Source organism: Myxine glutinosa, chromosome 13 (assembly GCF_964187855.1).
Source record: "Myxine glutinosa chromosome 13, kmMyxGlut1.1, whole genome shotgun sequence".
NCBI classification, from domain to species: Eukaryota; Metazoa; Chordata; class Myxini; order Myxiniformes; family Myxinidae; genus Myxine; species Myxine glutinosa.
Window position 1 is genome coordinate 52,760,348 of NC_136273.1, and position 72,089 is coordinate 52,832,436.

General features: G+C 38.0%; 2 protein-coding genes and 1 long non-coding RNA gene across 4 annotated transcripts; 1 reads left to right on the forward strand and 2 right to left on the reverse strand.

Moving 5' to 3' along the window:
* Positions 1-8,820: 8,820 nt before the first annotated feature.
* On the reverse strand, positions 8,821-32,242 carry LOC144888679 (myelin protein zero-like protein 3). Of its 2 annotated transcripts, XR_013621216.1 has the most exons (5): positions 31,845-32,242; positions 19,139-19,290; positions 16,661-16,889; positions 12,731-13,528; positions 8,821-12,604 (listed from the first exon to the last, which is right to left on the reverse strand). XR_013621216.1 is itself a non-coding variant. In XM_078767499.1 (4 exons), exons 1-4 carry the CDS (start codon positions 31,894-31,896, stop codon positions 13,278-13,280), a joined length of 684 nt encoding a protein of 227 aa, XP_078623625.1. In that variant the 5' UTR covers positions 31,897-32,242; the 3' UTR covers positions 8,821-13,277. The 2 variants fall into 2 exon arrangements, 1 of the variants encoding a protein (XP_078623625.1); XM_078767499.1 differs by having other exon boundaries at positions 8,821-13,528.
* LOC144888708 (uncharacterized) lies at positions 23,444-31,725 on the reverse strand. Its single transcript, XM_078767707.1, has 6 exons — positions 31,571-31,725; positions 31,385-31,463; positions 30,714-30,955; positions 30,481-30,626; positions 24,564-24,865; positions 23,444-24,425 (listed from the first exon to the last, which is right to left on the reverse strand). The coding sequence occupies exons 1-6, from the start codon at positions 31,723-31,725 to the stop codon at positions 23,577-23,579; spliced, it is 1,773 nt and encodes a 590-aa protein (XP_078623833.1). The 3' UTR covers positions 23,444-23,576.
* A 129-nt stretch (positions 32,243-32,371) lies between the features above and the next one.
* Positions 32,372-40,036, forward strand: LOC144888680 (uncharacterized). Its single transcript, XR_013621217.1, has 2 exons — positions 32,372-39,176; positions 39,782-40,036. It is a non-coding gene; the product is annotated as an uncharacterized LOC144888680 (long non-coding RNA).
* The last annotated feature ends 32,053 nt before the right edge of the window (positions 40,037-72,089 follow it).

Below are 72,089 nucleotides of genomic sequence, written 5' to 3' on the forward strand. Positions count from 1 at the left end.
GGCCTCTAAAAGGTGGTTTGTATTAAATCAAACTACGGTGGATTCAAGGAACTTCCGGGTAGGTTCGTGACGCAATTAAAAAAAATTGTTCTTTGGGCACACGTGACGAAACTGCAAATGCCAACTTGCGACGTTAGGCCATGGGGCATACCATTAAAATCCACTTTTTCGTGCAACAGGAATGGGGATTACTTGATTTATTCATGAAAATCAGCAAAATATTCGTTCCATTCGATATAATAATGTCCCCAATAAATATACCTGCACATTAAAATACAAATAAAGAAAGAATTTCGATAAAAAAATCAGGTTTAAAATTCGCGGACAAGGTTGTTCACGTGATAAATTCAGCGAATGAGCGCTCCAGATACGTCAGGTGCCGTAATTGGCCAATCACGCAGCTCATACTAAGCTCCGTTCGGTAGCTGACAAACCAAGATGGCGACGCCCATTGCTTCGGCAGTGACAGGAAAACCTGTTCAATTTTCGTCCAAATTTTGCGTGATGCATGTTGTCCATAAAACTAAAAGCAATTTCATTCAATTCAATGATAAAAACTGGGCCCGCTTTGTTGAATTTGCGAGTAAATGGTTGCTCTATGACTGTAAAGAACGCGATTTACTGGCCGACTGTGCGGTAAAGCTGGGGCTTGATTTTGCCGATACACAATCCTGCATTGAAGCCAAACCAGAAAATCCCAAAATTGGCTACCATTATGATTGTTCACGTCGCTTTTGTGACATCAGTAAAGTGAACAGGCTGAAGGAGAAAAAGACCGAAACATCTACATCTCATGGTAAGTTAATATGATTATGTAGTAATTTTTTTAGTAAGCTTTAAGTTTAGCCAAAAGTTTCAATTGTTCTGCAAACATAGACATGATCATGATGATAGAATCTGATCGTGATGATAGAATTCACATTACATTGCCATATATCATGATCAAATAAATCATCATGCTTGATTCAAGCAAGTTAGTAACAAGTTCCGGAAGATTTGGAGTTGGCCTTAGAAGAGTAGTATCTTCAAATTCAATTGACAAATGTACAGCAGACTCAGCAAGTCATGCATGATGAAATGTACATTTTATGATTTTGTTTATCTATTTCAAGACTACAATTTATAATACAAATCGTACTATTGCAAGCATGCTCTTTTACTTTAGTAATAGTATCATGATATGTGGGGATATTGTGGTTTATGTCATCAGGCTCATGTCACACCTCATTACAGTTTTTAGGATCCACAAAGAATTAAGAAATAATTTTGTACATGTAGACTACACATTTTTACTAAATTGTACGGTAGGTACTTCTTACTGTCCTGTAAATGATGGTAATAAAAAGTATGTTTACCTTGTCGGAGAAGTTGTTAAAAAAACCATGATTTGATATTTGTTACTAAAAAAGACAGATGTTTGCAAAATTTTAAACTCTATAATTATAAACAATAAACACATGTTGAGTTTATTTTTATTTTGTATTTTTGTTTTGTTGTTGTTTTTTTGCGCGGTGGTCATGGTCATTAATATTTTTACTAGCAAAGCGTGTACAAATGTATAACAAGGGATGCACCAATAGATTCTTGGGGGGGGGGGGGGGGGGGACATGGAAGTTTTTTGAAGAAAAAAAACGTCACCTACTATTGAGGCAAAAAAGAAAATTTACTCACTGATCTGAGTAGAAAAACAACAACTGAATATCAATGAAATACATTAGATATGAAAAAACACTTTGCCGTCTTGGTGGCGGAAAAAAAACCCCACTTTGTTTTTAACAGTTCCCGAGAAATCCTTGAAGACGTCGGAGCTATCGACAATTAAGAAAAATAACATGTGGACTTTGTTCTAAACAGTTTCTCAAAAAATCCTGGAAGACGGCGGAGCTATCGACAATTTTTTGTGCACAGTGTGCATGTATACTTTTAAGGTGCAAATGTTTACTTGCACAGTTACTTTGAGTGTGACCGCTATTTTGTCAATGCATGGATGATGCTGCCGGCTTTATTTGGGGCAAATACCAACGTGAGTGGCACAAGTTTTTATTGTTGCATCAAATTGCACGTTCCATCCCATGATATCCTAAAGGCCAAACAAAAATATAATTGTTGTATTATATATTTTTTAAAATATATTGTCAGAAAAAATTGGGTATACAAGTAACTGGAAGAAAAAAAATGAAAACAATTGTGTATATTTATGTTTAGACAATAATTCAATGGTTGGTAGGTAGGAAGAAAATAAATACATGTTTCATATTTGTTGAAAAAAAGTTAAATTCTAATCACTCAAAATTTGTTTCTTCCTTCTGTTTAATGCAGATGCCGGGACAGACATGAACGAACTTGACGATGGTCCAGTTGTAGTTAGTGAAAGCAGTGGAGAGCCCAGCAGAAAGAGAATGTTGCGTTCCTCAGATGCAAACAGCAGCCAAAGAGATTGGAGCAGGCGACATATGTTTCCTGAAGAGTGCATTTTCTGCCATAGCAACCAATACAAGCGCAGCCACATCTCAGGAAAGAGGTCAATGGTAAGGCTAGTAAAATGTGAACTCATCATTGGAGGTCAACTTCTAAAGGCTGCAAAAGCAAAAGAGGATGTACAAATGCTGCATCAAATAGAAGGGGAGGACTTGGTTGCCAGGGAGCTTCAGTACCATCATGGCTGCTACAAGAACTACACAAGATTTTTGAGTAAACCTGGCTCAGTCGTATAGCTCAGTTGGTTAGGGCGTCGCACTAGTAAAGCGCAGGTTCCCAGGTTCGAATCCTGGATGATCAGTGATTTTTTTCACTGATTGTCATCTATGTGTGGTTGACATGTTTAAAATTAATTTATTCTTAAGTACAATCATTTTTTAAATGAAAGTCCAGTGTTCATGATTTCGACCTTATACCTGTGAATATAGTTAATAGTACAAATTTCTCAAACTTGAAAGCTGTAAATTGAACAATGATGTAAATTATAATGTAATGGATATCATAAACAAATTTGATTGTCTCAATTATTTATGTCTGTCTGCCTTATCCTGGCATGTATACATTATGTATTGAACATGGAAACGAAGCAAAAGTAACAGTACTCTTAAACACTGTTAATCATGCAAGCACTTTCCATGACATGCGTAATGTATACATGTTGTACTGTTTTAAATAAATAAGTTGAAAATGAATCTTCTAAAAAGTAAAAGGAGTCAGCCGTCAACTGCCACTCATTGCCATTCTTCAAATCAAAGAAGATGAACTGATCATAGAAGGTAGAAGTGAGAAGTTAATTTAAAAAAAGTAAAATAAAAATGATTTATTTGCGGCACAACATGTGTTTCAGCTGCGGCGGACCATATTTTCAGATTGGATTCATTTTCAACTTATCGCTATGACTATCTAGATACAAAAATATCATGTTTATTGGTGTATTTTAGTGAAAAGGAGGTCTAGAAACAATATCACAATCAATTTTTTTCAATTTACTCCTCAAACTATCCAGAAATAAAAGAAAATGCAGTAACGTATGTATAGTTGATGAATATATATTTACTTGCATTTTCATCAAGTGCGCGTTAAAAATTAATGAGCACCCCTGGTGTCTGGGGACATGGTGTTTCTTGTTCAGGAGCACATCCCCAACCCATCTATAGCAATTTTAAGTAATCAATCCCCTGCGTTGTTGCACGAAATTGTCAAATTGAGCACATTTTAGCCCTATGCCCCATGGCCTACGTTGGTTATCCCCAAAATCCATGGCAGGATCTTTCAGGATTCCTTTTTTGTTCTTGCTCCATAGTTTAGCCATCACAGCTATGCAGAGGAAAGAGAAAGCCCCGTTTGTTAGCATCTACACAAAGGCAGAGACAAGGAGGCCTCAGAGTATTTTTCCTGGCATGGCCCGTTCCTAACATGTACCCGAGACAGTTTCATCAACAGAAACAAGAGGCGGAGGGTGAGAAATTGTTTTTATTTTGATCTTCTTGGTGTGTTGTCGTATATTATTCACAATTCAGCATCTACAAAGGCCGTGATGAATGTATCATTTACACTCTTCGCTTCCTGAGTGTGCAGCTCGGCCAATACCTATCTATACACTGCCTACTTTTATTTTTTCTTATTAACAAAGTCTGTTTTTTTTGCAATTACACAAAGATTGGTATTCCTGTCAGCGAAGCAACGGGTTTTATATTCTCGTATATATAATAGCCGGCGAAGCCAGTGTTGTGAATGAACGCGTACGTATTATGTTGAAAAGCCAGATGTTGCTGGATCCTTTGAGAATTTCGAAGCTTTGACCCACCAAATCGCTCCATGGAGGCCGCCATCTTGCGGATGCGGAAGTATGCATAAAAAATTGCGAAAAAGTTCAATAGGAGTTTGTTTCACCCCTCTTTTTTTGATTCACAATCTTATGTTGAAAAGCCAGATTTTTCTGGATCCTTTGAGAATTTTGAAGCTTTGACGCACCAAATCGCTTCATGGAGGCCGCCATCTTGCGGATGCGGAAGTATGCATAAAAAATTGCGAAAAAGTTCAATAGGAGTTTGTTTCACCCCTCTTTTTTTGATTCACAATCTTATGTTGAAAAGCCAGATTTTTCTGGATCCTTTGAGAATTTCGAAGCTTTGACGCACCAAATCGCTCCATGGAGGCCGCCATCTTGCGGATGCAGAAGTATGCATAAACAATTGCGAAAAAGTTCAATAGGAGTTTGTTTCACCCATCTTTTTTTGATTCACAATCTTGTGTTGAAAAGCCAGATTTTGCTGGATCCTTTGAGAATTTCGAATCTTTGCCGCACCAAATCGCTCCATGGAGGTCGCCATCTTGCGGATGCGGAAGTATGTATAAAAAATTGCGAAAAAGTTCAATAGGCGCCCGCAGAACTACGCAACTTCCGGTTATTGCACCCTTCGCGACAACAGTTGCTCCATGGAGGAGTTGGTTATACAACAGTCGCGACTCTGGGGCATTTTCGAAATTTTTCTCTTCTTTAGTGGTAGACCTAAAAAGCCGAAAAAGCTTCAATCCCATGCTCCCATGCTCAGTAGGTTTGTCTGATTTATGATGTTGTCCTGCACCTACCGGTATAAGCGGCTTACATAAAGAAAGAAAGCTCGGTTTGATTAATGACAGTCACATATTGCCGTTGAAACGGCGCTATCGTCTGATCTGTCGGCACTGATCTTACTGCAAGCTAACTTCTTCTGGTGGAGGAAGCCGCAGTGCCCGGAGAGAACCAGCCCTGACAGTGACTGAAGTTAGAGGACGACACACATTCTGTGAAAACGTATGTTAAGCCCAGTTAAAATTTCTTAAAATAGGCCCGAAGCTGGCACATCGTATAGTTACTTCCTTTAGCTTCTTGTGACATTTATTGTATGTAGGTATTGGGGAGGGCTGTCTGCTCTTCTCTTTTACCAAGTCTTACCAGGTAGGGCATAGGGGGGCATTAAGCTCCAGGGGGCATTAGGCTCCACTACATTGTAAATGCATTATATTTACCTTCAAGATTTACAATGTAGTGGAGCCTAATGCCCCCGGGAGCTTAATGCCCCCCTTTGTCCTACAGTACCTACTACACCTACCTACTCCCAACTACCTAACCTACTTATGCCATACTGATGGGTAAAATAGTGGCAAGAGGCTTTGGCTTCGCCGGCTCATTGCGGCTTTGCAGTCGGGTACTAGTATATATTGCCCGCCCAGACCGATTCCACATAATGACCCAAATTCAGTCACAATTCTTTAAGATATGTTTTGTGAAAGTCTCTCTTCAAGGAGCACAATCATGATTTTTTTTTGAAGAGATATGTTTTTGAAAATGATATCTCTGAACCATTAGTACAAAATAACTTTTTTGGGGAGAATAATAAGCTGGATAAATCGTGTTTTAAAATCAGACTATTTTCACTTCCGTTAGGCAAGCTACTTCCTTCTGGCTATTCGTGTGATGTCACAGCCGCACAACCCATTGACGGATGTGTACGTCTGCTTTCATCACAAGTTATTCTCGTGTTCAAGATGCCGATGTGCCAACCTTTTAACTGTTCCAATCATAAGAACTCAGAAGCCGTTTTTTGCATCGCTGACCCACAAAAACATCGTCAATGATCTTATACTTTGTGGTTGAAAATCCTAGGAGCAACCAAATTCAACATAAAAACGTATGTTCATTCAAAATATCGTGTTGTTTGCGAAGACCACTTCGAGCCATCAGCGTTCGTATTTGATCACCAGATGATCACTAACTGGGAAACAAGCCTCGGAAATCGCTGAAACACGATGCCGTACCGACACTTTTCAGCCACAAATCCTACACAGTTGCCCCATCACTACCCTGTATGGTTCAGAAACATGCTCAAATACAAAGACAGGCAAGTCTTTTTATTTTCACTATTTTTCCATAATATTATCTTTTATAACTTTGTCGATGTCGCTAGTTGCGTAGAGACATTCCACTAGTATTGTACATACTATTTTATATTCAGCGAGTATAATACAGAGGTACCGCTACGCCTCCTCCCCACACATCTCCTTGCCTCCGCTCAATCAACTAGACACATTTTATTCATGATTTTTACAATAAACCATTTCTTTTCCATAAAGATATATGATCAAAAGGGTTCTTCCCCTTTCTCTACCAGTAAGTAAAAGTCGTCATTGATTGGTTGGGATATTATTGCTTTTAGCTGTCTGCCCAGCCTACCAGCTCGTATTCTACCATTGCTGGTGGAGTGTACTGGGCTATACACGGGCGAGAGTTACGTGTTGATTTGAAGCCAGGCCCATGTGAGCCAAGCTCAGAGCTAATCCGCAAATAGTTATCTTCGTTCTGATCCGGAAGTAAACACACGATCACGAACATTCACTGGTTTGATATCTCAATAAAATCGTGATTTTGAGTTGCCACCTGAAGAATGCTGCTTTTATCCATCCTAAGATGGGTGGGAAGTGTTAATTTGTGATTGGAATGATGCTGTTTAGGATTAAAATATAGAGACATTGAGTTTAAAGCAGAGTTGGGAAATGATATGAGGGTTTCCACCTATGACATTCGCAGTTTCGTAATTTGGCAAATTTTATGAACAATTCTGAAATTATACCTATAGAAACAAAATATTTTGTAATGCGAAATTTACAAGGAATGTGTATGTGCTAATTTGCCGGGTAAATTGACTGTGTATGTGCTGTGGCATCATGCGTATAGACTGAAGTAGCTCACTTGCATAACGGACGTGAAAATAGTCCGATTTTAAAACACGATTATCCAGCTTATTAACCTCCCCCCAAAATTTTTTTTTGTGCTAATGGGTCAAGGATATAATGCTCCAAAACATCTCTTCAAAAAATTTCATGATTGTGTCCCTTTGAACACCCTCAGTAATTATGTGAATGAATTGAACATCGAACTTTCAAATCGAGGGATACAGTACACAAGATGGATGGGTAGTGATGAGAGTGGAAATGATGTGATTATGAACTCTCACCTTTACTGAAGGGAAGATTGAGGTGGAATGCAGTAATAAGGAAGTAATTTATCAGCTGTGTGAAAAGGAGCCATAAGGACAAAGGATTGGAGGTGATTAGAAGCCATTTTGTTTTGTGTAGCTTCGGAGGAGCAGGTAACTATAAAAAGGTTGTGAGAGAAAAACCAGGTGAGATGCACCGTAGGCTTGAGAGGATGCCGACCTGTTTGAATTGAAGGATGACCAGACCTTGTGCATTGGGCCTGTTGATAGTCCTAATTGTAGTGCAAAGAAATTTGAAAAATTATTTGAAAGTACAATTACGTTTAATTAATGAACGTTTAATTAATGAGAGTTGTTTTTTCTTGAATGAATATATTAAAATGAAGATTTAAATGTTTTTTGTGTCCTTGTGTGCTGGATTGGCCCCCACCACCCCTCCCCCCCAAAAAAACAGCGATGTGATTGTCATATATCATGTGACCCGCCACGTCATCTCGAGGATACTTTTGCTGCGGACTTATGTCCTTATGTTTATGTGTGGCTTACGTACGCTCTGAACTCTGAAAAAGTATAAAAAGTACAGTAAAAAAAAAAGTAATTGGAATGCCAGCTCTGATTTAGATTCTAGATGTGTTGTTGCTGGTTCTAGCAATACTGTACATCCAAAGATGGTGTGAGTATACATGTTTTCCCACAATATCCAGCTGTAAGGAAAATATGAATAGCCAAGGTAAAACTTACCAGAGGAAGGTGGCGTGGCCCAACTGCTTCAAGCACCATTTGCAGCGTCCATTTTCAAGATGATTCGTACGACACCAGCCTGTATTCCCAGTTTGAGATGAGTAAATTGAAGCGGTTAAAAGCCGACGCGATCCCCACGAAGGTTGGAGATCATTTCAATCGCAGGGAAAATAAGAAAATGGACAGAAAATCCATGGAAAAGGGGCCATTCAAAAATTACGTAACGCATGGGGGGGGGGGGGAGGAGGAGGTGTATGTCCAAATGTTACGGAGTGTAACGGGGTGTGTGACCAGGTGTTACAGGAGAGGTTGTCCAAGCATTATGGAGTGTTATGGGGGTATGGAGGTGTATGAGTGTTACCCAGGGGGAGGGGGTGGGTGGAGTTATGGAGTGTTACCCAGGGGGGAGGGGGTGGGTGAAGTTATGGAGTGTTACCCAGGGGGGAGGGGGTGGGTGGAGTTATGGAGTGTTACCCAGGGGGGAGGGGGTGGGTGGAGTTATGGAGTGTTACCCAGGGGGAGGGGGTGGGTGGAATGCATGTCCAGGCATTATGGAGTGTTACGTTGAGAGGGGATGTTTCCAGTGCTTTTATGTAACGCAAATTAATCAATCAATGACAACTTTGTTCCAGGTACCCTTTATTTGAAGATAAAAATATTTAATGATACATGTATTATATTCAATACATTAACGTCCTGCTCGACTGCAGTTTCATGGTCTGATTTGTGTTCAAAATATAACCTTCAGTTGAAATCAAATTGTTCATCAATTATACATTAATATTCTTTGTTGTGATCCACGTAAAAACATCGAAATTGTCTTGGAAATTCTTACGTTTGTACACAGACAGACAGACAGACAGACAAATTGAACCAATTTCTTAACCCTGGTTTTCAATTTGCGAGCTCAGGATAATTATTTTCTTTATCCTAAAGCAATGTACGTAATATCAAATTAAAATACACCAATTCTATGTATACGGTATATGCATGTATGTAATATATGTATTATATTTATTTATGTATTTTATATAACTATGCAACAGAAAAACAACAATTACATCAATGTTTACAGTCTTTGTTTACAAAAGTTTACAATGTTCTTTCGCAAATTTACAAGTTTATCAAAAACAACAATCCCTTTATTATCAAATGTTATTATTATTATCAAATGTTTTACAAGTTTGTTCTGTTTACAGTTTACAATGTTTCGCACTGATATCGGCTTTCCATAAGGAGTAAAATTAACGTAGGACACAGGTAATCAACTTCAACTTGTCATCATGACATCAATATACGTATAATATGAAAGCAGAACCATGATGCTGCTGGTTGTTCATGTGCAGCCTTGGTTCCATCATTTTTCCACTGATGCAGTGTCCCAGTCACCTGGTACTCATTTTGCTGACCTCAGAAGGATGACACGCTGAGTCGACCCATCTAGTGTTAATTCAACGGCACGACAGGGGGCTCGAACTCAGGGCCTTAACATCTCAAGCCAACCACCTTAACCATTAAGCCAACACCGGGTAAAACCATGATGACACTCTGGCTGTAGTGGGTGGCAAAAGGTTCTGAGGAGTTTCCAATGGACGGTTCAAAAGTTCACAGCTGCGAGATTTGCTGATGGGAAGACGTACTCGGGAAGACGATGTAAGAGACCGACGTCCAAGCTCACAATTGTAATTTGTTTTTGTTCAAATGCTTCCCTAACCATTCATTCATGTCTCCAACACCTTTCCTACAACTGAGGTCAAGCCAACAAGTTTATAGTTTCTCAATTCTTATCCAATATAATTCGATTATTCGTGGTGGTCCGGTGGGGTCAGCCTCCGGCCAAGGTTATATCAAAACGAGCCGATTCGTCACACGGTCTTTTAATTTTCCTTCTTCTTTTGAGTTTTATAACGTTTTCAAAGGCACGACGCTCTCCACCTGGTCTCTGCGGGACAACTGAGGGAGCCAAAGAGGGGGGGGGGGGTCACGTCCGGATTCACCCTGTAACAGAACCTACCCTTTGTGGTGGTGTCCCACTGGGATTGCCATTTTTTAACGATCTTGTCCCTGCCCGCATTCACAATTTCAGACGGTCCCAAAGGGATTTGGGTGACACATTCGGATGTGATTGCACACTTGGCTGCAAGATCGCAGGCCTCGTTCCCTCCGATGCACACATGAGCGGGGATCCAGCACAGATTGACTACAGATCCTCTCCAACTAGCAATGTTGATCAGGTGCAGTACTTCGAGCACCAGGTCAAATCTGCATCCTTCCTGCAGAGACTCTAGTGCCTTAAGTGCAGAGAGGGAATCAGAAAAGATCACAGCACTGAGAGGGTTCAACTCGATTATCCATTCGAGTGCCAATACGATAGCAAAGAGTTCCGCTGCGAAGACGGAGAGATGATCAGATAACCTCTTAGCCTTTGTCACCTAAACATCAGGGATACATATTGCCGCCGCAGTTCTCCCAAGGGAAGGGACTTTGGAACCATCCGTGTAAACGTGGAGAGATTGACTCCAAACCGAATGGATGGATGAACTCGATCGCCTGGATGCATGAAGCAGAGGGGTTATCCTTGTCAACTCCACCCCCATAGATCCAGGTGGATTTGAGGCAGAGTAAGAGTCCAGGGGGCCAGATTGGAACTTTATTGACGGACTCAATGGGCAAGGAGTCCGGACCCATTTCACCCGCTATCCGTCTGCAGGCCATCCCGAAGGGAGCGGAATTTAGATTTTGGCCCCATGCCTCATATTCCCAACAGTCTGCAAAAACAGCTTGGACTGGGTGATTGGTCCCAGAGGATATAGATTTGGCCCAGAATTTTAGCCGGGACACCTCCCAGCAGAGGGAGAGAGGCATCTCCCTGGCCTCCACCAAAAGGGCAGAGATCGGTGAACTCACGAAAGCGCCCAGACAGACACGCAGGGATTCAGCCTGAATGGCTTCAAGTTTGCTGCTTTTTGTTTTGACATGTCAGAAAAAAACATCATCCAGATGAGGGTGGATAAGGGCTTTGTACAGGAAAAAAGACTTCCCTGGTGGGCTCCCCAGGAAGTGCCAGTGAGGCATCGAATTAGATTTAGGCCCTTGGCGCATTTGACTGCGACCTTCTTAACGTGGGAGCTCCACCATCACGGATTGTTGAACCCAATATGAGGCCGTTGAAAAATTACCTAACGCTATTTTTTAGTAATGTAAGCTCAATAGGCAAGTAGTTATAATATGTAAGGATAATAGTTAGTTACTTATTCGAATTCCCGGATCTTCATGGAGGAACTTCTGGTGGTTGGATTTTAGGCGCGAAGAGGAACCGGAAGTGTGGCCTTGAGGCGCTAATTTCAAGTTCAACTCGCTTGACGCCCCCCCCCCCCTCCCCAACCCCCTCGAGTCTGCCTATATATAGTACTGGTGTTACATTTGCTATTCTCCAATCCAATGGTACCTGTCCTGACTCCGTTTACATCCCGCTTATCTATGCTGCCATCAATATATTTTCTCTCTGTTTAAGTTGCTTCTTGCACTCAGCTACCATGATTTTTAATGCAACTGTAGTGGTTACCTTATTCACATGTCGTGGTTACCTTATTCACTTGTCGCGGTTAACTTATCCGCATGTGACGGTTACCATTACGATGGGTTTGGTCTAACCCACGGACACGGGTTTTTGGCTGTGTCGTCGTGACGCACTCGCGGCTGTTGGAGCCACGCCCTCCAAAGAGGGTTCTTGGTTTTATATAAGCCATTACGACTTCCGTTCGCGAGCAGTTGCTGGAGATTTCTGTACAATAAACAACCTTTTGTACCCAACGAAATGGCCTCTTCTTGTCGTCCTCGGCAACCGCTAAACTGGTGACCCCGTTGCCCCCAAACATAATCGGGGGCCAAATGAACACGGCAGGATTGCGACCGCAATTTCTTCCACAAGACCTAAACTCGAACTGCCGGAGTTTTAGCAACGACGAGCGGCCATGTGGTTCGCGCATCGCGCTCGGTTCCTCCTCTACGACTAGAGGGGCGAACCAGCTCCGGGACCCTCCGAAGGAACGCTGTTACGGGGTGTTGGCGGCACGGCTACTTCGTCGCCTTCGCGCACACAGGCCGAGTACTGCTGCTCGTCGCCTCCGCGCACACAGGCCGGGCACGGCTACTTCGTCGCCTTCGCGCACATAGGCCGAGCACCGCTGCTCGTCGCCTCCGCGCACACAGGCCGAGTACTGCTGCTCGTCACCTTCGCGCACACAGGCCGAGTACTGCTACTTCGTCGCCTCCGCGCACACAGGCCGAGTACTGCTGCTCGCCACTCCTACTACTGCTCCTACGGCACATCCCGAGGCTGATGCTCCTGCAACTACAGCTACTACCGCTGCTCATCTCTTGCGCACGCCTGGCTGCTTTGTTACCTCTGCGCGCACTGGAGCCTCGTTGTCTTCGCATGCACTGCTGCTCGCCACTCCCGCAATTCCTACTGCTGCAACTACAGCTACTACCGCTGCTCATCTCTTGCGCACGCCTGGCTGCTTTGTTACCTTCGCACGCACTGGAGCCTCGTCTTCGCGCGCACTGCTGCTCGCCACTCCCGCAATTCCTACTGCTGCAACTACAACTGCCACCGCTGCTCAGCACCCGCGGCCCGGCTCTGTTCCACCCGCGACCCGGCTCTGTTCCACCCGCGGCCCGGCTCTGTTCCACCCGCGGCCCGGCTCTGTTCCACCCGCGGCCCGGCTCTGTTCCACCCGCGAACTACGTACACGCCCATGGCGTGCCTTCTGGGGGGGCGCATGTAGTGGTTACCTTATTCACATGTCGCGGTTACCTTATTCACTTGTCGCGGTTAACTTATCCGCATGTGCCGGTTACCATTACGATGGGTTTGGTCTAACCCACGCACACGGGTTTTTGGCTGTGTCGTCGTGACGCACGCGCGACTGTTGGAGCCACACCCTCCGAAGAGGGTTCTTGGTTTTATATAAGCTGTTACGACTTCCGTTCGCGAGCAGTTGCTGGAGATTTCTGTACAATAAACAACCTTTTGTACCCAACGAAATGGCCTCTTCTTGTCGTCTTCGGCAACCGCTAAACAACAAACTTTTCAGGTGGAATTAGTTCCTTTTCAACGTCTTTTTGATTTGTTGATTCATTGTTGCAACCCCCACTCTGGTTTTCCTGTTCCTTGGTACTCGGTCTTTGATCCCTTCTCTTTTTGCGGATTGTTTTTATGATAATCACACTTAGAATTATGGTGATGCAGACGACTGGAAGACAGAGACCACTCAGCAGAAACAGCAACAACAATGGAGGTCTGGAAACCTTGTCCTGTCCATTATCTGAGGAAAGAATAAAAAGATGTTAATGCTCATCAAGCCATGGTAGGTAATACAGCATTTGTGAATAAGGATTAAAATCAGCTTTGATGACCATCTGATTGGTAAATTATGATGCTCACTGCCAAATGCTAAAATTGTGAGTGTTTTTATTCTTTCTATGCAATAACATCTTTGCTGATATTGAGCAGATCTTTTTGTGGGGACGAGGGACATTGAGTTTGCATCTCGCCACGTCTTGATGAGGGACATTGACTTTGTATCTAACCACGTCTTGATGAGGGACATTGAGTTTGCATCTAACCACGTCTTGATGAGGGACATTCATTTTGCATCTAACTACGTCTTAATGAGGGACATTGAGTTTGCATCTCGCCACGTCTTGATGAGGGACATTGAGTTTGCATCTAACCACGTCTTGATGATGGACATTGGGTTTGCATATAACCACGTCTTGATGAGGGACATTGAGTTTGCATCTAACCACGTCTTGATGAGGGACATTGGGTTTGCATCTAACCACGTCTTGATGAGGGACATTGAGTTTGCATCTAACCATGTCTTCTGGTCACTCAGTTTAACAGTAAAATATTTTATGTTCATTTCCACTTGTAAAATTTGGGAAATAGTTGGACCAATTTATTGACATCCCAAGTTGGAATTGAAATTGTAACATTTGATTAACATAGGGACCGGGTTTGTAGTATTGTGCGGGATGTTTTTTATAACTATGATTTTGTTGTTTGTCTTTCTAATGATTTTTTACTGTTATTCTCAAGTACATGCATTGACGTACTGGATGACTGTTTAACCGGGTAACAGAGGTAATGATGACATGTTTGCAAAATGAAACAGGAGTGCACAATATATTGTTATGTCGGTAGGGTAGAGCAATATCTAGAGTCAGGTAGATCTGAATAGGTAACATGCTTCGTCTGTCGCGATAGGGAATCTACCTGTAATAAGTTCCATGTGTAGTCCGGTTTGTCGGGTAAGAGTATACCTGTGAACATACCAGGATGTTCGGGTGTTAGATAGTGTAGGGATTAAGAATAAACCCCTGTGTGTCACACCTGGTAAACAAACCTTTGTCCCTTATGGCAATGCACACCTGTAGACACTTAGACAGGCCCTTTAGTACACGCAGTAATTAAATTCCCTTCCCTGACAATGACTTTGGAAGAAAACGGACAGGAAACCAGGCCAGGACACCGCCGATGATGGCTGCCGCCGGTCGCATCACGAACTTGCATAGCAACTAAGAAGGAGGTTCGGTGGAAGGCGCTGATTGGGTGGAGCGCCAAGGCTGACGTCGTAACCCAGGTTATATAAGGGTGCGCCGAACGACATTTTCTCTCTTGCTCTTGCTCTAGGCTCTTGCGCAGCTCGAACCCTTGTGCTGTTTGGGTCTGGAAGTGCTTGAAGGTCTTGCACTTATTCTTGGTCTTGAGAGGTCCTATTGGTCGTTGGTTCACCATCTGCGTGGTGCTTGGAGCGGTGCTCGGTGCTTTCGGTGCTGTGAACGGGCGGGACCTCGTGTGCGCACGGAGAGGGCGTTGGCTCGGGCCTGCGTGGTGCTTTGGAGCTTGGAGCGAGGGACCTCGTGGTGTGCAGCGGAGCTTGGAGCCAAGTGGGGACGACAGACCACAGACAGATAAGGACGCACCACAGAACATTACATGACGATTCTTTTCCTTTAATTCATTTTCCTGTGTCTCGTTTCTGAAGTGAGGGGTCTGGGATCCCAATTTAGGCCCATTATTTGATTACCGTCGCGTTCCTTGTTATCGGGTGCCGTGAATAAATCTCTATTTTTATACCTTCTAATCTTGCTTGTTCGAGTTAATTAATTCCCTGCAGCTGCCGTCGGTCCGCTGAAGTTAAGCGCTTTTACCACAGCTTCCAATTCCCTTCTTCCTCCCGCGTTTTATAGCTGAATCCGTGTTTGGTCGTCGCCTCAAGTAAATCCGTTCTGATCCATCCGTGGTCCCTGGTGTTAACCGGAAGGGTCCGCGCGACAATATTTTCCACAGCCCTGTTCCAGTGAGTAAAGGATTTACTCCCAGGGAAATGGGTTAATAAGTTAAAACAAATGGAGAGTCATTTTATTCTTCTTCTTTTCGGGCACAATTATTCTCACGTTCTTGTGGGGTTGCCAATGGGAGGTTTTCGGCAAACGTTTTGTCCTTGTCCAGGCGTGATGCTCGACTAAGTACTGTAGTTCTCTCTTTCTCCCTTTCTGATGTATCATACTCTTCACAGAGCATCAGTGCTGCTGAAGCAGCTTCCTGAGCAAGAGTTATGCTGGATGGTTTGCCATTGCCTTCCCAGTAGTTAGGGCAGGAATTTGTAATTTGTTCATGATACTGATGATAGGTCATCTACTCTTCGCGAAGGACACTGTGAGATCTTTAACATCCACCAATGAATGCTGCCAGATGGGGCGCCCAGTTTAATGTCCATCAGAGGGACGACACACACACACACACATCGATGATCATTGGGATGACAGTTTATAGCTGAGCAGTGGTTCGAACCCAGGGGAGACAGTTTAGAGTTGAGCGTGCGTACCTCCACAGTCTGGAGTCCAGAGTCGAGAACATTCTGCCAGCCCATCCATAAATGGAATGCACATAGTTCAAATGCATATTTCATTTAAAAAATCACTTTATCTAAATTTTAGAATAAAACTAGAACGCCACTCTGTAGAGCGCATACTCCCGCCGTGGGTGGCCGCTGCTGAGCCCTATCTTCCAATGGTAAAAAATTCCTGGATCCGGAATAATATCCTGAGGTTCACCAAAAACTAATCAATTCTTCCTTATCCAAAGGGCAATCATCCCACCAACTTTCATCCAAATCCGTTCAGAACTTTTCCAGATATCTTGTTCACAAACACACGAACATATGAACACACATACACACACACGGACGGACACGATCGAATGCATTACTCCCTCGTGGGAGTAAGATCGAGATTTTGGGAAAGAATTTATTGTGATTGAATGAATATGTATGAATGAAGAAATGTTAATGGAAGATGACATGATGAAGAAGGCAATACAATGATTAGGGTTAATGGGGCATGTGGGGAGACTTTAGGTTTGAAGTTCAGTATCTTGATTAAATACTGACCTGGAGATTGAGGAACACCACGCGTGCCCTTGGTAACGTTTAGAACCACGCTGTGAAACAAGATGACCTGGTATTTTTGAACTTGACAGAAAAATGTCCCCGAGTCTTGCTTGGTGATGTTAGAAATCACAAGAGATGCATTCCCAGCAAGAAAGTTTCCAGGACAAGACAACCTGCCAGAGAACTGCCTGTCCAGGTTATCCACAGGCCAACCAAAGTCCATGAATATCTAAAGGAAATTCAGGAGAAAGAGAGACTTATCAAACAATGTAAAGAATGACAGTTGACTTCGAAGAAAGGATAATCTCATAAACCCTTGAATAGTTTTATATATAATTTAATCTGGTACTCATAATGTTACATTCTCCTCATCCCAACCTGTTGACAGGTGTGAAAACATAACCTCAATCCAACTTCGGTGACACAGGTAACAAGACGCATGCTTATATGGTTACCTTTGTTCAAGCTCTTCATAATGAGATGCTGATCCACATGGAATTTTGTGAGTGTAATGCATAGACCTGATGTGGAACCAACATGATTAGCTCATCTGGACTTTAGTCTGGTGAGCTTATGCGATCAAGCAGTGTCTACAGGTAAGTCAGTAAGTGAGTGAGCAGGTGAATGAGTGTGTAAACAGTTCAGTCATTATCGCTTGAACCAAACACACAATTTCGATTAAACTTGGCCACAAGCTTCATATCTGATGCCAAACGAAGATGTATTGACCACATAAAAATCTGCGCTCATTAAGAGGGTCTACAGGGGAGGGGGTTTGATCCCCTCCAAAATAGGTATTTGCTCTCTTCTCTCAAACTACACACATGAGTTTGATGAAACTGGACAACAACCTTCATCAAAAGTTTGTTCACGGCATTAAAAAAATCTGGGGTTTGGCCCCCAAAATATGTATTTACTTTCTTCTCCATTACATATGTTGTGCGTCATCCACACCGAGTAGTCGTTCCCTGGTTCTACTTGGTGAACCCATGGGCAGGGGCACCGCCAGGGATTTTGGGCCCCATGAAAAGATATCACAATCACAATGGGCCCCTATGAAGCATGCGAGCACATTTTCCCCCGACTTTTTGCCAGGAGGTTGAAGCAATGCTTATATTTCTGCATACAGTATGGAATTCACTATTTGATGCAAGACGGATACCCACACAAGAAATGTGCTAAAGGCCATCTTTTACAGTCTAAATGTCATTTTAATGGTAAGAATTACAACATACATTAACCTCTTCAATTAAAATAAATTAACATTATCATCTTGACAATGATATAAAAAACAAAATAATAAAATCAGCAGCAGAGTATACATACAAGTATACATAGCAAGTGTAGTGATCCAATATCCATAGCCATGCCATTTAGTTATCACTGGTCCTTGCTCAGCCTCACACACCAAGACCCCAGTGCCGAGCCTTGTTGCTGGCAAAGTCACTGATCAAGTCTTTGAAGTCCAGCTTTCTGGCCAACTGACTTTCAATGGACAGCATGGCAAGACTGCAAAGCCTGGTTAATAATTTAATATTGAGAATTTTTACCTAATGTTCGAATACTTTTTAGGGCCCTTGTCAGTGCAGGGCCCTTGGAATCAACCTAACTTCCCCCCCCCCCCCTTACAGCGAGCGCCCCTGCCCATGGGTATTGGCCCTATTTTTATCTGACTTCAACCTCAGTGATTCGCCCTCGTTCCTTTTGATCTGGAGAGTCTTCCATAATAATTACCGATATGTGAGTGATGAGAATCCCAATTGAACTGATGCATCTCATCTTCAGCACGGTCCAATAATTATGGTGTGGTGTGCTGTCCATGGTGACGTTGTTCGGCCATTACTTTTAAGAAGAGAAAAATAAATTTCCGGTACTATCTGGCTATGTTAGAAGGCGGTTTTGCTTCCTTAATTGGATGTTTTGGTTCCTTTTCTCAATCACAGCTTAAGCACAAATGAGAAAAGTGTGGTTTCAACAGGATTGGGGCACCACCACATTATCCCACGACTGTCCAAAACCAGCTGGATGAAACAATACCTCTGAGGTGATATGATACCGTAGCCGGTAGAATGGCCCCTACGTAGTCAATATCGAACAGCATTAGACTTTTACCTTTGGGAACACTGAAATATGTGGTTTATAGCATGAGATCAAGCAGTGTAGCAGATTTGAAGGAAAACATTCGGAAGGAATGTGCTGACATCCGTCTTTCCTTCTTAAGAAATGTTCAGAGAAACATACGTGCAATAATTATGTGTGTGCAAGTTGGTGGGAATCAATTTTAATATTTAATAAATAAAATGTAAAAGGTGTATTTTTTTTGTGGGTCGAGTAATTCTGAGACACCCAACTGGTGAGAAATGTATTACTGTGCAAATTTATCATTGCAGATAACCAGCATGGATACCACAATCAAATAAATCATTTGTACTCATTCATGAAACATTTCAAATCTTCATTCATATACATAACACTGACCTCTCTGCGATCTCCCGTTTCTGGCTCCCATAGCCAGATTACACTTGGCTTTTCAGAATCCGGTTCGAAAAGGCACTCGATTGTGATACGTGTACCTTCAATTACATTCATTTTATCATTTCTGCTTCCATTATTTGCCAGAGTCAAAGAAGCTGAGGAGCACACAAATGAAGTGCAATTTAATAAAGGCTCAATTAGTAATCCTACCAAGCAATTTTAATTACTCGTGTCCTTCCTTACAGTTGTTTGTAGACAGTGTGGTGAGTGTGACTAGAGTGAGTGATAGGTTGATGATGGTGAGAATGATGATTGGAAAGCTCTTGGTGAACGTCATCTCGGGATATGCTCCGCAGGTTGGTCGGAGCGATGAAGAGAAGGACAAGTTCTGGTGTGCAATAGAGAAGCTGATGGAAAACGTGAAACATAAGGAAGTTGTTGTGGTAGGAGGAGACCTAAATGGACATGTGGGAAGGAGTATGGATGGTTTTGAGGGAGTTCATGGGGGTTATGGATATGGTGTGAGAAATGGAGAAGGTGAAAGGATTTTGGAGTTTGCTGATGGAGCTGATTTGTTGATTTGTAATACTCAGTTCCAGAAAGAGGATAATAAGCTTGTTACATACACTTCAGGTGGGTTGACGACAACAGTTGACTACCTGATGGTGCGTAGGCGAGAAAGGGGGCACCTCCGGGACACAAAGGTGATCCCGGGGGAGGAGGCTGTTTCACCGCACCACTTGGTTGTCTTCGACATAAGGTTGAAAGGTGCGAGGAGAGCTCGGCAGGTGAAGTACCAACCGAGAATGAAGGTGTGGAGGTTGAAAGAGGTGACAGTGAGGGAGGCATTAAAAGAGAGGCTGAGTAGGGTAGAGGATGATGTGGTTGAGCTTGAAAGTGGTTGGATGTCAATGAAACATAGTCTGTTGGGAGCCATTGGTGAGGTATGTGGATGGACAAAAGGACCACCGAGGGACTCGGAAACATGGTGGTGGGATGATGAAGTTGGAAAGAAGATTGACGAGAAGAGGAAGAAGTTCAAGGAGTGGCAGAAGGCGAAGGGTACGGGGGCAGAAAAGGAAGAGCATGAAAGTTATAAGGCAGCCAAGAAGGCTGCAAAGAAAGAGGTAGCAAAGGCGCAGGAGGCATGTAGAAAAATGTTCGGAGAAAGCTTGGATTTGGAAGGCAGTCAGAGAGCGGTATTCAGGATTGCAAAGCAGATAGCGAAAGAGAGGTGTGATGTGATGGGGGTGAGTTGCTTGAAGGATGAAGTGGGACAAATCGTTGTGGACCCAGATGGAATTAAAGGAAGATGGAAGAGATATATGGAAATACTGTTGAATGCAGAGAATGAATGGGATGGCAACATAGAGAGTAACCCAGTTTTAGGAGCGGCAGAGAAGATAACCGAGAAGGAAGTTGAGGAAGCGATTAAAGCAATGAAGAGTAGAAAAGTGGGAGGGCCGACGGGAGTTGTGGGAGATATGTTGAAGGCAGCAGGAAATTGGGGTGTGAAGAGAATGACAGAGACCTGCAATCTGGTGGTGAAAGAAGGCCGCATTCCAGTGGATTGGGAACTGAGTACCCTTGTCCCTCTATACAAGGGGAAAGGTGACCCTCTGGACTGTGTCTCGTATCGAGCGATAAAGTTATTGGAGCATGGAATGAAGGTATTGGAAAGGGTGTTGGAGAGGAGGATAAGGAAGGAAGTAAAGATTGACGAAATGCAGTTTGGATTTATGCCAGGAAGAGGAACGACAGATGCACTTTTTATTGTGAGGCAGTTGCAGGAGAAGTACATGGAAAGAGGAAGAAGTTGTTTCTTGGGTTTGTTGATCTGGAGAAAGCAGTCGATAGGGTTCCACGTGAAGTAGTGACATGGGCACTGAGGAAGTTAGGAGTGGAGGAATGGTTGATCAGAGTAGTGATGGCAATGTACAAAAGAACGCGCACAGCTGTAAGGACGAAGGACGGGAACAGTGGTGAGTTTGAGGTGAAGGTGGGAGTGCATCAGGGGTCGGTACTAAGTCCACTACTATTTGTAGCTGTGATGGAGGTGCTGGCTCGGAACGTAAAGGAGGGTTTACCGTAGGAGTTGTTGTATGCAGATGATCTGGTGTTGATTGCAGAAAGTATGGATGGACTGAAGGAGAAGATGAACAAGTGGAAGGAATGTATGGAGACGAAAGGTCTGAAGGTGAATATCGGAAAAACAAAGGTGATGGCAAGTGGTAAAGCATGTGGTGAGGTGGAAAGAACTGGGAAGTGGCCATGTGCTGTGTGCAGGAAGGGTGTCGGAGTGAACCCCATTCAATGTACAATGTGCGCTGAGTGGGTTCATCAAAAATGTAGTGGTTTGAGAGGGTCATTAACCAGTGTGGCAGCTACATTCAAGTGTAAGGTGTGCACAGATGGAGCTGCAGATGGAGGAAATGTTGAGTTGCATCTTGGAGATGGCGTGAAGCTGAAAGGTGTTTTGTTACCTAGGAGATATGCTGAATGGAGAAGGTGGATCAGACTCAGCAACGGTTACTAGAGTGAGATGTGCATGGAAGAAGTTTCGGGAACTGATTGGCATGCTGACGAGGAGGGGAGTGTCGTTGAAGCTGAAGGGAAAGGTGTATGCTGCATGTGTGAGAAGTGTTATGATTTATGGGAGCGAGACATTTGTAATGAACGTAGAGCAGCAACGAAGGCTGGAAAGGGTGGAAATGCGAATGGTTTGGTGGATGTGTGGAGTATCGTTGAGAGAGAGGAAGCCGAAAGATGATTGGAATAGAGCCTGTGATGGATGCTGTGAAGAGAAACAGTTTGAGATGGTTTGGTCACGTGTTGAGGAAGGATGAAAGTGACTGGTTGAGAAGAGTGATGGAAATGAATGTGGAAGGAAGTAGAGGAAGGGGAAGACCGAGAAAGACTTGGCTGAAGATGGTGGAAGAAGAAATGCGGGCAAGGGGGTTAACAAGGGGAGATGCAGAAAATAGGGCAAAATGGAGAAGATTGTCATGGGGACCGCAAGGCTCACCCCCGCTCTTGCAGGGAAAATGGCCTTTAAAATGCCTGTTGTTGTGTTGTTGTGTACTTCTTTAAAGTCATTTCGGTATATAGAGTACAGGTACATCATCCTACCAGCTGTATGTTGGTAACAGTTTTTCTTTTCTTTTTGCTTTTCAATTCCTTCAAGCTTTCAAACAATGAATCAAAATGCCACATGCCTAACGCTGCTTTACAGAGTCGGAAATTGTACTCCAACTCAGTTATCTGACCAAGTTTGTCGAGAAACCCGAACTTCTCCGAGGTATTTAAGGACACACCTGCACTTTGAGAAGATGTGTCTTGAGTAAAGTTCATCAAACAATAATTATGAAATGTTTTCGAATAATGTGGGAATTTCTAATGTTCGGGTCTAAGTTTTAAAATCCAAACGCATTATTCGACTTTAACTGTGGGCTGGAAATTATCTTCAATGGTTTGAAACATTACCAAGTGAATTATTGCACATATAATTGCTTATACAAATATCAATCATATAAAACAAGATTGGAAGCAGTTTCGGCAATATAACATTTCACTCTGGAAAGCTACATATACATGCGGATGGATGAGTTGTCAATTTGATATCAGAGAAAATGAATAACATTTCTCCGATTTGTTCAATAAATCACGATGCTCCAGGTATATGGTGTCATGTGGGGGTGTGGATCCTTGGTGGTGTATTAGGGTAATTTTGCAACAGGTTCTCCAAAGCCATTAGTGCCTTTGGAGACTCCTTAAGCATGTCTGGAAAAACACAACCCATGTATGCAAACCAAAGTCAAGGTTTACACAGTTGTTGTCATCCCCAGCCCCTTTATGGTGCTGACTCATGAGTCACAATTATTATTATTATTATTATTTTATTTTTTTTGTATACAAGATCGAGGCTCGTGAAAGAGCTAATAGTCTAGTAGGAAGACTAGGTCCCCCTGCACCCCCCGGAGATATACTTCTAATCAGTGTTTCTAGATTGGAAAAAATGTGTAGAAAATGACTAGCTATGGCCCCAAGCTGAAAAAATGTCCCACATACCATTTTTATGCAAATTACTGCTGCCATTATCAAAAAAACGATTTTTGACATATCTCAGCCAATATTGCAGATAATTGAAAAATGAAGGTGTCTAGACCCATGTTTTGAAGGGCATAGATCATGATAGAACTATTCATAACATGATTACATGTGTCTATGGTATACTAGTATGCTAATTAGTGCTTTATTTACAAAATAATCACAGTTTTACGAAATAATAGACTCATATTAAGGTCCGTCTACACAGACGTTAACACAAAGTTTTATTTTTCTAAATATTACAACTGTCAAAATAGTCCTAGCACTCAATGTGACCACTCTTCTCTTGCTTGTTTTAGATAAACATCATTAGCATTAGTGATTCTACACTGAGTCAGTCATCATCATTTTCATCGAAATCGTCAGAGTCAAACTCTTCTTCTCCTTCCTCTTCCTCCTCCTCTTCGTGCTCTCCTGTGTTCAGAAGATCCACCAGTGAGGTTGGTACGATGGGACCACTGGACCACATTGGTTTCAACAGTCCTTCATCAGTCCTTATCCATCCTTGCTCCTCATAAGGTTTTGGCTTTTCGATGATAGGTTGATCGGCTCTTTTGTACAATGCTACGCGGTGGTTCACACGCTGGATGTGCGGCTTCAGGGCAGACTGGCATGGAGGAAGGCGAGCCAGATCAACCTTGGACTTGGATGTGAGGGTCTTGTCCTCTCCCACCATTTTTCGTAGCAGCTTGGCACGGACAATGTCCACTGATGACTCGCGACTCTGGCCGTACATCACACAGGTGAATTTTTCTAACTGCCTCTCCACCTCAGGGTTGGCATCCCAGTTGTCACCCAGTTCACCGAATGCCCTGTGAAACCTGGGATTCTTCTCCAGCTTTTTCAAGGGCCCGACTTTTCCCTTCCCTTTGAAGGCACTGGTGCAGTCTTCTCCGCTGAACACATAGTACCCCAGGAGAGTGGCACAGTAGTCCTCTCCCAGGGATTCTGCCAGCTCAGAGACGTTGACAAGTTGGCGATGCTTCCCTGACCCTGTATCCAGGTACACCGTCAGCTTGATGTTGTGGGCATGGTGGAGCAGGATCAGGAGGATGTCTGTGTCCGGTGTTCTGACTACAGCGTTCTTGTATCCGATGGTAGCAGCATGATGGAGGTACAGAACCACCCTGGTATCAGTCTCTTCCTGGTTGCTGTAGATCGTGGGGAGTTCACGTACCTCGACCTGAAACACAAAAAGGCACCGCATTTCAATCACCAGTCACTGCCAGTTTCAGATCTAGACAAACATCACAGGTAATCACCTTTTTTTCAGGAAAAATTACAAATTGAATCGCCATTCACGAAGGGCTTTCAATTTTACCTTGCCATTCGTTGAGGCAAGTTGGTGGGCCTTCCCCTCCACGATCAGCACAGCCATCTCTGTTCTCTCCAGCCTGGTAGCTGCCTCTTGTCCACTCCACACTTTCAGAAGAAGCTGGCACATCTGCTTTTTGTTGTCGTCATTTGCAAGGAACATTTTGAAGTCATATGGCTTCCTGGTTGCTGGTCCAGCCAGAATGATCTTCTCTGAGCTGCCCCGCCTCAGCCTTTCCTGCGCTTTGATTGACTCAGGATGGTAACTCAGAGTGTCCAAGCCTGTGTAGTATTGTGGTGAGCTGTTTGCTTCGGAACAGGTGCCTTACAGTCACACAGAGGAGAATGTGCTTTGGTAACTTCCATTTTCCATCTGACACTGCACGGCACAGATCTTGTCCAATGGAGAAGACCAGACGCTTCACCTTTTCTGTCTCGATGCCCTCCTTGCCAGTCATTAGCACGCTGAGAAAGCGGACAAGGTCTGGAGGTAGGATGTCTTCAGGATTGAGCTCCATGTCTTCAGCTGTTGGTGGCCATGGTTGGTCTTTACACTCTCTGAAAGCCTGTAGAATACCCTGGCGAAGTTGGAGGGCAACATTTTGGTTCTTGTTTGTGCTTCCGAGTGTGAATGCTCGTGCGAGAGCATTGGAAACTGTTATGTTTGAGCTGTGCACAAGCCAGAAAGAAATGACATCACATTTGTCATGATCAACCTTCGTGAAGTGGATATGCTCCTTGATTGGGTCATTCTGTAGGCGTTTCAGTAGTTTCTCTGACCGATAATTTGAGTTCTCATATCCATTCAGTTTCAGTTCCTCGACATAGAGCAAGCGCAAGGAAGAAAGCTGTAGAACTTTATTCTGCTGGATGACCTGGGTTTGAATGTGTTCCAGTACTGAGTTGAATGCCTTTTCATGGGCGGCTGACATGCAAGCCTGCTCCTTTGGTGCTTCGGCTCTGTGAATCGCACGCTCATAGTTGTAGAATGCTGTGCGGAAAGCTTTAAAACATGACGGATGGTGTTTGGCCTCACATGCAAAGAGGTCTTTGTTTTTCACCTTTCGATGGAGTCGATAGAGACCCATTTTCTCAGCCCGTGTTTCGATTTGCTCCCATGCATTTTCTTTGTTTTTAAAGGATGGGAAGGTTGTAGGCCTCTCAGTATTGCGATGAGCATCTTTGGTCTCAACTTTCTCACAAAATATACACTCTGGCGGGAAGATGGGTTCAGCAGAACCTCCTGGTTTACGAGGAGAGTGATGCCATGATGAGGTTGATGGCCCTGGTTCTGTATCATCTCCCAGACGATGAAAGTGGCGGACAAAGCCAACATCACCGCTTTGCACAAAAAAGGTGCAAAAACAGATCCTAGCAACTACAGACCAATCAGCCTTCTCCCAATTATCAGCAAAGTCATGGAATCCATCATTGCTTCTGATATGAAATCTTTCCTCTTCTCCAATGGCTTGATCTCTGATCATCAATTTGGTTTCAGACCAGGTCACTCTACTCTGGACATGCTGCTTCTGCTGTCTCAACAATGGATGGAGGTCCTCAATGCCAAACAGGAAATTAGAGCTGTCTCCCTCGACATATCACGTGCCTTCGACACGGTCTGGCACCCCGCTCTGCTCACCAAACTCTCCTCCTTTGGTATCCATGGAAATCTCCACGCATGGCTGGCGGACTTCCTCTCTAGTCGTCGTCAACGTGTGGCCCTGAATGGGTTTCTCTCATCTCCTCTTCCTGTTCAGGCTGGAGTTCCCCAAGGCAGTGTTCTGGGCCCCGTGCTTTTTCTGGTCTTCATCAATGATCTCTCTGACTCTCTCGAAAATCCTCTCTATCTCTTTGCTGATGACTCCACTCTCTGCCGCTCCATTCCTCTTCCCTCAGATCGGCAGTCTGCTGCCTCCTCACTCTCTGAAGACCTGGACAAAATCACAGACTGGTCAAACAAGTGGAACATGTCTTTCAATCCTGACAAATCTCACACTCTTACTATGTCTCTCCGAAAAGATCGACTGGACAACCCTCCCATCTACTTTCTCAACAATCCTCTCCAAGAAGTTCTGTCGCTCAAGATTTTGGGTCTCACTATCTGCCATGATCTTTCTTGGGAAAACCACATTTCCAAGCTGGCCTCCAAAGCCAGTCGCCGACTGGGCATCCTCCGTCGTGCGAAGTCCTTCCTCGGTACACCTGAGCTCCTCACCACATACAAGGCTTTCATCCGCAGCTCAATGGAATACTGTTCTCCCCTATGGGCCGGTGCTCCTGCCTCACACCTAGCTCGGCTTCACGCTGTTGAAACCAAAGCTTTCAGAATTATTGGAATCTCCCGCGATGAAGCTATCTCTGAGGGCCTTTCACTCACTCACCGCAGGCAGGTAGGTGGTCTTTCTGTCTTCTACCGACTCCTCTCCGGCCTTGCACCCCCAGCTCTCTCTGTGCTCTGTCCCCCAAATATTCCTACAGGTCGCACAAGATCTGCCAGCAACCCTCTGATGGTTAAACTGCCGAAATCTCGGCTCTCCGCTCACCTTCACTCTTTCATTCCTCTTTTCTCCCGCCTCTGGAACAAACTACCTCACTCCCTTCAATCCCACTCCTCCCTCCAGGTCTTTAAAACAGCTGTTCACCACCATCTCTTATCTTCCCCCATCCAAAACCTTGATCTTTTCTACCCCCGCTAATTCACCCCAGATCCACCTTGTTTGAAATTCCAACTTCCTTCCTGTAAGTCCTGGCAGGGTCCATATGTTTTATACCTCTCCCACTGCCCCCTTCCCACGCCCCCCCCCACCAAAGCCCTCGCCCTCTCTCAGATCTCTCGATGTCTCCATGTCTCTCGGTCCCTGCTCTCAAATGTTGTGTTTGTGTCCTTCCCCCTCTCTCCCCATCTTGTCTACCGCTCCCTATGTTATATGTTTTATGTGTCGGTTTGTCTTTCTGTGTGATTAATGTTCGCTCTTTCACGAGCCTCGAACTTGTATACAAAAAAAAAAAAAAAAAAAAAAAAAAAAAAAAAAAAAAAAAAAAAAAAAAAAAAAAAAAAAAAAAAAAAAAAAAAAAAAAAAAAAAAAAAAAGTGCTTATAACACTTGCTGTGATATCCTACTCTTTCTAGGTCATCAGGAAGAGTTGCCGGGATCTGATCACATACTGATTGCATACGACATGGGGAGTCATGCGGTTGGTTGAGACGTCTATCCCGGATCTTTTGAAGCAGTTGCAGTTTTTCTGAAGCAGATCCTTTAATTTTACGGAGGGGCGTGAAATCCCCATGATCAGACATGGATGGTACATGAAGGATGCATGTAGGAGGAGAGCTTTGGGCTGCAGGTTCTACACTCCGTTTTCTTTTGGGCATGCTTGCTGTCGATGTCTACCATCACTGTTAAATGACAAATAAGAAATCACGAATGATGTTAAAAGTGCCTGTGAAAGGAGGCTCTGAGTTTTCAGTGAGGTAACAGAGGTTCTGAGTCATGTTCTACACTAGGGTACTTTTTAGCTGACTAAACCATGTTTAGTGGCATCAAAAGTGCTAATACCTAAAACATCTAAATTCTTCCACACTAACGTTAGCTATCTAGGCCAATGAAACATTGTGCTAAGTTACTGTAGCTAGCTCAGCTGTCGTGCCTCTTTCTGGTTCAATTCATATACAGAAGTCAACAGATATGTCTCATGTTTGGCATTAACAAAAGTTTAAGTTACACCGACATTAGGAACATACTGTACATAGATGAGGCTAGCTTTAACGTTAGCTAACATGGTGCTAGCTGGCTCAGCTGTTATTCTGCCTGTTTATGATTTCATGCAGAAACTGAAGTCAAGAGTGTGAGTAACATTATAGTTAGCATCTTACCTGGCTAGATTGGAGGATGAATACCAAGAACAACACACAGATGGAATGGAAGACTGAACTTTCAACTGAGGTATTCAATAACATCAACGTTACCAATTGATACGAGCGCGCGACATTACCAATTGATACGAGCGCGCGAGCGCGCATGTTACATGGATGGAAATGTAAAATGGCAGCTATAGCAGCACTAATTTGGATCTCTAGTCTGTCATTTCTGCACTGTGATTGGATAACATAAAAAAATATGTTTGGGAGTTAACAGCAGGAGTTGGTAGATTTTACGTGGGCTGGGTGAGAAACCTTTAAATAAGCAAGTGAAAATCTCTCGCAATACAAAGTCAATGGTGGGAAGAAAAGTTGAGTGGTACCAATGTTACTGCCAATGTCCCGCCCCTATGCAAGACTCAGGAGCATCTTGTTGACATTTAACCTTGAAAATACCTGGGTTTAGACCCCTTATGTACCATGTTAAGTTATCTGCAGTATTAACGTATCCTTATCATTTGTAAAACTGATTATTTTGTAATTACAGCATTAATATGCATACTAGTATACCATAGACACATGTAATCATGTTATGAATAGTTCTATCATGATCTATGCCCTTCAAAACATGGGTCTAGACACCTTCATTTTTCAATTATCTGCAATATTGGCTGAGATATGTCAAAAATCGTTTTTTTGATAATGGCAGCAGTAATTTGCATAAAAATGGTATGTGGGACATTTTTTCAGCTTGGGGCCATAGCTAGTCATTTTCTACACATTTTTTCCAATCTAGAAACACTGATTAGAAGTATATCTCCGGGGGGTGCAGGGGGACCTAGTCTTTTTTTGATAATGGCAGCAGTAATTTGCATAAAAATGGTATGTGGGACATTTTTTCAGCTTGGGGCCATAGCTAGTCATTTTCTACACATTTTTTCCAATCTAGAAACACTGATTAGAAGTATATCTCCGGGGGGTGCAGGGGGATCTAGTCTTCCTACTAGACTATAACATTAATCACACAAAAAGTCAAACCGACACAAACCGACACATAAAACACAAAATAAGGGGAGCGGTAGACAAGATGGGGAGAGAGGTGGAAGGACACAAACACAACATTTGAGAGCAGGGACATCGAGAGAACTGTGGGAGGGAGAGGGCTTGGTGGGAGGTGGGAGAGGTATAAAACATATGGACACTGCAAGGACTTCCAGGAAAGAAGTTGGAATTTCGAAAAAATGGATCTGGGGTGAATTAGCGGGGGTAGAAAAGATCAAGGTTTTGGATGGGGGAAGATAAGAGATGGTGGTGAACAGCTGTTTTAAAGACCTGGAGGGAGGAGTGGGATTGAAGGGAATGGGGGAGTTTGTTCCAGAGGCGGGGAAAAAGGGGAATGAAAGAGTGAAGGTGAGCAGAGAGCCTAGATTTTGGCAGTTTATCCATAAGAGGGTTGCTGGCAGATCTTGTGCGACCTGTAGGAATATTTGGGGGACACAGCACAGAGAGAGCTGGGGGAGCAAGGCCGGAGAGGAGTCGGTAGAAGACAGAAAGACCACCAACCTGCCTGCGGTGAGTCAGTGAAAGGCCCTCGGAGTTAGCTTCTTCGCAGGAGATTCCCAATGATTCTGAAAGCTTTGGCTTCAACAGCGTGAAGATGAGCTAGGTGTGAGGCAGGAGCACCAGCCCAGAGGGGGGAGCAGTATTCCATTGAGCTGCGGATGAAAGCCTTGTATGTGGTGAGGAGCTCAGGTGTGCCAAGGAAGGACTTCACACGATGCAGGATGCCCAGTCGGCGACTGGCTTTGGAGGCCAGCTTGGCAATGTGGTTTTCCCAAGAAAGATCATGGCAGATAGTGAGACCCAAAAGTTTGAGCGACAGAACTTCTTGGAGAGGATTGTTGAGAAAGTAGATGGGAGGGTTTCCCAGTCGGTCTTTTCGGAGAGACATAGTAAGAGTGTGAGATTTGTCAGGATTGAAAGACAGCACATTGCTGGCATTGTGCCTCCTTGACTGCTTCCTTCAACGCTGTCTCCGCACCATTCTCAAAATCCGATGGCAATACTTTGACAATGTGGAGGTGCTAATAAAGATCCAACAACACCAGCATAGAGGCCATTCTCCTGCAGACTCAGCTGAGTTAGGCAGGCCATGTGGTCCAGATGGACGAAGATCTCCTGTCCAAGGTTGTGCTGCATTGGGAGTTGAGCACTGGAAAATGCAGTAGAGGGGCTCCATATAAATGTTAAAAAAATTCACTGAAGAAGTCTCTCTCGATCTGAAATATCAACCATCAACTATGGAAAACACAGGCTGTAGACCATGCTGCCTGGCAACTTCATATCAAGTGTGCAACAGTCCACTTTGAAAACGAGAGAGCTGTGATCTGAGATCGCTGATGGTTCCCACTTTAGCCAACTCGTAGTATTAGCCAATTGGTCCAACTTGAAATTATTCCTTGTAATGAAAACAAGCGTATCTTTTTTTTCAAAAAGCGGGCAACCACGGACATCAAGACTAAAAATGCTTAATGCCTCCCTCTGGGAACCATAATAATAGGAAATGAAATAATGGAAAAATGAAACAATTAAAAATGGAAAACTAATTAAATAATAAAAATGCTGTTATTGAATTTTTTTTATTTTAAATAATTGATTTTTTTAAAAATAAATAATAAAAAATTTAATATTTGAAACTTGAAATTTCTTAATTGGAAAATCAAATGATTGAATAAAAAATCATTAAAATGAAATTTAAAAAATTATTCTTCAAAAGGTGGGACACCAAGACAACACTTAATGACTCCCTCCGGGAACCAGAAATAACTAAATAATTGAAATTAACATGCTTGGAATTTGGGAAAAAATAAATACATAATTATAATTTTTTTACAAAGATATAAATACAAAGACCCTCGGTCTTTCAAGGGAAACTTAAATAAATGATAAATTACATAATTCCTTAAAAACAATTAAATTATGGATCTTCAAAAAGCAGGACACCACAAACACCAAGACTAAACACTTCAAGCAGACGTACAGGTTCAGCCTTTGCGGTCAGATTTGTCTCAAGTCTCAAGAATTTGTCATGTCAGTCACCTTCGGGGCCTGCCATTGCCAACCACTTTCCTCATATCTTTGTCTGCTAAGAACTACCAACAACAAGTGTAATGGGGATTACTATTGTTCATCTCCTTGGCTTCGTGGTAATGTGGTAATGACGTGGTAATGTGGTAATGACGTGGTAATGGTAATGCTTCGTGGTAATGACGGTATGGCAGGCAGGACTTCCATTGACACCTGCCAATCATTTTGAGCTGCAAGTCATCCCTCCTTTTAAACCAATCACTCAACTACCCCCTTCTTTTTATGATGCATTGATTCAACTTATTTATATTAAAAAAAACATACCAGTTATTCAAATTCTTACCACATTGAAGAAGAAAAGCGGTTGATATTGTGATGAGCATCCACCATTCCATATTGCGTTCCCTGCAATCAGAATAGCAGTTAGATTGCTGTTAATCTTTCTTTGAGCCCCCACACTCTCCCATTTTCCACCACATAATTTATTGTCCCCCGTCACACCACGGAGCGAAAGGGGGACTATGGTTTTCCCGTCCGTCCGTGCGTGCGGACGTGCGTGCGTGCATACGTGCGTGCGTAAGCGAAGGACCGAATTCTAATTTGGTGTGTGGGTGCAACCCACGTCAAAATCCAAGATGGCCGCCGCCACGTATGTCTGAACCTTGTGAGCGGAATATCTTGAAAAATAAGCGAAGTACCAACTTCTAATCTGGTGTGTGGGTGTATCAGCATAAGGGAGAACGCTATTGAAAATTGGGTCGCCACATCAAAATCCAAGATGGCCGCCTCCATGTATGTCTGAACCCTGTGAGCAGCCCATTGTGGGCGGAGCCACGCCCGAAAAAGATGTCTTTTTAGGGGGTAATCGAGTTCAAGCCACATCTTCTCCGAGGGGTTTGGTGGAATCTGACAGGGGTTTGGATATTTGGTTAGGCGAATGTCATGTGTCTAGTCCCACGGAGCTCAAATTTTTTTTCTTTTTTAAAATTTATTTATTTCTTTTATGTTTTTCATTTCATTTTTCACCGAATTTTCGGTATTGTGTAGCTAACCAACCTCAGAACTGATTATACATTATTTTCTATCATTTCAAGGTCAGTAACCTTCGTTTTGACATTTCCAGGCCTGGCCTGTCCGGGCCTGTTTCGGTTATAGTCCGTCCTTTGTCATTGAATACCGCTCGCTCGTGAACCATCGTCGTCTCCTGACTTATCTCTCATTTGCATCACTTTGTAAATACCAGCTTCAGAGATGAGGTTTGAGAAATGCTTTATCCTGTCTTACTGACGACTCGTGGTGCCTCAATGATGCAATTCCCATTGTGTTTCTTGCTGGCCAACTGGTAAAAGAATGTCTGACTCTGTGTTGTCAGGAGCTCTTTGTCCCCCTATCTTCTCCCTCCCTTCACACTTCCACTTCAAAGACAGCCCGACCCTGCTTTGTCCTTTGTCCTCATTCACTATAAAGGGAGTAAAGTCAGCCGAATTGACAGAAGATTTTGTGGATACGTTTGTGTTGAGTCCTGTTTGGGTATGCCTTTATTCTACTGCTAAACTGTGTTTTAATCCTTATTATATTCGAGTGAATCTTCTCCAGAGAATTGAATCTTTGAAAGTGTTCTTGATGTGTGGACATTCAATCTGTTTACATCTCCGACAGACATCTGTTTTCAGACTGGGTCTGGATTTCGCTTCTGAGGAAATATCCCAATGGATTCACATTGACATTGAGAATTATATTCCTTCACGTACCTATCAGATAAAGGCTCATTTTCAACCCTCGTTCATTCCTGCTTGTGCGGCAGCAATTGCTCATCGTAGCCATTTTTTCAAGCAGTACCATTTGCTGTGGACCTTTGATTCAAAGGTGCTGTTTTGTGAAGCTAGCAATCGCTGTAAGATACTTCTGCCGGATTGCCAACAATGTTGTTAACCACAACAACTCCTCTATACTGCCTCTCTTTCATGGTCCTGAGGTTCTTTCCGCCCCTTTGGATGAGGCCAATCTTTTTGCAGAGCAATTTTCCTTGAACTCCTCACTTAACGATGATGGACATTCCCTTCCTGGTTTTTTTTTATCCGACACAGATAAGGTTATTTCTGGCCCCCTTGTCACTCCTGAGAATGATGCCATAATTATTCATTCGTTGGATGTCACAAAAGCTACTGGTCCTGATGAGATTCCTGTAGTTGTATTGCAAAGGTGTGCCCTGAACCTGTACCAATTCTTGCCAAGCTGTATAATATGTGCTTGGCCGACTCGGTGTTTGCCTCATCATGGAAAATGGCTTCTGTTGTCCCTGCTTTTAAGGCAGTTGGTGAGCGTTCTCTGGCTACTATTTACCACTCCATTAGTCTTCTTCCTGTGATTTATATGATCTTTCAATGCTTTATCAATCACTAGTGGGCCCGTCGATCCGTTGGACCAAATTTTCCAATTGTCTTTCACCACCTTGTAGCATACCTGCCTGCCGTACTGTGGGGATATTTTGGCTCTTCGGGGTCTTTTGGGTCCTTCTTAACTTTTGGGTCCTCAGGGACTTTTGTGTCGTTGGGGACTTTTGGGTCTTTTGGATTCTCAGTCTTTTGGGTCATCAGGGACTTTTGGATCATCTGGGTCTTTTGAGTCCTCGTGGACTTTTGGGTCTTCAGGGACTTTTGGGTCATCAGGGACTTTTGGGTCATCTGGTTTTTTCGGTCCTCATGGACTTTGGGATCTTGTGAGTATTTTGAGTCATCTGGGTCTTTTGGGTCCTTGGGGACTTTTGGGGCATCTGGGTCTTTTGAGTCCTTGGGGACTTTTGGGCCATCTGGGTGTTTTGGTCCTTGGTGTCTTTTGGGTTATCTGGGTCTTTTGGGTCCTCTGGACTTTTGGATCTTTGGGGACCTTTGGGTCTTTTGGGGCCTCAGGGACTTTTTCGGTCTTCTGTGAGTTCTTTGGTCTTCTGGTCTTTGGGTTTTCAGTGTCTTTTGGGTCTTAAGGGTATTTTGCGGCCTAAAGGATCTTGGGATTCTTGGGTGGGGCGCTAAGGGGGTTTAAAGGGTGTTGAAAGGTCGCAGGGGTGTATTGTAGATAAGCTTCTTTCTCACCTTGAGGACAATGAACTTCTTACTGACCGTTTGTATGACTTTCGCCATTCTAGGTCGACGGGCGACTTGTTCTCCCGATCATTTTGACAGAGCCTTAGATTTTATGGGTGAGACCTGCTGAGTATATTCCAAAGGCCTTGTTAAGGGTGTGGCATGAGAGACATACAGTATTGTACTGTGCAAGTTATATGGTGTGTCGGGTGGAATGTTCTTCATAATTAATGCTTTCATTTCTGACCGAAAGTTGAAGGTGGGCCTTGATGGCCAATCATCCCATATTTGCTCTGTAAATTCTGGTGTTCCTCAAGGTTCTGTTGTTGGTCCTACCCTCTTCATGGTATATATCAATGACGAGTCTGATAATGTTCCATCCCAGCTTACCATATATGCCGATGATTCCACACTCTACCTTGTATCCCCTAAACAAGTAACACTTCTCGTAGTGAGGTTTGTACTTCACTAAATAATGATTTAGAGAACGTGTTGAAGTGGTATCATGAGTGACTGGTAACCTTCAATGCCAAGAGAATAAATTGCTGTCCCTGTCTCGTTTTAGACTCAGGTTTTTTTTCCTCCTGTGCACATTGGTCCTTTGATCTTGCTGGAAGCATCAAACCTGTGTCTCCTTGGTCTTGATATCTTCCCCAATCTCAGCTGGTAGAAGTATATATCAGGCATTGCAGAGTGCTTCCATGCGAGTTGGTTGTCTCTATCAAGCCCAGAAACATCGACCTCCAGATGCTATCCTCTATTTGTATAAAATAACAATACACCCCCTTTATGGGTTCCTGTTGCGACATTTGGGCTGGAGCACCAGCCTGTCATCTGTCCTTATTTGACAGGCTCCAGAAGTGTGTAGTCAATTTGATTGGAGTAGAGCTCGACTCCTCCCTACAAGCCTTTCACATCGTAGGTCTGTTGCTACTCTAAGTTTGTTTTACAGATATTTTCATGGTAATTGCTGCTCTGCTCTTTCCAACCTGGTACCCTCTGTCAGGGTCTTTGGTCTGGAGACCCCTCTTCCCACCACTTCGCACCTATACACTCTGGCCACACCTGGGTGTAGAACAAAGAGTTCTGGACACATTCTCGGTTTCTGCCCATACCAGGTTTGTCGCATTTTCCCACTTGCTGTATCAATTTGGAATTCTTTGCCGGTCACTTTCTTCCCACATCTTCTGATCCATTTTCTTTCAATAACAAGAATAATATAAATTTCTACCTCCTTCATCTTTGATCGTTATTTTTTCTTTTCTTTTGTAGCCTGAAACATATAGTAACTTTAGCCTTGTGTAGGACAAATTTCAATAACAACAAACAAAATCGTAATGCCATCGCCCAATGTAATTACAGGTACAGGTAACTAAATCTACAACTATATATATAACCATAACAGGTATGGGTATTGGAAATTCCAAAATATCATTATTTACCAGAAATACCTTTAAAATAGAAAGAACGAGCTTTGTTTGTGCAGGATAGAGCACTTTGTTCCGAGGAAGGGTTAACACCCGAAACGTGAGATTATCCTTTCTTCCCATTCTGGTTACATTACCTCGATCAATGTTCTATTAATTTCACTCCATCCATTGTTCTACTTTTAAAATACCTCTCTGAATCACTTCGTACCACTTGATTGCATCAATGTTGGTCTTACCAACAATCTTTCTCCTGTGGGAACCTGAACATCAATCATGTGTCGACAAAACATGAGATTTTTTTTTTTTTTTGTATACAAGATCGAGGCTCGTGTAAGAGCTAACATCAATCACAAAAAAAACAAACGGACACACAAAACATACAATAGAGGGAGCGGGAGACAATATGGGGGGAGAGAAGGAAGCACACAAGTACAACAGCAGATAACAGGGACATCGGGAGATCTGTAGGAGGGAGAGGGCTTGGGGGGAAGAGGCATGGGAAGGGGTTGGTGGGTGGGAGAGGCATAAAACACATGGACACTGCTAGAACTTCCAGGAAAGAAGTCGGAATTTCCAAAAAAGTGGATGTGGTGGTGAATCAACGGGGGCAGAATTTAACCCGATTGACCTAAAATTTAAAGATTTTGCATCCCAGGTCACTTAATTGGTTCAGTAATCAAAAGGTAAGAGTCGATTATTTTATGCCTCCGCCCACGAAGGTGGCCTGAGGCATTATGTTTTTGGATGTCCGTCCATCCTTACGTCCGTACGTCTGTACAGGCTAAACCTCGTTTTTCTCAGCAACCACATGTCCGATTGAGATAAAACTTTCAGGGTAGGAGTGACACCGACGCAGAATGTTTTATTGCTAATTCTGATGCCATAGGTCACGTGGTATGGCAGCCATCTTGGATTAAATGCAAATGATTAAAAAATTATTTCTTGGAAACTGCTGAATGGAAAAACTTGAAATTTGGCACATTGTCAAGTACTCCCAATGGGGAACAAAAGCATGATAATGATGACATCATCGGTGAAGTGGTATACCAGCCAAAAATGTTTCAATTGAATGCCTTATTCTAAAAATCTGAAATTGCATGCACATGATCTGTGACCCATTTTTATTGAAATATGAAATTTATGACATTGTAGGTCACATGGTTTGGCAGCCATATTGGATTTAACCTAAAACCTTACAAAAACATATTCTCCTAAACCACCAAAGCGACCAACTCAAAGCTTTACGTGTGTCATTGACTAGGCATAGCGATTAAATATGACCACGAAAACGTCATTGGTCACATGTTGTGGCAGTCACATTGGATTGAAGGAAAATATTAAATAATTGTATCTCTGAAACCGCTTACCCTATCGATGTGAAATTTTACAAATATCATCTAACATCATTGTTGCATATAGTTTGAAAATGATGTCGTAGGTCACGTGGTTTGGCAACCTTCTTCGATAGAAAAATGAACCTTATCCAATCAACATGAAACTTCACAAACGTGATCCCCTACCCATACATATGCAGAGTCTACATTTTTAAGGTCATCTGTCACGTGGTGTGGCAGCCATATTAGCTTGAAAGCCGATAACTAAAAAAGTCCCTTCTCTGAAACCACTTCACCGATCGATGTGAAACCTGTCATGGCTGGTGAAAATGTGATACTTGAAAACAAATAGCTGAAGAGATTTAAATCAAAATTGTTCATTTTTAGTACAGTGAACGAGGACATCTACCCGTTGTGTGACTATGCAGAGGCATATTGGCTCACAGTCGCATTGCTCTAGTTTTCAGATCAAAAGGTCAAAGATCAAGGTTGCATAAAATCCTCAAAATAAAGTTTAAGAATTTGCATTGGGTCACAGAATTGGTTCACCTTGAGAACGGCTGAAGGGATCTTAGTCGAACTTGGTGCAGGTATGTATAATGAGGTAAAGATGAACTGATTCGATTTTGGGGTCACAAGGTCAAAGGTCAGAGGTCATGTTAGGTAAAAATCCTGTTACCGCGATAATGTGTGAACCAGTCATGGGATTTTGACTAAAGTTGGTACAAGTATGTATTATGATGCTAAGATGACCTGACTAGATTTTGGCGTCAAGAGGTCAAAGGTCAAAGTCTGTAATAGGCCTATTACTTGAAAACAGCTGAATGGATCTAATTCAAACTTGGTACAAGTATGTATGATGATGTAAAGATTAACTGATTCGATTGTAGGGTCAAGAGGTCGAAGGTCAAATTTCAGACATCCCTCCAGGTAAATATTCTGTTACCGAGCTAACTTGTGAACCAGTCATGGGATTTTGACTAAAGTTGGTACAAGTATGTATTATGATGCTAAGATGACCTGACTAGATTTTGGCGTCAAGAGGTCAAAGGTCAAAGTCTGTAATAGGCCTATTACTTGAAAACAGCTGAATGGATCTAATTCAAACTTGGTACAAGTATGTATAATGATGTAAAGATTAACTGATTCGATTGTGGGGTCAAGAGGTCGAAGGTCAAATTTCAGACATCCCACCAGGTAAATATTCTGTTACCGAGCTAACTTGTGAACCAGTCATGGGATTTTCACTAAATTTAGTATAATTATATATTATGATGCAAAGATAAACTGATTCAATTTCGGGGTCATGAGGTCAAAAAGCAGAGGTCGTGTTAAGTTACAATTACTTTGTTACCATGATAACTTAAGAACGGCTGATGGGATCTTAGTCAAACTTGGAGTAGGTATATTTAATGAGGTAAAGATGAACATATTATATTTTGGGGGCATGAGGTTAAAGGTCAGATGTCATGTTAAGTAAAAATTATGTTGCCACGCCAAGTCCTGAACCAGTGATGGGATTTTGAACAAACTTGGTATAAGTATATATGACGCAAAGATTAGCTGATTGGATTATGGCATCAACAGATCAAAGGTCAGAGGTCATGTCAGGTAAAAATTGAATAACTTGAGAAAAGCTGAATTGATTCAAATCAAATTAGTACAGCTATTATAATGATGTAATAATGTGGGCGGAGGCATATCGGTCGACGTCATGACGTCAAAGAGTGTCGTTCTACTTTTCAAACTGTTTCTGTTATTTAAGCATACGGAAGAAGACATCTGAGTACAAACGGACGCGGACGTGCTTTGCATTTTCAGATGCTTTCAAGTTAGTATTGTACAACTTCTCCCATGGTTTAGCTTCCTCTGATCTCTCAGCCCTTGGACTTTACCCAGCTCCTCCAGTAATCTCTTCCTAAAGTCCTTAGTGCACACTTCCGCTCTTTTGTTCCTCTTTTCTCCTGCTTGTGGAACCAGTTTCCTGAGGCTGTTCTCGTCTGCAAGACGAGACTGGCTTTCCAGCTGCCAGTTCATCGCCTCAGTCAGCTTGCGCTTCCATGAGCCTCCAGGGGAGACACACAAAGGCACAGAAACAAAGCTAAACAAGTGAAAGCATTTTATCGTAAGGGAATCATACTGTTACTGGGGAGGTTCAGGCGCACAAAAACGTGTTCGGTAACTTCAGTTGTAGAAAACATGAATTCACTGTGCAACATGACCTTCATTTAACTAATTTAACCTGTGTGTGTGTATATATATATATATATATCATATAATTATTGAAAGTCTTAATATCTACATTTTTTCCAAACGTGTAGGGGATATACAATGACTTACCAGAACTCTATCCGAAGTTCCTTTCTTGGGAGATTCTATAGATTTCGACTCCGCTTCGCACCTGACTTTGCACAATCTCGATCTTTGTACTTTCAGCAATCTTGACAATCGCAGCCGCAAGGGAGATGCGTGGGTTGATACAGAACCACAATGGGGTTCGAACCAGTCCTGGGGCCTCCGAACCTTTTCCACTGCGAGCAATATGCAATATCTGCCGAGGATTCAAAGAACGCAAACTACTGATTCACCCGTTGACGATGGACCAGTGTTTATCATGTGATGTGGGAGAGTGTTGTGGACGTGAGACATTGGCGCACGGCCACGCCCACCGCTCGTCACCAATGTTATGATGTGAAATAAGTCATGAAGTCCTTTCCCCGAAATTATGCGGGCCGAACATTTCAAGGACATTGCAATGTTTTTGTAGGTACAGCATCATACTATCATAATATATCAGAGGCTAGTATGTCATTAAAGTAATTCTAGGCCCTTAATGCAATGTGATGGACGCCGCTCAGTTGCATATTCCAGCCTTAGTGTCAAATAGTGAACTTTGAAGTCCAAAAGGGCATTCTGAAAGTTCAATGTAGAATCCTGAACCTGACATCTGGTTCCTTAAGTTTTTGGCAAACCTTCAGAAACAATAAAAAGGTCCATTCTGGGTACATTGTGTTTATAATGTGTCCATTCTGGGTATTTACTGTTGTACTTGTGTGCTTCCCTCTGTCTCCCGCTCCCTTTATTGTATGTTTTGTGTGTCCGTTTGTTGTTGGTGTTTTTTGTGATTGATGTTAGCTCTTACACGAACCTCGATCTCGTACAAAAAAAAAAAAGGTAAAAACTTTAAATCCCAAAGTCAACCGAGTTCCACTGGTAAGTATATGACAGCTTCGATGTGCATACCTGTACGTTCTCCTGCCAGTCCTCCAGCATAAATACCCGTGAATGAACAACATCGCACAAAATATTTCGAATAAAATGAAAAGAGGAAATGAAACTTGTGACGTCATCATCCCAGCTTCCTAAGCATTGTCATTGAAGACTGGAAAAACGATCGGGCTGGGATTTACTAACCCAGAAAACACTTACAATAGTTACTTCCTGGTGTTGCTGGAAATTCTAACCTCAGACACATTTAAAACCAGAGCTCTTTCACGAGCCTCGATTCAGTATATATATATAAAAAAAGGATATTAAAAAAAAAAGGACGTCATGCTGGTTTGTGTTTATGTTTCTATACCCAGCATGGCGTAAGCAATACCCTGATCCTTCCTGTTCCACTTACATGTAAATGTCAACCAGAAACCTATTTCCTGCTTCGTTTTGTGTCGGCTTGTTCGTTTGGTCAACAAATCAATGTCAAGGGTGAACTGGGAAGTAAAATCATGTCTTTGTGAGCTGTGGTGGAAAGAATGAAATGAGTAGAACAGAAACAAGTACAGATACATTCAAAGTACACCGCCCCCATGCCAAATAATTAAATATCCAACAGCGCGGCATTGCCGGGGCGCCTCCGGCGCCCGGCAATACCGCAGTGCAGCTCATTGAGGCTGCATTGGGAGGGAGAGGTGTACACTAATTGATTGATTAATTGTATAATTAAAATCAATAAAAGATTATCACAAAATATTTTCATAATCAATTGGCTAATCGCATAACTAAACCACTAGTGCTTCATCCGAAGATGTATCTTTTAGAAATTTAATTAAATAAGTCATTTATAAAAAATTAAATAATTAATTGATTACTCAATAAATAATTAATCGATTAATCAATAAATAATTAATAGATGAAATGATTAATCAATAAATCAAAAATATCCTTGATAGCCACATCACTTGGTCACTCATGTCCAAATATTAGCTTCCCAGCTCAAAAGGTGCCTGAGATATTGGCCAAATGAGAAAGAAAATAAATAAATGATTAATAATGAAAATAAATAAATAATAATCATAAAAAAATTAAATTATTAATCAATTTGGTCAGAGAACACATAAACTACCACTATTTCATCAGAATCTGTAACTTTAAAAAAATAAATTTTTTTGTCATTAATCGAATAATTAAATAATTAATCGATTAATTGATTAATTAATAAATCAAAAATATCCTTTGCAGCCAAATCACCTGGTCATTCGCATGTCCAAATATCAGCTTCCTAACTCAAAAGGTGCCTGAGTTAATGGTCAGAAGAGAAAGGAAATTTGATTAATTAAATAAGTACTTAATTAATCGCTAATAATTAAATAACTCCTCAATTTATTGATTAATCAACAAACAAAAAATACCGTTTTTGACAAAGGACTTGCTCACTATTGTGCCGAAATTTCAGCTTCCTAGCTCAAAGGATGGCTGAGATATCGCCCGGACAAACAAACAAACAAGCAAGAAAGAAAGAAAGCAAGAAAACAAACAACGAGAGTGAAAACTGAGTACTCTCTTTCAGCGTGCGTCACTGCCGAGCCCCCTTCGGTGCCTGGCAGTGACGATTTGCAATGCTTGGAGACGGCATAGGAAAGGTGCGGTGTACAACAAGTACAGATACATTCAAAGTACACCGCCCCCATGCCAAATAATTAAATATCCGACAGCGCGGCATTGCCGGGGCGCCTCCAGCGCCCAGCAATACCGCAGTGCAGCTCATTGACGCTGCATTGGCAGGGAGAGGTGTACACTAATTGATTGATTAATTGTATAATGAAAATCAACAAAAGATTATCACAAAATATTTTCATAATCAATTGGCTAATCGCATAACTAAACCACTCGTGCTTCATCCGAAGATGTATCTTTTAGAAATTTAATCAAATAAGTCATTAATAAAAAACTAAATAATTAATTGATTAATCAATAAGTAATTCATCAATTAATCAATAAATAATGAATCGATGAAATGATTAATCAATTAATCAAAAATATCCTTGATAGCCACATCACTTGGTCACTGTCATGTCCAAATATTAGCTTCCCAGCTCAAAAGGTGCCTGAGATATTGGCCAAATGAGAAAGAAAATAAATAAATGATTAATAATGAAGATAAATAAATAATAATCATTAAAAAATTAAATTATCAATCAATTCGGTCACAGAACACATAAACCACCACCATTTCATCAGAATCTGTAACTGGGGGAAAAATTTTTTTTTTAGTAATTAATCGAATAATTAAATAATTAATCGATACATTGATTAATTGATTAATCAATAAATCAAAAATATCCTTGATAGCCACATAACCTGGTCACTCATGTCCAAATATTAGCTTCTGAGCTCAAAAGGTGCCTGAGATATTGGCCAAATGAGAAAGAAGATAAATAAATGATTAATAATGAAAATAAAGAAATAATTATCATTCAAAAATTAAATTATTAATCAATTCGGTCAGAGAACACATAAACCACCACCATTTCATCAAAATCTGTAACTTAAAAAAAAAAAATTTTTTTTGTCATTAATCAAATAATTAAATAATTAATCGATTAATTGAATAATTGATTAATTAATAAATCAAAAATAGCCTTTGCAGCCAAATCACCTGGTCATTGGCATGTCCAAATATCAGCTTCCTAACTCAAAAGGTGCCTGAGTTAATGGTCAGAAGAGAAATGAAATTTAATTAATTAAATAAGTACTTAATTAATCGCTAATAATTAAATAACTCATCAATTAATTGATTAATCAAAAAACAAAAAATACCGTTTTTGAAAAAGGACTTGCTCACTATTGTGCCGAAATTTCAGCTTCCTAGCTTAAAGGATGGCTGAGATATCGTCCGGACAAACAAACAAGAAAGCAAGAAAGAAAGAAAGAAAACAAGAAACCAAGAAACCAGAGTGAAAACTGAGTACTCTCTTTCAGCGTGCGTCACTGCCGAGCCCCCTTTGGTGCCCGGCAATGACGATTTGCAATGCCTGGAGATGGCATAGGAAAGGAGCGGTGTACAATTAATAATGAAAATAAATAAATATTAATCATAAAAAAATTAAATTATTAATCAATTCGGTCAGAGAACACATAAACCACCACCATTTCATCAGAATCTGTAACTTAAAAAAAAAAATTTTTTAGTCATTAATCGAATAATTAAATAATTAATCGATTAATTGATTAATTGTTTAATTAATAAATCAAAAATAGCCTTTGCAGCCAAATCACCTGGTCATTGGCATGTCCAAATATCAGCTTCCTAACTCAAAAGGTGCCTGAGTTAATGGTCAGAAGAGAAAGGAAATTTGATTTATTAAATAAGTACTTAATTAATCGCTAATAATTAAATATCTCCTCAATTAATTGATTAATCAAAAAACAAAAAATACCGTTTTTGAAAAAGGACTTGCTCACTATTGTGCCGAAATTTCAGCTTCCTAGCTTAAAGGATGGCTGAGATATCGTCCGGACAAACAAACAAGAAAGCAAGAAAGAAAGAAAGACAAGTACACATACATTCAAAGTACACCGCCCCATGCCAAATAATTAAATATGCTGCAGCGCGGCATTGCCAGGGCGCCTCCGGCGCCCGGCAATACCGCAGTGCAGCTCATTGAGGCTGCATTGGGAGGGAGAGGTGTACACTAATTGATTGATTAATTGTATAATTAAAATCAATAAAAGATTATCACAAAATATTTTCTTAATCAATTGGCTAATAGCATACCTAAAGCACTAGTGCTTCATCCGAAGATGTATCTTTTAGAAATTTAATTAAATAAGTCATTTATAAAAAATTAAATAATTAATTGATTACTCAATAAATAATTAATCGATTAATCAATAAATACTTAATAGATGAAATGATTAATCAATAAATCAAAAATATCCTTGATAGCCACATCACTTGGTCACTCATGTCCAAATATTAGCTTCCCAGCTCAAAAGGTGCCTGAGATATTGGCCAAATGAGAAAGAAAATAAATAAATGATTAATAATGAAAATAAATAAATAATAATCATAAAAAAATTAAATTATTAATCAATTTGGTCAGAGAACACATAAACTACCACTATTTCATCAGAATCTGTAACTTAAAAAAAAAAAATTTTTTTGTCATTAATCGAATAATTAAATAATTAATCGATTAATTGATTAATTAATAAATCAAAAATATCCTTTGCAGCCAAATCACCTGGTCATTGGCATGTCCAAATATCAGCTTCCTAACTCAAAAGGTGCCTGAGTTAATAATGGTCAGAAGAGAAATGAAATTTAATTAATTAAATAAGTACTTAATTAAACGCTAATAATTAAATAACTCCTCAATTAATTGATTATTCAAAAAACAAAAAATACCGTATTTGACAAAGGACTTGCTCACTACTGTGCCGAAATTTCAGCTTCCTAGCTCAAAGGATGGCTGAGATATCGTCCGGACAACCAAGAAAGAAAACAAACAAGTACACATACATTCAAAGTACACCGCCCCATGCCAAATAATTAAATATGCTGCAGCGGGACATTGCCGGGGCGCCTCCGGCGCCCGGCAATACCGCAGTGCAGCTCATTGAGGCTGCATTGGGAGGGAGAGGTGTACACTAATTGATTGATTAATTGTATAATTAAAATCAATAAAAGATTATCACAAAATATTTTCATAATCAATTGGCTAATCGCATAACTAAACCAGTAGTGCTTCATCCGAAGATGTATCTTTTAGAAATTTAATTAAATAAGTCATTTATAAAAAATTAAATAATTAATTGATTACTCAATAAATAATTAATCGATTAATCAATAAATACTTAATAGATGAAATGATTAATCAATAAATCAAAAATATCCTTGATAGCCACATCACTTGGTCACTCATGTCCAAATATTAGCTTCCCAGCTCAAAAGGTGCCTGAGATATTGGCCAAATGAGAAAGAAAATAAATAAATGATTAATAATGAAAATAAATAAATAATAATCATAAAAAAATTAAATTATTAATCAATTTGGTCAGAGAACACATAAACTACCACTATTTCATCAGAATCTGTAACTTAAAAAAAAAAAATTTTTTTGTCATTAATCGAATAATTAAATAATTAATCGATTAATTGATTAATTAATAAATCAAAAATATCCTTTGCAGCCAAATCACCTGGTCATTGGCATGTCCAAATATCAGCTTCCTAACTCAAAAGGTGCCTGAGTTAATAATGGTCAGAAGATAAATGAAATTTAATTAATTAAATAAGTACTTAATTAAACGCTAATAATTAAATAACTCCTCAATTAATTGATTATTCAAAAAACAAAAAATACCGTATTTGACAAAGGACTTGCTCACTACTGTGCCGAAATTTCAGCTTCCTAGCTCAAAGGATGGCTGAGATATCGTCCGGACAACCAAGAAAGCAAACAAGAAAGAAAACAAACAAGAAAACAAACAAACAAGAAAGAAACCAGAGTGAAAACTGAGTACTCTCTTTCAGCGTGCGTCACTGCCGAGCCCCCTTTGGTGCCCGGCAATGACGATTTGCAATGCCTGGAGATGGCATAGGAAAGGAGCGGTGTACAACAAGTACACATACATTCAAAGTACACCGCCCCATGCCAAATAATTAAATATGCTGCAGCACGGCATTGCCGGGGCGCCTTAGGCGCCCGGCAATACCGCAATGCAGCTCATTGAGGCTGCATTGGGAGGGAGAGGTGTACACTAATTGATTAATTGTATAATTAAAATCAATAAAAGATTATCACAAAATATTTTCTTAATCAATTGGCTAATAGCATAACTAAACCACTAGTGCTTCATCCGAAGATGTATCTTTTAGAAATGTAATTAAATAAGTCATTTATAAAAAATTAAATAATTAATTGATTACTCAATAAATAATTAATCGATTAATCAATAAATAATTAATAGATGAAATGATTAATCAATAAATCAAAAATATCCTTGATAGCCACATCACTTGGTCACTCATGTCCAAATATTAGCTTCCCAGCTCAAAAGGTGCCTGAGATATTGGCCAAATGAGAAAGAAAATAAATAAATGATTAATAATGAAAATAAATAAATAATAATCATTAAAAAATTAAATTATTAATCAATTTGGTCAGAGAACATAAACTACCACTATTTCATCAGAATCTGTAACTTAAAAAAAAAAAAAAATTTTGGTCATTAATCGAATAATTAAATAATTAATCGATTAATTGATTAATTAATAAATCAAAAATATCCTTTGCAGCCAAATCACCTGGTCATTGGCATGTCCAAATATCAGCTTCCTAACTCAAAAGGTGCCTGAGTTAATAATGGTCAGAAGAGAAATGAAATTTAATTAATTAAATAAGTACTTAATTAAACGCTAATAATTAAATAACTCCTCAATTAATTGATTAATCAAAAAACAAAAAATACCGTTTTTGACAAAGGACTTGCTCACTATTGTGCCGAAATTTCAGCTTCCTAGCTCAAAGGATGGCTGAGATATCGTCCGGACAACCAAGGAAACAAGAAAACAAACAAGTACACATACATTCAAAGTACACCGCCCCATGCCAAATAATTAAATATGCTGCAGCGCGGCATTGCCGGGGCGCCTCCGGCGCCCGGCAATACCGCAGTGCAGCTCATTGAGGCTGCATTGGGAGGGAGAGGTGTACACTAATTGATTGATTAATTGTATAATTAAAATCAATAAAAGCTTATCACAAAATATTTTCTTAATCAATTGGCTAATAGCATACCTAAAGCACTAGTGCTTCATCCGAAGATGTATCTTTTAGAAATTTAATTAAATAAGTCATTTATAAAAAATTAAATAATTAATTGATTACTCAATAAATAATTAATCGATTAATCAATAAATACTTAATAGATGAAATGATTAATCAATAAATCAAAAATATCCTTGATAGCCACATCACTTGGTCACTCATGTCCAAATATTAGCTTCCCAGCTCAAAAGGTGCCTGAGATATTGGCCAAATGAGAAAGAAAATAAATAAATGATTAATAATGAAAATAAATAAATAATAATCATAAAAAAATTAAATTATTAATCAATTTGGTCAGAGAACACATAAACTACCACTATTTCATCAGAATCTGCAACTTAAAAAAAAAATTTTTTTTTGTCATTAATCGAATAATTAAATAATTAATCGATTAATTGATTAATTAATAAATCAAAAATATCCTTTGCAGCCAAATCACCTGGTCATTGGCATGTCCAAATATCAGCTTCCTAACTCAAAAGGTGCCTGAGTTAATAATGGTCAGAAGAGAAATGAAATTTAATTAATTAAATAAGTACTTAATTAAACGCTAATAATTAAATAACTCCTCAATTAATTGATTATTCAAAAAACAAAAAATACCGTATTTGACAAAGGACTTGCTCACTACTGTGCCGAAATTTCAGCTTCCTAGCTCAAAGGATGGCTGAGATATCGTCCGGACAACCAAGAAAGAAAACAAACAAGTACACATACATTCAAAGTACACCGCCCCCATGCCAAATAATTAAATATCCTACAGCGCGGCATTGCCGGGGCACCTCTGGCGCCCGGCAATACCGCAGTGCAGCTCATAGAGGCTGCATTGGGAGGGAGAGGTGTCCACTAATTGATTGATTAATTGTATAATTAAAATCAATAAAAGATTATCACAAAATATTTTCTTAATCAATTGGCTAATACCATAACAAAACCACTCGTGCTTCATCCGAAGATGTATCTTTTAGAAATTTAATCAAATAAGTCATTAATAAAAATTTTAATAATTAATTGATTAATCAATAAGTAATTCATCGATTAATCAATAAATAATGAATCGATTAAATGATTAATCAATTAATCAAAAATATCCTTGATAGCCACATCACTTGGTCACTGTCATGTCCAAATATTAGCTTCCCAGCTCAAAAGGTGCCTGAGATATTGGCCAAATGAGAAAGAAAATAAATCAATGATTAATAATGAAAATAAATAAATAATAATCATTAAAAAATTAAATTATCAATCAATTCGGTCACAGAACACATAAAGCACCACCATTTCATCAGAATGTGTAACTGGGGGCAAAAAATTTTTTTTAGTAATTTATCGAATAATTAAATAATTAATCGATACATTGATTAATTGATTAATCAATAAATCAAAAATATCCTTGATAGCCACATCACTTGGTCACTCATGTCCAAATATTAGCTTCTGAGCTCAAAAGGTGCCTGAGATATTGGCCAAATGAGAAAGAAGATAAATAAATGATTAATAATGAAAATAAATAAATAATAATCATAAATAAATTAAATTATTAATCAATTCGGTCAGAGAACACATAAACCATCACTATTTCATCAGAATCTGTAAGTTAAAAAATTTTTTTTTTTTTGTCATTAATCAAATAATTAAATAATTAATCGATTAATTGATTAATTAATTAATTAATAAATCAAAAATAGCCTTTGCAGCCAAATCACCTGGTCATTGGCATGTCCAAATATCAGCTTCCTAACTCAAAAGGTGCCTGAGTTAATGGTCAGAAGAGAAATGAAATTTAATTAATTAAATAAGTACTTAATTAATCGCTAATAATTAAATAACTCATCAATTAATTGATTAATCAAAAAACAAAAAATACCGTTTTTGACAAAGGACTTGCTCACTATTGTGCCGAAATTTCAGCTTCCTAGCTCAAAGGATGGCTGAGATATCGTCCGGACAACCAAGAAAGCAAACAAGAAAGAAAACAAACAAGAAAACAAACAAGTACACATACATTCAAAGTACACCGCCCCATGCCAAATAATTAAATATGCTGCAGCGCGGCATTGCCGGGGCGCCTCCGGCGCCCGGCAATACCGCAGTGCAGCTCATTGAGGCTGCATTGGGAGGGAGAGGTGTACACTAATTGATTGATTAATTGTATAATTAAAATCAATAAAAGATTATCACAAAATATTTTCATAATCAATTGGCTAATCGCATAACTAAACCAGTAGTGCTTCATCCGAAGATGTATCTTTTAGAAATTTAATTAAATAAGTCATTTATAAAAAATTAAATAATTAATTGATTACTCAATAAATAATTAATCGATTAATCAATAAATACTTAATAGATGAAATGATTAATCAATAAATCAAAAATATCCTTGATAGCCACATCACTTGGTCACTCATGTCCAAATATTAGCTTCCCAGCTCAAAAGGTGCCTGAGATATTGGCCAAATGAGAAAGAAAATAAATAAATGATTAATAATGAAAATAAATAAATAATAATCATAAAAAAATTAAATTATTAATCAATTTGGTCAGAGAACACATAAACTACCACTATTTCATCAGAATCTGTAACTTTTAAAAAAAAAAATTTTTTGTCATTAATCGAATAATTAAATAATTAATCGATTAATTGATTAATTAATAAATCAAAAATATCCTTTGCAGCCAAATCACCTGGTCATTGGCATGTCCAAATATCAGCTTCCTAACTCAAAAGGTGCCTGAGTTAATAATGGTCAGAAGAGAAATGAAATTTAATTAATTAAATAAGTACTTAATTAAACGCTAATAATTAAATAACTCCTCAATTAATTGATTATTCAAAAAACAAAAAATACCGTATTTGACAAAGGACTTGCTCACTACTGTGCCGAAATTTCAGCTTCCTAGCTCAAAGGATGGCTGAGATATCGCCCGGACAACCAAGAAAGAAAACAAACAAACAACCAGAGTGAAAACTGAGTACTCTCTTTCAGCGTGCGTCACTGCCGAGCCCCCTTTGGTGCCCGGCAATGACGATTTGCAATGCCTGGAGATGGCATAGGAAAGGAGCGGTGTACAACAAGTACACATACATTCAAAGTACACCGCCCCATGCCAAATAATTAAATATGCTGCAGCGCGGCATTGCCGGGGCGCCTCCGGCGCCCGGCAATACCGCAGTGCAGCTCATTAAGGCTGCATTGGGAGGGAGAGGTGTACACTAATTGATTGATTAATTGTATAATTAAAATCAATAAAAGATTATCACAAAATATTTTCATAATCAATTGGCTAATCGCATAACTAAACCACTAGTGCTTCATCCGAAGATGTATCTTTTAGAAATTTAATTAAATAAGTCATTTATAAAAAATTAAATAATTAATTGATTACTCAATAAATAATTAATCGATTAATCAATAAATAATTAATAGATGAAATGATTAATCAATAAATCAAAAATATCCTTGATAGCCACATCACTTGGTCACTCATGTCCAAATATTAGCTTCCCAGCTCAAAAGGTGCCTGAGATATTGGCCAAATGAGAAAGAAAATAAATAAATGATTAATAATGAAAATAAATAAATAATAATCATAAAAAAATTAAATTATTAATCAATTTGGTCAGAGAACACATAAACTACCACTATTTCATCAGAATCTGTAACTTTAAAAAAAAAATTTTTTTTGTCATTAATCGAATAATTAAATAATTAATCGATTAATTGATTAATTAATAAATCAAAAATATCCTTTGCAGCCAAATCACCTGGTCATTGGCATGTCCAAATATCAGCTTCCTAACTCAAAAGGTGCCTGAGTTAATAATGGTCAGAAGAGAAATGAAATTTAATTAATTAAATAAGTACTTAATTAAACGCTAATAATTAAATAACTCCTCAATTAATTGATTATTCAAAAAACAAAAAATACCGTATTTGACAAAGGACTTGCTCACTACTGTGCCGAAATTTCAGCTTCCTAGCTCAAAGGATGGCTGAGATATCGCCCGGACAACCAAGAAAGAAAACAAACAAACAACCAGAGTGAAAACTGAGTACTCTCTTTCAGCGTGCGTCACTGCCGAGCCCCCTTTGGTGCCCGGCAATGACGATTTGCAATGCCTGGAGATGGCATAGGAAAGGAGCGGTGTACAACAAACAAGAAAGAAACCAGAGTGAAAACTGAGTACTCTCTTTCAGCGTGCGTCACTGCCGAGCCCCCTTTGGTGCCCGGCAATGACGATTTGCAATGCCTGGAGATGGCATAGGAAAGGAGCGGTGTACAACAAGTACACATACATTCAAAGTACACCGCCCCATGCCAAATAATTAAATATGCTGCAGCGCGGCATTGCCGGGGCGCCTCCGGCGCCCGGCAATACCGCAGTGCAGCTCATTGAGGCTGCATTGGGAGGGAGAGGTGTACACTAATTGATTGATTAATTGTATAATTAAAATCAATAAAAGATTATCACAAAATATTTTCATAATCAATTGGCTAATCGCATAACTAAACCAGTAGTGCTTCATCCGAAGATGTATCTTTTAGAAATTTAATTAAATAAGTCATTTATAAAAAATTAAATAATTAATTGATTACTCAATAAATAATTAATCGATTAATCAATAAATACTTAATAGATGAAATGATTAATCAATAAATCAAAAATATCCTTGATAGCCACATCACTTGGTCACTCATGTCCAAATATTAGCTTCCCAGCTCAAAAGGTGCCTGAGATATTGGCCAAATGAGAAAGAAAATAAATAAATGATTAATAATGAAAATAAATAAATAATAATCATAAAAAAATTAAATTATTAATCAATTTGGTCAGAGAACACATAAACTACCACTATTTCATCAGAATCTGTAACTTTAAAAAAAAAAATTTTTTTGTCATTAATCGAATAATTAAATAATTTATCGATTAATTGATTAATTAATAAATCAAAAATATCCTTTGCAGCCAAATCACCTGGTCATTGGCATGTCCAAATATCAGCTTCCTAACTCAAAAGGTGCCTGAGTTAATAATGGTCAGAAGATAAATGAAATTTAATTAATTAAATAAGTACTTAATTAAACGCTAATAATTAAATAACTCCTCAATTAATTGATTATTCAAAAAACAAAAAATACCGTATTTGACAAAGGACTTGCTCACTACTGTGCCGAAATTTCAGCTTCCTAGCTCAAAGGATGGCTGAGATATCGTCCGGACAACCAAGAAAACAAACAAGAAAACAAACAAGTACACATACATTCAAAGTACACCGCCCCATGCCAAATAATTAAATATGCTGCAGCGCGGCATTGCCGGGGCGCCTCCGGCGCCCGGCAATACCGCAGTGCAGCTCATTGAGGCTGCATTGGGAGGGAGAGGTGTACACTAATTGATTGATTAATTGTATAATTAAAATCAATAAAAGATTATCACAAAATATTTTCATAATCAATTGGCTAATCGCATAACTAAACCACTGGTGCTTCATCCGAAGATGTATCTTTTAGAAATTTAATTAAATAAGTCATTTATAAAAAATTCATTGATTACTCAATAAATAATTAATCGATTAATCAATAAATAATTAATAGATGAAATGATTAATCAATAAATCAAAAATATCCTTGATAGCCACATCACTTGGTCACTCATGTCCAAATATTAGCTTCCCAGCTCAAAAGGTGCCTGAGATATTGGCCAAATGAGAAAGAAAATAAATAAATGATTAATAATGAATATAAATAAATAATAATCATAAAAAAATTAAATTATTAATCAATTTGGTCAGAGAACACATAAACTACCACTATTTCATCAGAATCTGTAACTTTAAAAAAAAAAAATTTTTTTGTCATTAATCGAATAATTAAATAATTAATCGATTAATTGATTAATTAATAAATCAAAAATATCCTTTGCAGCCAAATCACCTGGTCATTGGCATGTCCAAATATCAGCTTCCTAACTCAAAAGGTGCCTGAGTTAATAATGGTCAGAAGAGAAATGAAATTTAATTAATTAAATAAGTACTTAATTAAACGCTAATAATTAAATAACTCCTCAATTAATTGATTATTCAAAAAACAAAAAATACCGTATTTGACAAAGGACTTGCTCACTACTGTGCCGAAATTTAAGCTTCCTAGCTCAAAGGATGGCTGAGATATCGTCCGGACAACCAAGAAAACAAACAAACAAGCAAGAAAACAAACAAGAAAACAAACAAGTACACATACATTCAAAGTACACCGCCCCATGCCAAATAATTAAATATGCTGCAGCGCGGCATTGCCGGGGCGCCTCCGGCGCCCGGCAATACCGCAGTGCAGCTCATTGAGGCTGCATTGGGAGGGAGAGGTGTACACTAATTGATTGATTAATTGTATAATTAAAATCAATAAAAGATTATCACAAAATATTTTCATAATCAATTGGCTAATCGCATAACTAAACCACCAGTGCTTCATCCGAAGATGTATCTTTTAGAAATTTAATTAAATAAGTCATTTATAAAAATTAAATAATTAATTGATTACTCAATAAATAATTAATCGATTAATCAATAAATAATTAATAGATGAAATGATTAATCAATAAATCAAAAATATCTTTGATAGCCACATCACTTGGTCACTCATGTCCAAATATTAGCTTCCCAGCTCAAAAGGTGCCCGAGATATTGGCCAAATGAGAAAGAAAATAAATAAATGATTAATAATGAAAATAAACAAATGATAATCATAAAAAAATTAAATTATTAATCAATTTGGTCAGAGAACACATAAACTACCACTATTTCATCAGAATCTGTAACTTTAAAAAAAAAAATTTTTTGGTCATTAATCGAATAATTAAATAATTAATCGATTAATTGATTAATTAATAAATCAAAAATATCCTTTGCAGCCAAATCACCTGGTCATTGGCATGTCCAAATATCAGCTTCCTAACTCAAAAGGTGCCTGAGTTAATGGTCAGAAGAGAAAGGAAATTTAATTAATTAAATAAGTACTTAATTAAACGCTAATAATTAAATAACTCCTCAATTAATTGATTATTCAAAAAACAAAAAATACCGTATTTGACAAAGGACTAGCTCACTACTGTGCCGAAATTTCAGCTTCCTAGCTCAAAGGATGGCTGAGATATCGCCCGGACAACCAAGAAAGCAAGAAACCAGAGTGAAAACTGAGTACTCTCTTTCAGCGTGCGTCACTGCCGAGCCCCCTTTGGTGCCCGGCAATGACGATTTGCAATGCCTGGAGATGGCATAGGAAAGGAGCGGTGTACAACAAGAAACCAGAGTGAAAACTGAGTACTCTCTTTCAGCGTGCGTCACTGCCGAGCCCCCTTTGGTGCCCGGCAATGACGATTTGCAATGCCTGGAGATGGCATAGGAAAGGAGCGGTGTACAACAAGAAACCAGAGTGAAAACTGAGTACTCTCTTTCAGCGTGCGTCACTGCCGAGCCCCCTTCGGTGCCTGGCAGTGACGATTTGCAATGCTTGGAGACGGCATAGGAAAGGTGCGGTGTACAACAAGTACAGATACATTCAAAGTACACCGCCCCCATGCCAAATAATTAAATATCCGACAGCGCGGCATTGCCGGGGCGCCTCCAGCGCCCAGCAATACCGCAGTGCAGCTCATTGACGCTGCATTGGCAGGGAGAGGTGTACACTAATTGATTGATTAATTGTATAATGAAAATCAACAAAAGATTATCACAAAATATTTTCATAATCAATTGGCTAATCGCATAACTAAACCACTCGTGCTTCATCCGAAGATGTATCTTTTAGAAATTTAATTAAATAAGTCATTAATAAAAAATTAAATAAAAAATTGATTATTCAATAAATAATTCATCGATTAATCAATAAATAATTAATCGATTAAATGATTAATCAACAAATCAAAAATATCATTGATAGCCACGTCACTTGGTCACTGTCATATCCAAATATTAGCTTCCCAGCTCAAAAGGTGCCTGAGATGTTGGCCAAATGAGAAAGAAAATAAATAAATGATTAATAATGAAAATAAATAAATAATAATCATTACAAAATTAAATTATTAATCAATTCGGTCACAGAACATAGAAACCACCACCATTTCATCAGAATCTGCAACTGAAATATATATTTTTTTTTAGTAATTAATCAAACAATTAAATAATTAATCGATTCATTGATTAATCAATAAATCAAAAATATCCTTGATAGCCACATCACTTGGTCACTCACGTCCAAATATTAGCTTCCGAACTCAAAAGGTGCCTGAGATATTGGCCAAATGAGAAAGAAAATAAATAAATGACAAGTACACATACATTCAAAGTACACCGCCCCCATGCCAAATAATTAAATATCCTACAGCGCGGCATTGCCGGGGCGCCTCTGGCGCCCGGCAATACAGCAGTGGAGCTCATAGAGGCTGCATTGGGAGGGAGAGATGTACATCTAATTGATTGATTAATTGTATAATTAAAATCAATAAAAGATTATCACAAAATATTTTCTTAATCAATTGGCTAATACCATAACAAAACCACTTGTGCTTCATCCGAAGATGTATCTTTTAGAAATTTAATCAAATAAGTCATTAATAAAAAACTAAATAATTAATTGATTAATCAATAAGTAATTCATCAATTAATCAATAAATAATGAATCGATGGAATGATTAATCAATTAATCAAAAATATCCTTGATAGCCACATCACTTGGTCACTGTCATGTCCAAATATTAGCTTCCCAGCTCAAAAGGTGCCTGAGATATTGGCCAAATGAGAAAGAAAATAAATAAATGATTAATAATGAAGATAAATAAATAATAATCATTAAAAAATTAAATTATCAATCAATTCGGTCACAGAACACATAAACCACCACCATTTCATCAGAATCTGTAACTGGGGGAAAAAAATTTTTTTTAGTAATTAATCGAATAATTAAATAATTAATCGATACATTGATTAATTCATTAATCAATAAATCAAAAATATCCTTGATAGCCACATAACCTGGTCACTCATGTCCAAATATTAGCTTCTGAGCTCAAAAGGTGCCTGAGATATTGGCCAAATGAGAAAGAAGATAAATAAATGATTAATAATGAAAATAAATAAATAATAATCATTAAAAAATTAAATTATTAATCAATTCGGTCAGAGAACACATAAACCACCACCATTTCATCAGAATCTGTAACTTAAAAAAAAAAAATTTTTTTTGTCATTAATCAAATAATTAAATAATTAATCGATTAATTGAATAATTGATTAATTAATAAATCAAAAATAGCCTTTGCAGCCAAATCACCTGGTCATTGGCATGTCCAAATATCAGCTTCCTAACTCAAAAGGTGCCTGAGTTAATGGTCAGAAGAGAAATGAAATTTAATTAATTAAATAAGTACTTAATTAATCGCTAATAATTAAATAACTCATCAATTAATTGATTAATCAAAAAACAAAAAATACCGTTTTTGAAAAAGGACTTGCTCACTATTGTGCCGAAATTTCAGCTTCCTAGCTTAAAGGATGGCTGAGATATCGTCCGGACAAACAAACAAGAAAGCAAGAAAGAAAGAAAGAAAACAAGAAACCAAGAAACCAGAGTGAAAACTGAGTACTCTCTTTCAGCGTGCGTCACTGCCGAGCCCCCTTTGGTGCCCGGCAATGACGATTTGCAATGCCTGGAGATGGCATGGGAAAGGAGCGGTGTACAATTAATAATGAAAATAAATAAATATTAATCATAAAAAATTAAATTATTAATCAATTCGGTCAGAGAACACATAAACCACCACCATTTCATCAGAATCTGTAACTTTAAAAAAAAAAATTTTTTAGTCATTAATCGAATAATTAAATAATTAATCGATTAATTGATTAATTGTTTAATTAATAAATCAAAAATAGCCTTTGCAGCCAAATCACCTGGTCATTGGCATGTCCAAATATCAGCTTCCTAACTCAAAAGGTGCCTGAGTTAATGGTCAGAAGAGAAATGAAATTTAATTAATTAAATAAGTACTTAATTAATCGCTAATAATTAAATAACTCATCAATTAATTGATTAATCAAAAAACAAAAAATACCGTTTTTGAAAAAGGACTTGCTCACTATTGTGCCGAAATTTCAGCTTCCTAGCTTAAAGGATGGCTGAGATATCGTCCGGACAAACAAACAAGAAAGCAAGAAAGAAAGAAAGAAAACAAGAAACCAAGAAACCAGAGTGAAAACTGAGTACTCTCTTTCAGCGTGCGTCACTGCCGAGCCCCCTTTGGTGCCCGGCAATGACGATTTGCAATGCCTGGAGATGGCATAGGAAAGGTGCGGTGTACAATTAATAATGAAAATAAATAAATATTAATCATAAAAAAATTAAATTATTAATCAATTCGGTCAGAGAACACATAAACCACCACCATTTCATCAGAATCTGTAACTTAAAAAAAAAAAAATTTTAGTCATTAATCGAATAATTAAATAATTAATCGATTAATTGATTAATTGTTTAATTAATAAATCAAAAATAGCCTTTGCAGCCAAATCACCTGGTCATTGGCATGTCCAAATATCAGCTTCCTAACTCAAAAGGTGCCTGAGTTAATGGTCAGAAGAGAAAGGAAATTTGATTTATTAAATAAGTACTTAATTAATCGCTAATAATTAAATATCTCCTCAATTAATTGATTAATCAAAAAACAAAAAATACCGTTTTTGAGAAAGAACTTGCTCACTGTTGTCCCGAAATTTCAGCTTTCGAGCTCAAAGGATGGCTGAGATATCGTCCGGACAAACAAACAAGAAAACAAGAAAGCAAGAAAACAAACAAACAAACAAGTACAAATACATTCAAAGTACACCGCCCCATGCCAAATAATTAAATATGCTGCAGCGCGGCATTGCCGGGGCGCCTCCGGCGCTCGGCAATACCGCAGTGCAGCTCATTGAGGCTGCATTGGGAGGGAGAGGTGTACACTAATTGATTGATTAATTGTATAATTAAAATCAATAAAAGATTATCACAAAATATTTTCATAATCAATTGGCTAATCGCATAACTAAACCACTAGTGCTTCATCCGAAGATGTATCTTTTAGAAATTTAATTAAATAAGTCATTTATAAAAAATTAAATAATTAATTGATTACTCAATAAATAATTAATCGATTAATCAATAAATAATTAATAGATGAAATGATTAATCAATTAATCAAAAATATCCTTGATAGCCACATCACTTGGTCACTCATGTCCAAATATTAGCTTCCCAGCTCAAAAGGTGCCTGAGATATTGGCCAAATGAGAAAGAAAATAAATAAATGATTAATAATGAAAATAAATAAATAATAATCATAAAAAAATTAAATTATTAATCAATTTGGTCAGAGAACACATAAACTACCACTATTTCATCAGAATCTGTAACTTTAAAAAAATAAATTTTTTTGTCATTAATCGAATAATTAAATAATTAATCGATTAATTGATTAATTAATAAATCAAAAATATCCTTTGCAGCCAAATCACCTGGTCATTCGCATGTCCAAATATCAGCTTCCTAACTCAAAAGGTGCCTGAGTTAATGGTCAGAAGAGAAAGGAAATTTGATTAATTAAATAAGTACTTAATTAATCGCTAATAATTAAATAACTCCTCAATTAATTGATTAATCAACAAACAAAAAATACTGTTTTTGACAAAGGACTTGCTCACTATTGTGCCGAAATTTCAGCTTCCTAGCTCAAAGGATGGCTGAGATATCGCCCGGACAAACAAACAAACAAACAAGAAAGAAAGAAAGCAAGAAAACAAACAACGAGAGTGAAAACTGAGTAGTCTCTTTCAGCGTGAGTAGTGTAATAATGTTGCTTCTGGGACACCTCCGTTTAACATGGGAAATCCCTATCTAATGTCATTTACCCCCTTGTCTTTTTCAAAAATCATAAACACCTCTATTTCTCCCACCCTCATCTTTATGAACCTTTTGTCTGTAGTACCTATCCTTAATGTTGTTCATTAGACCACTCAAACACTACAAATATTTGTTTTCTCTTATAGACCTATCATCCTTCTTCTACATATCATCTGGCAGATTAATCTTTGACCCATTCACTTCCATATTAATTCTTTCCCTCCCTCATTGCCCCTAAAGACCTCTATTTCTCTCACCCTGTTCTTTACGAACCTTCTAACCTTTTGACATGTTATCCTTATTCATTAGACCACTTAAACACCTGTGATCCTTCTGACCTTATGAACCTTTTAACCTTTTACTCTTAATATCATCTGGTGAATATAACCCACTCAAACAACGACCCTACAAATATTTGTTTATGCGTGGGAAATAATTTAATTCTCCTACAACTCTCTTCACCATCTAATATATTAACAAAAAATATGTTTGAGTTTGGTTCTTTATTAAGATATTTTAACTGAGCTAAGATAAAATGGTAAACCTCCCTCAATGTTCTTATTTGAGCGCCTCCAGTGCCACATACCATTTTTAAATTAAAGTATATATTTTCCTGACAACCATCATAGTTTTCCGTCCACTCAAAAATATTTCCATCTTTTTTACCCAATTCACCGGTATTTAAATTAATTCTCTTATTTGTTTTGTGAACTTTTTTACCAGTTGCCTTTTCAATTATACCTATTTGATATTTTTCACATTCATTATGTTTTCCATTTATATACCAAGGTTGATTACACCTCCACTCTTTAGTCTGGTTGATACTTGGTTCTATCATTTATATAATAGTAAAAAAGGCGGCGGTAGCCCGTTAAAATCCCCACCCCCCCCCCCCCCCCCTTTTTAACTTATCACTTATATATATCTTATCACTTATATATATCTTATCACTTATGTATATCTTATCACTTATATATATCTTATCACTTATATATATATCTTATCACTTATATACTTATATAACCATAAGGGAGACTATCAATTCCATTTTCTAAAATAAACCTCTTATCATCAAAAGCCCCCAATGCTTTCTTATTTATCTCTTCTGAATATAATTGATGTTTATAACTTCTTATTCCATTAATCTTTCTAAACTCTTCTTTCTTTGTTGTTAAACAGTTATAATAATCCTTAAAGTTTATTGTTTCTTTAATAACATTTTTCTTTACACCTTTTAACTTCTTATCAGTCTTTTCAACGTTATTCACAATGTATTTATAAGCATAAGCCTTTGACCTCAATCCCACAAATTCACTCATAACATTTCCTCCTAATTCATCCTTGAACTTTCCAATCACCTTTTTATTTTTAGAAGAGAACAACTCACTCTCTGGACTGTAATTACTCGTGTCATAGATATTAATGTCTCTTTTCATGTCTGAATAAACATCGTTGGTATTAATTTTCAAAATAAAACTATCTGTATCCATATAAAGTAGATTAACATCATTTTGATATTTCTTCCTCAAGTTATTATAAAAGTAATCATACATTAATGACTTTGATAAATCAAGAATTGTTGTTCCAATATAAATAGGTTTGTTCATTTCAATACTCTCTTTAATCAAATGGATCGCACAAAAGTTCTCAGTAAAGACCTCAGCTCGAGTAAAACTCGGTCTATTAATTAATTTTGATGCTTGTTCCCAAGATGTTGATAGTCTGATATTTTGTCTTTTCCTCACATTCTCCATAGTCTTACCAAAGACCGCATTATTCATCAATTTATAAAAGTCTTTCTCAAAATCTGTTTTTGACTCTGTTCTTCTTTGTGTATTAAAATCAATGTACCCCTTTAACCAATGACTTTGATTGAACTTTAGAACCCTATGGATCTTCTCTACTCTTAGACCTTTTGATAAATATTGTCGCAAATTTCTTTGGTGTAGAACATAATTTTTCTTGTTATATAATGTAGTAAGTAATTTTTCTGTTGATTCACCTATATCAAACGATCGTTGATAATCACTCAACCATTCTTTCTTTGGACTTGCTTTCTCACAAGCAAATGGGAGATCTTTGTGTAGGTTATGGAGTTCCTCTGGATATTTTAAATCAATTTCAAAATAATAACCAACTTTTTCTTCATCCAATTCTTTTTGTGTAGATATACATACATCTTGTAAAACGTTTTTGTAGTCTTTTTCCTTTACCCATCTAAGTTTTCCATAAGGAAGAGCCTGAGACATTGCCCAGCCATACAGGTTGTTCGCGTCATAGTACATCAAGTAAGAACTCTCTTTCGTTGGATCATAATTTGGAAGATATTTGTTATTTGCTTTTGCGTATCTACTCGAGCAGACTTGTGAAATTCCACCTCTTTTTGCCTTTTCAATCATCAAAAGCATATCAACATCGGTTATCAAATCCAAATCTTGTTTTGTCATTTTCAACATCGCACTCCAGGCCAATCCAGGTGCTGTGTAGTAGTGAGCAGGATCCAATCCATATCCAGTGCGACAAACAGATCTAAAGGCTTCAAATACATCGGCCAATAAAAGCACATCAGTTTTGAGATACAAATCGTGATACTCGCCAAGATTCTTGATGTTATATTTTTCCCAAACATTTTGTGCGTGTACATAATCTTTATCAGATATATGACTATTATTTAATTTGTTATAGAAATTTTCTTTTGAAGGAAGTTGTGTTTCATTGAATCTCTCAAATGAGTCCATATAGTCATAGGGGTAAATTCCCTTTTGTGTTAGAAAATCTTTATCTAAAAAATACTCTGAAAGACATGGAAACTCTTTTAGATTTTGAACCAAGTTAACCAATGGACTTGCCATGAATTTAAATGTATCAAGAAATCTGATATGAGTAATAGGAGATGTGTGAATTGTTTTTGTGAATGAAATGTATTTCTGATCCGTGTTTGGAATTGCTGAGATACTTCCAGAAGTCTTTGAGAGTTCCTTGATAAATAGATGTGTATCATAATGAGCGTTGTTATGAAGAAAGACAGGAATGAAAGAGGGGAGTTGATAATTAATATTACAACTTTGATGAGCCGGACCTCTATATTTACCAGTGAGATGACAATGGTCTCTAACCTTTAGACCTTTACCAATTTTCTCCTCACAAATATGACAGACATTGTTTTTTATAAATTCCCTTTTTTCTTTACTTGTTAAGGACATTGGTTTATTGGTTTCTCTCATTATCTTGGTTAATCGAACACAGTCTTTTTCTAGTCGTTTCACAAACTCCTCTGGGGTATTTGAGCCTCTATACATCTCTAACTTGTTATATTTATCACCAACGGATGATTTGATATAATAACAAAAACCACAAGGAGTATGTTTTTGATATTTATTTGTGTATGATTCTTTTGGATCTTGAGAAGCAGTATCAATTTTTTCTAAAATACTTTCAAAATCAGCATATATAACAAATGGATGTTTGATCTTTTTATTTTCATCTTTGAATGTGATCTTTGAGCCTTCTTTAGGCATATTGATTACCGTTGATTTATGTTCGCCACAATAATTTGAATGTTTATCTAATCTTTCTTGTGAATTGAAGAAGTTAAGACAACGCAAACAAATATATATTTTATTTGTTCTCTTACAGACTTGTGGTTTTATTAATTTAGCAATATCTTTGATGTATGTATAATGTGAATTTTCGTCTGAATTAAAATATAGAAGATTAATATGAGTTTGTTTACAATTGTCAGAAAGCTTTAAAACCTGAATGTTGTTTGTTTCTGTTAGACCATAAACATTAACTGATAAATTATTCATCTTTTCAAATTTAGGAATATCATTTAAAGTCATCGGAAACTTTAGATCTTTCGTATTTAATGTATTCTCATATTTTTTATAATGAGATACTCTTTCATCATGAAAATGTGGAGGATGTAAGTGTGCTAAAATAGACCAGAGAAAACATTTATTGTCTTTATTTTTGATATTGATAACTGCTTTTCTATTTTTGATAACACTGGGTAAATCAATGTAAGAAGAAGCTTTTAGAGGATCTGATTTAAGAATATGAATGTCTATGTAAATAATTTTTCCTATATTGAATCCACTTCCTACGATTGAATTATCCACATCTTGCTCTTGTTTAATAAGTTCATCATAGACTCCTGATGTTTTAAAATCTTGATATGAAGATATAAAGTGTGGCTCAGTTCTCATGTATGGTGCATCTATAACTCCTTCATCCTTTGTCATTTCTAATTTTACTCCCATATAAAATTTAAGTGGTTTCATTTCCTTTAGTGTTTTTTCAATCAACGTTTGAACAGCAGGTTTAACTATTTCTACAGCATCAACTATAGACTCTGGTTCAGGAGGTTTGAAGTTAAAGACTCTTATTTTAATATGTCCTTTGAATGCTCCATCAGAGTTTTTAGTTGTGATAAAATTTGATAAATGTAGATTTGTTTTAAGATGTATTTTGAAGCCTTTCTTGAGGATATTTTTATTACATGTAGAACAGTGTTTTGTTTCAGGTGGAAGAGGGGAAAGTTTGTTTAAAATGTTGTATGTATGTTTTGCGGTGAGAATATGTTGTTTATAATATTTTACTTCCTTCTCGCAAGTATCACAATAAACCATATTTATAGCGTGAGAAAACGTGGTGTTTTATATATATCACTGTGCTTAAAATAAAACACTTTTGAGCTTTACAGCTCCGTTTTATATATATCACTGTGCTTAAACTAAAACACTTTTTCACTCAGAATCATCTAAGTCATAACTATCACATGAATACTCAGAATCATACTCAGAGTCATCAATAAAGCTACTCTCATAACTATCATTTGAGCACAAACTATTAGTATCATAACTATCATCTGTGTTCAATGAAATACTATCATCACCATCATCCAAGTTCAATGAAATACTATCATCACTATCGTCCGAGTTCAATGAAATAGTAATATCTTCACTGCTGTATTGACTCATATTTAATTAGCAAGAAAAATATTCCCATCAATATCTATATACTTTCTTTCATTAACAGATTCAATCTCTACAATTTTTATATCAAAAGTTATCTTTAAATAATCTCTAACTATCATAGAACGAAATGACATTTCACCAGAAATATTAACATCATTCATTTTACTTAGATCTACACCCTTTGGATTATTAAAGAAAATACAAATGTCTCCTCTAGAATTATTAATGGTCTTATCATTCTTTTTCAAAGTATCGTGGTCAATCACTTTTTCAAGCTTTGAATAAATTGCCAGGAGTAGAGGAGAAACTTTTGTTAGATTTACTTTAATGGATGTCTTTCCAGGTATAGTTAGAGCTCTTCCTTTAAATGAAATAGAGGGGCTCATGTTATTTTCCATAACTGGTTTTACCCAAAAATTTCCATATTTATCTTTGTTCAATTTAACATCTTTGACATATTTTTCTATATCTTCCACCGAAGTAGAGATTGATTGAAATTTGTCTTTTGTGCTTTGAAACATTGTATTTATTAATGAATAAACTTGCGTTTAGTTTAAGTAAAAATTTACCACATAAATATGATAAGTTCTGAAGGATATTTAGAATTTCCAGACTCTCCATATGATAAATTAGAGAATTGTCCGGCTTGTGATAGAGTGGGGCTTAATGATGAGGATTCATATAAACAATGTTTATTCTGTGATTATATTCTAATTAATGATAATAAGAAATATAAAAAAACATATAACTCTTTTAAATTAGAACCAAAAATGAATTACTTTACAAGATTAATAAGAGAGATGAATGTTAAGCATTATGGTGATAATACACCATTTCTTACAAGGAAAGAGACTCTTTGTATTGAGGAAATGTATAAGGGTTTAATGATATTTATTATTCAAAATAATTTTAATGGAAATGTTAATACAAGATACTACATAAATAAAATAATGAATTATTTTGAAATTAAACCCGAACTCAGGATAAAATATAGAGTTTCTAAAATAGCTCAAAAAAAGTTGGATGACTTGTTTTCCAAATATATAAATGAATGATTTTTTACCCGTTTGGGAAAATAAGATAAAATTTAATAACCATAAAAACATTCCAAATTCATTGAGATGTCTAATAGTTGGTTCAAGCGGATGTGGGAAAACCTGTTTACTTTTAAAGATGCTCCTTGGTCCTAATTTTTTAGATTATGATAATTTAATAATTTTTACAAAGTCAAGTTTTCAACCCGAGTATCAACTACTCTCACAGGGTTTTAATGCAGGTCTTAAAAAGGAAGACATTATCGGTTTATTTAAACTTCAAAACAAACTGAATGATTATAATATTGAAGATATAATACAATTATTTTGTGATACACAGAAATCAAAATCGAAACCCATAACTTGTATTCTCAGTGATAATACGGATGATATACCTTCACCTCAAGATTTAGATAAATCAAAAAAGAACCTCGTCATCTTTGATGATTGTGTTAATGAGAGAAACCAAACAGTAATGGATAGCTACTATACAAGAGGGAGACATTCTTCTTGTAATTGTATATATCTTAGTCAATCATATTTTCAACTCCCTCGACGCTCAATAAGAAACAATGCCAATACTTTTATTTTATTTAAGTTAAATTCAATAGATGTAAATAATTTTTGGAGAGATAATTGCTCTACGTTATGTAGTAAAAAAGAATTTGAAAATTATATGAAACACACGATTGGAAAATATAAATATATTGTTGTGAAACAAGATGAGATACTAAATGATATTTTTCAATAAATAAATACAGAAAATGAATACCGAAGAAAGAGAAAGAAAGTTTAAGGAACATCAACAATTAGTTTCAAAAGTTGTTAAACAACAGGAAGAGATAAAGAAGAAACGGAGACAGAAACTAACTGGTGAAGAAGCCTTTGAAAGAAAACAAGAGAAATTCTTTAAACCACTTTTGAAAACTCAACACTCACCTACAGTTCCCACGGTAGAATTTACTCCGAAAAAACTTCAAATGCTCAAAGATTTTAGTCAGATAACAAAACAAGAACTTGGTGAATTAGAATATGATGACGAGGGATTATTTCGGAAACTTGAGGAGGTAAATCAACCCCCTAATTATGTTGTGGAAGCTCTTCAAAACAATGAATATTCGGCGGGTTCAAAAACCAGAGCAGGTCTCATTCCAACAGAAGAACCAGCAGTGTTTCATCTTGTGGAAGAAAAGGTATTGATATTTAATGATGAATTGATGTTCTTGAGTTCTACTCAACCAAATGTTAAATTAACTCCAAGATTAATGTTTCTTCTAACAAACCCCGGATTCAGCGGTTCAAAATATTTTGAGGAACCACTTGATATGGAAAGAGAGGAAGATAGGGTATATATTGAGTTGCTAAATGCACTTGATTATGGAGTTTCTGTTGCTGGTAAAAGTAAGAAGAATGAGAAGGAGAAACATATTATTGATGCTTTAAGTAAGCTTGGTTCGGGTGTTAGTTTTCTTCCAAATGACCCATCACAATTAGTTAATAGGCTATTATTGTTGTTAGGTAGTAAGAAGGCTGGAAACAACAATTGTTTTAATGAATCCTCAGCCATTTTAGATCAGTTGATGAACATGAAAATAATTAATAAATGTCAATACAAAGATATTTTATTAGATATTAAATAAGATGAGAAGCACAATTCTTAGTTTTAATTTCACAACGAGCGATTACACAGCTTCATTCCCTTACCCACTACAACTTGACCCCCTTACCTCATATGAGGCATCTTTGTTGTCAATGGAAACTTACAATACCCTTTTTAATATCACAGAGAAAAACAACAAGTTTAGTTATAATCCAGGAAGTGGATATAAAACTATAACCGTTTCACCTGGAGCTTACGAGATTTCTCAAATATCTTCAGAAGTCTCTCGCCTTATGAAGGAAAAAGGTGATGAACCAAAAAATATTGTAATAGATATTCAAAAACACACTTCAAAATCAACTATTAAACTTAAAAATAATTATAAAGTTGATTTCACGATTGAAAATTCGTTTAGAGAGCTATTGGGTTTCTCTTCAAAAAAGATTGAAAATAACGGGACGTTTTACAGTGATAATGTTATCCAAATATCCTCCGGTATAAATTCAGTATTAATTCATTGTGATTTGATTGATGGTGCTTATAACGATGGAATAAGAACAAATACAATATTTTCATTCAGTGCATACTCAACCCCGATTGGTTATAAATTTAATATGGAACCAAAAAATCTTGTCTATTTACCTGTGTCAGGAAAAACCATATACAGAGTAAATTTTAGGATAACCGACCAAGATAATCGTATGATATCCTTTAATGATGAAATTATATCCATCAGAATTCACCTACGTGAAGTTTTTCAATAAATAAATAATGGTTATTGTAAGAAAACACGAGTTGGGAAAATATAAAATAATTACAGGGGAGGGCATGTTCCTTTCACCAGACTATACAAGGTATGTGGGTAAAGGGTACTATAAACCTAAGAGACAACGGGGTGTGGGTCATCAATTTCGAAATAAAGGAGATGGGATAATTGATACTCTAATGGGTATTGGTTCAACCATCCTTAAACATAAAGACCTAATTGGTTCAACTGCTTCTGCCGTGGGCTCCGTTGCGGGTGCTATAAAGAGTATAAAAGATGCTCAAAAGGAGTCTCATAAATTACAAGCAATCAAAGAAATAAAAAAAGGTAAAACTCAACTATCTTCACAAGAACGACAAAAAATCATTAAAATACTTGGGTCAGGGTTTCAACAATTTTAATGCTATATAAATACAAGTATGGAAGCGATTGATAGTATCTATGATTTGGATGATACGATTATCATTTCAAACTCCACTAAAAAGGAAGACTATTTTAAGGTAAATGCTATAACAGGAACAGACTGGAATTCAAACGGAACAAAAAGTTTTGAAATAAATAATCAACAAACTTACTTGAATATAGCTGATAGTTTCTTGCTGTGTAAATTTAAATTCACTAAGGCTGCGAATAATACTAATGCTACACTCGTAAATGATTTCTTCTGGAAAATGTTTGACAGTGTCCGCCTGTATATTGGAACACAAGAGGTTGAAGCGGTTGATTATGTCTCTGCTACATCTGAAATGATGAAATTTACACTATATTCGTTTAGTGATAGAATGGGTAAGGGAGCTGTTGAAGGTTTTATTCCTGATATGTCAACGGGTACAAACGCAGACCCTGGTTATAGTCAAAGGAAGTCAATGTATAATGATGACGCAAAAGCTGAGAATAGTTTTACCGTAGCAGTACCTCTGAAAGGTATATTTGGATTTTGTGATTATGATAAAGTTTTGTATGGGCTTAAAATTAGATTTCAACTACAAAGGAATGATAATGTAAATAGATTGCTTTTTGGGGATGAAAATGCTTTTGGAGAAAATAATAAATTTGTTATTAATGATTTGTGTTGGTATATCAGTGAATATACTCCTAATCTTAAAACGGAAGAGATGTTAAATAGAAGACTTAACTCAAAGAAACCGCTAAATGTATCATACCTTAAAAGAAGATGTCAACACGTTAAACTGGAACACACTACCTACACTTGGAATTTAGGTGTTCTTCAAGGAAAGCCACGATACCTCTGGCTCATTTTTAAAAAACCAGATGGAGAGGACGGTACTAATAAGAATAATGCCCTGAGTGATAATGCAAAGGTGAAACAACTTCGGGTTTCTCTTGATGGCACATTTTATCCGCGAGATAGATTGGAAATTGATTGGGAAAAAAATGATTATGCGGAAGCCTACAAGTCCTACCAAAAGGTGTGTGAAAGTAATGGTAATAATGATCCTATTTTGGATATGGTTGCGTTTCAAAAACTTTATACAATCTACGCAATTGACCTGAGTTCTCAAAAGGAAACTATAAAGTCTAATCGAGTGGATACTTCTCTATACATTGAAAGAGGGGAGAGTGAAGAGGTTAATGCATATTGTTTGCTTTTGGAGGAAACAGAATTACAGATTAATACAGATAATGGTGTTATGATTAATATCACATAGGTTTTTTCTCATAAATAAATGGTTGGGGTATATGTTAATCAAATCAATCTTAATAAATTAACATCTTGTATTCAAAATCAAAAGCCTTGTATTATTAATGTTAATACAATTCAAAGAAAAGGAGCTGTAAGAATTGATGTTTTACTCACACACACACAAGTAAAAACACTAAATGATGTTGGATCACTTAAAATTAAAATGACGAAACCTATGTTAAAGAAATATTCAATAGACGAGTCAAGAGGAGGATTTCTCCCGTTTCTAATTCCTTTATTTGCTGGTTTAAGTGCGGCGGGAGCATTGACTGGTGGTATTTCAGCAGCGGTAAAAACTGCTAACGAAAGGAAGGCACAACTAAAAGCTCAAAAAGAATTGGAAAGACATAACAAGGAGTTGGAGAAACAAATTAGTGGAAGTGGTGTAATTGTAGATTTTGCTCAAAAACTTGAAAGTCTACCTGATAAAGCTAGATTGTTGGTTGGAGATATGCTTTCCTCTATCGCTCAAGCGGGTGTTAAACTAACTAAACGGGGTAATGGATTGTATCTTTCTCATAAATAAATGGATAAATGGTTTAAACAATTTGGAAAGAATACAACGTCAAATATAGAACTAGCTAAGTATTGTAAAACACTAAAAATTGATAATGTGGTTATTTGTATGAGAGATGAATTAATACATATAAATAAGAATACAAAGAATATTATTATGAATTTAGACACACAGAATGGTTCTCATTGGGTTTGTATTCATAATAGTCAGGATAAATATTATTTTGATAGTTATGGTATGCCACCACCTGTTGAAGTAATACAATTCTTACAGAATGGTGTTTATCAAACATTCCAAGTTCAAGAAATTAATTCTAAATGTTGTGGCCAATTATGTTTATATGTATTATTTCAACTCAACAATAATGAAAATTTTTATGATATCATTTTTTATCTAATATAAATGACCTATGTTGGAAAAGATGGTTCTATCTTTGGAAAATCCTCTCAGGATATTGATTTATCAAATTATTATACAAAGGCACAGGCTGAACGACAAAAATATAGTGTAAGTAAAAATATTAATATGAAGAATACTTATAAATTAATCAATTATCCAAACCCTACAGATGCGAATGACTTGATTAGATTCAGTGATTTATCACAATATATATCTTTAAAGAAAACAGCACGTTTTGTGAAACAAGTAAAATTTACAACCACAACACCTGGTTATACTGACCATACACCTTTCCTCATTGAATTTAACTACCTGCTTACAATTAAATTTTATAAAGAAGGACATTTAGTTAATATGCGAATTAATAAATGGGGGTATGATATGCCTGATTTAGGGTATAATTGGTCTTTTTCAATAAACATAGAAGACCTACATGATTTAAATCAGTCTCGTAAAGAAGAATATTATCCACTTGGTGAAGATAAGGATTTATGTGGAAGTACAATTAGTAAACAACAAATACGTGATTTTAAGAAAATAAAAATATATGATAGTATAGCGATGGTTCGCATGACAAAGAAGGAAGGTAATGAGATAAGGATAGAAAGCCGAGGAATACAAACCGATTTGGTAGTGGGAAGATCGGGTGGTATTACCTGTCATAATATTAATCTCACATATATTTCTGATACATAAATGGCAGGAAGAAGACTACAAGAGAATTATAATTTTTGTATTCAAGGATACCTACAAGAAAAGGGTGCTCGGTATTACATACCTTATGATTTGGAGCATATACATGGGAATTTTGTCATTAAAAACTGGCCTTATACTGATATTGTTAAACCCACAAATAGAGACTTGTTTAAAATATTAAATAAAAATGAACTTCTCAAAGTTATGAAATATAAAACTCTTTTAGAAATCGTCAACAAATCTTATTGGTATCCTATTATGAGAAAAATAATTATAGATACAAGAATATCTCAAAATCCAGATGAGTATATGTATAATATTCTTTGGGGTTCAAACTCAAGGGTAGCAAGGGATGAGGAAGGAGTTGAAGAAGAGAAGGAGGAAAGAGAGAAAAAGGAGAAGGAGGAAAGGGAGAGGGAGGAGAAGGAGGAGAGGGAGAAAAAGGAGGAGAAGGAGGAGAGGGAGAAAAAGGAGAAGGAGGAAAGGGAGAAAAGGGAGAAGGAGGAAAGGGAGAAAAGGGAGAAGGAGGAAAGGGAGATGGAAATCAGTGAGATTCATAAAAGATTGAGTGTATTAAAGCAAATAAATCAATCTCAACGCACCGAAGAGGAAATTAAAGAATTAACAACTCTTATGAAGATAATGGTTTCAAAAATAAGAACGTCAATGTCTCCAATTTCAGGGAGGAGATTTAAACGAGAAAGTGGTGAAGAAGAAGAAGAAGAAGAAGAAGGAAAAGATTATGTGATTGATGATGTTGGTGTCATTGACTTTAGTTAGTTTTTATTTGTAAATAAATGGAGGAGAGAGTGAAGGCATTCCTTAGGATTCTTTATGTTTTAAAAATCAAGATTGAAATGTATATGTTGAAAACCAAAAAGGTTTTGATACTCTGTCGGAATTTTTCTGACAAATAAATATGAGTTATTGTCTCAAATGTAAAAAGAAAACTAAATCTAAAAATATCTCTTATGTTAAAGCTAAAAATAATAGAGTTTGTCAAAAAGGAATATGTCAAGTGTGTGGCTCTAAAAAGTGCCAATTCATCTCTCCTAAAAGAGG

Bases quoted from the DNA above. Each gene is read 5' to 3' on its own strand.
- LOC144888708 (XM_078767707.1), bottom strand. From the start codon at position 31,725: ATGATTGGCAGGTGTCAATGGAAGTCCTGCCTGCCATACCGTCATTAC. The intron at 30,627-30,713 runs GTTGATGGTTGA...TGCATTTTCCAG, and splicing joins TACAGCCTGTGTTTTCCATA to TGCTCAACTCCCAATGCAGC. The intron at 24,426-24,563 runs GTAAAATTGAAA...TTTGTGTTTCAG, and splicing joins TTGCCTCAACGAATGGCAAG to GTCGAGGTACGTGAACTCCC.
- LOC144888679 (XM_078767499.1), bottom strand. From the start codon at position 31,896: ATGGAATGGTGGATGCTCATCACAATATCAACCGCTTTTCTTCTTCAA. The intron at 19,291-31,844 runs GTAAGAATTTGA...TGTGCTCCTCAG, and splicing joins CGCTTTTCTTCTTCAATGTG to CTTCTTTGACTCTGGCAAAT. The intron at 13,529-16,660 runs GTCAGTATTTAA...TTCTTTCCTCAG, and splicing joins TGGTGTTCCTCAATCTCCAG to ATAATGGACAGGACAAGGTT.